At 33.8% G+C, this 72,089-nt stretch overlaps 1 protein-coding gene across 2 annotated transcripts; it reads right to left on the bottom strand.

The window, feature by feature from the left end:
• Nucleotides 1-31,504: 31,504 nt before the first annotated feature.
• On the bottom strand, nt 31,505-62,010 carry LOC122816540 (vasoactive intestinal peptide). Of its 2 annotated transcripts, XM_044089431.1 has the most exons (7): nt 61,655-61,990; nt 57,629-57,745; nt 55,208-55,348; nt 51,630-51,734; nt 37,900-38,031; nt 37,143-37,257; nt 31,505-33,068 (listed from the first exon to the last, which is right to left on the bottom strand). In XM_044089431.1, the coding sequence occupies exons 2-7, from the start codon at nt 57,733-57,735 to the stop codon at nt 33,060-33,062; spliced, it is 609 nt and encodes a 202-aa protein (XP_043945366.1). In that variant the 5' UTR covers nt 57,736-57,745; nt 61,655-61,990; the 3' UTR covers nt 31,505-33,059. The 2 variants fall into 2 exon arrangements, with proteins under 2 accessions (XP_043945366.1, XP_043945454.1); XM_044089519.1 differs by lacking the exon at nt 55,208-55,348 and having other exon boundaries at nt 61,655-62,010.
• Between the last annotated feature and the right edge of the window lie 10,079 nt (nt 62,011-72,089).

The following is a 72,089-nucleotide window of genomic DNA, read 5'->3' as shown; positions in this document are numbered from 1 at the left end:
CTTTGGATGATGTTTGGTATTTCCGTTTATGTTCAGGACAAAAAGAGAGAAATGTTGTTTAATGAAATAAAGAATCATGTTAAGCCAAATATGGACATTATTTATTGTAAGTGATTTTAATTGTAAATGAAAGAAAATTTTAGGGAAAATTGTCAAGGGTATCAAGGCCTGTGTGCAAACGATTACAGATGGGCAGTTACAGTTAGGTGATAAGAGAGAGTTTGCATGTAAAAGATCAGGTATTGGGACAGATTGCTTTATTTTTCAGAAGAATTGATCGCGTAAAAACTAAATGAAAACTCCAGCCAAGCTAGCACTTCCACTGAGTAACCTCTCAAACCTCTTGTATCAGAGGCACACGAGATATATGCAAATGACCCCTATAAACATCAGGCGTTTCAACTAAATGGCGATTATGAATGCCCATGACATTTCTTTTTAAGTTGTTTCAATGGACAATTTCAGGCCAGTTTTCATTTAGTTTTTACTGATTGTTTTTTCTGTGCGACCTTCTCATTCTTTGCTTTAGTTTGTTAGTTGGGATATTTTGCCTTCACCCTAATGATAATGGACATCAGCTGGGTTTAACAACCCTGTGTTTCTTATGCTTAGTCAAAGGCTCTGCTTGTTCTGTGCTAATGAGGTTATAACAAGGCCAAAATGTGCATATCCACAGCTAGTGAGTTTGGCTTTATTGGCCTGAAATTGTCTTTTGAAAAGACTTAAAAAGAAATAAGTCATGGGAATTCGGAATTGCCATTTAGCTAAAACACCTGATGTTCATAGGGGTCATTTGCATATATCCCATGTGCCTCTGATACAAGAGGTTTGAGAGGTCACTCAGTGGAAGTTTCAGTTTGGTTGGAGTTTTTATTTAGTTTTTTGCTGATTTTTTTTGTTTGACATTCTCACTCTAAGGATTGATAGAGTATGATAAAAACAGAAGAGGGTTGGTACTCAGATAATTGTGCTACTAAAATATAATTTACAAATGTGACGGGGTATATTAAGGAAGGTAAAGGTATTAAAACATTAAATGGGGAGTTTATTGGAGAAGATTATCTTAAAGAATCTGTCGATAAATTTTAGAAGTAGCATTAAATTATGACATTTTATGAAAATGTTAAACATTAGCTGATAATTCTTAAACTAAAATATAAAAATAGAAAATTAATTTTGGAAGGGTAAAAATAATAAAAAAAAATAATGAGGCTTTGAATGATTGTGAAAAAGACCAGAGAAAAAGAAAACACAATTAAAGAAAAAACTTTGGCTAAAATAAGTCCCTCATTACATAAAGAAAAGCATTTACTACAAGGTAGAAGTGAGGCAGTATCTGGATTTTTGGAGAAAAAGATTAGAAAGTATGAAAGAAGAATGCGTTGTATTTTATTAAAGAATGGTACCGAAGTATGTGATATTAAAAGTATTATGCTTATGGTAGAGAGTTAGATGAAATAATTATAATGTGGATCACAAATTTGAAATGGCGAAAATTGAAATGTTAAGAAGATTGAGATGAGAGTTGAAAAAGAGATGGCAGAGGAAATGATAAAAAATGAGATTCAAGAATTAAACCAAGGTATTGCAAGAGAGAGATAAACAAGTATACCAGCACCAGATGGTTTGAGATATGAATTTTACAAAGCTAAGGATATGAAAAAATGGAAATTATTGCAGAAATTATGAATTTTTAGTTAGACCAAAATATAAGTAATAAAAATCTGCATGATGTAATTATGAACTTTATAGCTGAAAAAGAGAATAGAAAGGGCACAAAACACTGGAAACCACTTATGTTAAATAATATGGTTATAAATGATTTTTGAAAATTTTGTAAAAAAGAATAGGTAAGATATTAAAAGATGTTTTATATGGATGAATTTTTGGTTTAGAAGGAAAAGATATAAAGGATATTGTTATATTTAATAGGGAAGTTGTTAATAGTGTTATAATAAAACAAAACAGAAAAATAAGATTGTGGAATGTGATGTAGAAAAGGTTTTTATTTATTTATTTTATTTTATTTATTTAAGTTTGATGACTGGGGAAGTCCATCAGGCCAAGAAGAGCCCATTTTCAGTGGAGGCCCGGGCAGAAAAGCTCCACAATAATTGCAAGTTACATTTCCCTTGTTACAAAAGGACATAGTTCATACAGTTAATTAAACATTTACAGATACACTCCATGATATTTGCAATTGGCTTGTCATAATGTTACAAAAATGAAAAGACATAATTCAATACAGAAATTTCAACATTTACATAAAGTGAATATTTTTGTTATAAACTCAATTGTAGGATGAACATTTCAAAATATATAGCTACAAGCCATTAATAGGTTAGGAAAATATTATGCATGGAGAGGGTGATAGAATATTTGAGACTGGAGAGTATAGTAGAATATATATTAGAGATAAAATTAGGTTTTAGTAGGAGAGAGATTGTTTTGGGTGTGATGGAGTAATAGTAGAGGTAGTTGGATGAGTCAATGCAAGGTAGAATGAAGTTTTGATAATATTAATCATGAAAAAATGGTAGGGATTTTAGTACAGTATAGATTTAATGAAAATTCCATTGATGTAGTTAAATCTATTTATGATAGAACAAATAATAGGATTGTGATACATGGTTGGTTTGGTAATAATCATTAAAACAATTAAAGAGTTAAGCAGGGGTGAATATTGACTTGGATATTATTTGCCTTAGTGATACAAGTGGTATCAGCAAAGATAGGAGAATATAGTGAGAGTGGTTTCATTGTTTATAAAAATAATGTCAAGGGTCCTTTATATGCAGATGATTTGGTTATAATTACTAGGAACAGAGAATGGGCTAGAAAAGTTATTCCTAAAATCAATGGGCATTTGATTAAAGTGACATTGATAAGAAATAAGAATAAGTGTAAAGCATGTGGTTATGTAGTTAAAATAGTAGAAATTTATTTTTGTAAGTCAGAATTAAATGATTTAGGTATTAGGTTTGGACAATTAGGTTTTGTATTTAAAATTGAAAGATATAGTAGATGAAATTAAACATATTGCAAATATGTAGAATGTCTGATTTGTCTTTTAGAAAAAAGTATGTTAGATTTGTTCTTGGTTATGAAATTTATTTAGCTGGAATTGTATTGCTTTCTTCTATATTTAAAGAAAGAGTTAATGGAAATTGTTTTCTACTTTACTTGTGTTTCAAGATTAAATAAAATTAAAAAGGAGTGCATTGTATGGTAAACAAGATGAGGGAGGAATGTTTTGGATAGATCCAGTATATTTTTACATCTTTACATTTGTTTTGAATTTTGAAAAAAAAATTGTGTTAAGAGGAATTGTTTAGCTACAATAATATGGTCAAAATATAAAAGTGTATGGCAATGGGGATATAAGAAGAACCATGTTTTTATGAGGAAGAAAATGAATATCTTGAATTATTAAAAAAATAGAAATTAACTGTCTGGAATGTAAAGGGAATAGAAAACTTGATACAAAGATTTAATGAATGTGTTTATTATATTAAGGAATTGGAAAATAAAGAGGAGGCAATTAAAACAATCAATCCATCAAAAGGAGGAAATAAATGTTTTAAAACTGTGCTGAAATACAGGATTTCTTATATAGGTTAATACTAGCAAATTTTTCAGTGAAAAGTGAAATGAACTATAAAGAAACATGAAACAGATTATGTAGTGCTTGTGGTCTAAAGAATTGGTGGATCATTTTCTTTCAACATGTAATAGAACAAAAATAATACAGTGTTTATGTAAAAAGGAATTCCAAATTATGTTTTTGATAATTTAAATATGAATATGTTGATGTATTGATGGTATGATGCTAGAGAGGGCAAAGACTGTAACAGCATTGATAAACTGGTTTTAGAGGTTATTTGGATTATGAAAGAAACAAGATGCAAAGATGTATTGTATAATCAAATTTGGGGTGTTCAAAATGCTATAATGACAATTAAAAATTGTTAAGGAATAAAGAAAGAGTTGGGAATGTGGAATATGATGTATTTAAATTTATTTATTTGTTTTTGAATGAAAAAGTGAACATTCCTTTTCTTCTTTAAATCTTTCAGTGAGTTATACAATTTATGATGTATAAAAATAAATAAATAAATCCCATACTCTTTTTGATAAGTGTCATGGGATCTTTTACATCCACCTGAGGTACCACCATCTCAAATATATTGAATCTTGATTCAACATGTCATTCAAAACATTTCAGAAGTGCAGCCCCACCCCATACTGCACTAAAATGTAAGCAATCCAATCACCTTGAGTGTGAATAGAAAGCACACATTTCTGGTCTTCCAAAACTAAAGTAGAGTCTGTTACCTTTGGTGCTATTGACAGTGGTTAATATGGTGTATAGTTGCAGCAGAGAAAGATTTGGCTGCTAGACTTGGGTTAGTCACCGAGATGATCTCTAAATGAAGGGAATAAACTAATAAGTGGTTGCCAAAAGGTAATTTGTAAAAGGGTTGTGGTTAATAAAGATGAAGCTGGTATAAAAAGATATGTATTACTTGGTCTTTTTATACGTACTAGGTGAGATAGGTGGGGTGGTGCTACATTAATAAGTATACTTGAAATTAAGAGATATGGGAATTCGTAAGTAAAACAAGAGTAAAATTATTTGATTTCTGATTAATTTTTGATATTGAGCAATTATGCACTGTGGTTACTTTTGCATTTAAAACAATACAAATTATTTATTAAAAAATATAAACATCATAAAAGAGTGAACCCATAATACTTGCCTACATAAGCTGATGCTAGGCTGCTGTATTTCTATGCTAAACACATAAAGTAGGTGTTTCTTGGTTCTATAAAAAGCAAGTTTCCAACAATGTTTTGCAGGTGGAATGCCTTACCTTGAACATATAATGATGTAGTAGTGAAACCATGATGCAAGTGAGAGACTGCTCTTCTAAAGAAGTAATTTGTTTATAAACATTCAGAATACATTTTTTGTCAGTCATGGCCTAATACTTACAGCATTTTTGGGTGTGATTAAACAGAGAAAACAGAGCAAAACATAAAAAATGATAAACTATCTTATTTTTTGTAAAACCATTTTAAGTTTAATATCAGGGGTATAACTGAAATTAAATCATTTGCAAGCAATGATACTTCAGAACATGAAATATACTCAAAACATTTATTTCACTACTGCCTTTAGTAGATGCTAGAGTCACATTCAGTTCATCTCAAGCAATACTTAGCAAATTACTGTATTAAATGTTTTATAATAACCCAATCTGAAATGTTGCCATCACAAGTGGTTTTGCTTTTCTTCACATTAGAGAGTACTATGTAACCTGATTTGCATTAGTAATACTTAAGACTAAGGCTGATATATGTTACTTAGTCATCTTGATTTTTTTCTTCAACTTCTTAAATTAAAATGTAAAGTTTTAACATGTGGTTAACTTTAGTGCACAGCGGAGCAGCATTTGTGATCTAAGTGATGCTGAACATTACTGTAAATAATTTAGATGACAGGAGTTCTTCAACTGGGTGGAACACAATCCTGGTTCTGTTATACTGGGACTTTTTTCAGTTACTCCTACTACAGGAGATAATAGGATCAGCTCATGTTGGACTTGGTTATCTATTGTGGGTTAATGTTATCAATGTTGTTATGAATTTTACTTTCCATGTCACTTCAGGTTCCATTGCTCTGTTTTTGAAATGGAACAGTTATCAAAATTCTAACAGGCAATTTAATGATAAACACCTTCTATCCAATAGGAGAGTATGGCAATCATCATTTATTATGTTTCTGTGAAATAAAAGATTTATAATAAGTACAATATCTATACAAGATGCCTAAACTAACTATGTAATCTTAGCGTTTGTATAACATGCAGGTCATTCTTAGCGAAATCTATTCTGACATTTATAATATGAAAACATATATAAGCATCATACAAGAAGTGCACATGCAACTCCAAATTTTAAAGTTTCGATAATGCAGGAAAAATGGTCACCGTAAAGTTTTGTTTCAAGTAAATCAAACTACAACCAGATGTAGTGTGGATATTCTAATTAATAGAGATATTATTTTTAAGGTAGTGCAAGCAATAGAAAACATAGAGAGGAGAGACATTATCACAGACTGCTCTAAACCATTTTTGTTTCATTCAGTTGTGATTATTTCAGTTTTTGTGTCATTGATTAGACAATTCAAAGTTCTTTATGCATTAATTTTATAGTCTGTATAACCATTACTTAATTTTCCATCAGACTATAATTTAACCTAAAACTCACTCTTTAATAAACAGAAGGCACCAGCTCCATGCACTAAGAGAGACATTCAGCTATTACAGTTTCAATGGGGTATGTTTTTATGGGAAATTGTTAAAGTGTTAAATAGGACTGATTTTAATTGTCATGTGACATCTAAAAGTTTTTTTAACTGGGTCCTATTGATTCTAAATTGTTCTGAGGAAGTTAGGCATTGGCCTGACAAAAGCGCTTAACTTTTATCGAATAAAGTAGTTGCCCGAGTGTTCTCCATTTGTGTTTTTGTTTTTATGGTAGTTTTGTGTGTGTTTCTTGGTTTACATGATTTTTATGGATGCTCATGATCTGTTTGATCCATATCATGCTATATATTCAACAGGAAAGTATTTCACATTTTTCTCCTTATCACATATATCATGGTCAGGGATAGAGTTCTTTATTTTATCTACACCTATTCAAAAATTCAGTATTTTTAACAACCCAGAACCGAGATCATTTTCAGACCATTCTCTAACTCACCTTAAAATATATTTCTAAGTGAAGATAATGTCTGTTCTGAACTGAAAATCAAACCCACAGCTTCAAGACAATGGTATAAAAATAGGTTATATCTTTAAACAGATCACAATTCACAGATCCCAAAAAAGAATAACATTCTGTTTGACATTAGACAAAGTACATTTAACTAAATAATCAGGTGTTATTAGTAGTAAAACAATTTACCTGAAAATGCAAGTGGGTGAAGATGGTGACTCTTGAGCACTACATAACACAACTCAGTAGTGAACTCTGATACTGCCATGACTCATAAAGGTATTTTTAGCAGTTGTTCAACATGAAATCAAATCATCACATATCTAAAACTTTCTGGTTTTGAATTTAAAACTGGTATTAGTTATGCTGAATGGGCATTCATCCCTTTCAATCTTCTGGCTAGTTTACTTAAATTAAGTCATGGTTCATATCATATATCTTCAAGTACAGTTTCAAGATTGCCTGTATTTTATTCATATTATTTATGAAGAAATGTATGCCTTTAAGAAATTATGTATTAATCTAGCTGATACAGTAAATTGTTTAAATGGTTTCAATCTGAATGGATTTTTAAATTACTTTGTTAATAAATTAGATACCAGTACATATCTTGAAGTAATTCAAGATGCATTTTCATATCTAAATTGTGCAAAGCATTCTCCTAAAATGTTATATTGAAATGATGGTTTTAGTTAACGATATTTAAATCAGACAAAACTATTTGTATGCTGAAAACCTAATTTAAATCCCCTTCTCATAAATAAATTACCTCCCTGTTTCATTAATAAATCTAGATATTAAGAAATGCTCTTCCATCTTAGTGAAGATAATTCATTTATTAGCTGCCCAGGTTATATTAAAGTTCTAGTCAGGTTTTATAAAATCATGCTAAACCCAGGGCAATGATATAATGTTAGGGCTGGTTTTATAATATAGCAGAAACACTTGCAAATAAAATGCAGTGTCTGGTCTTGATGCAAGTAAAATGTTTGACCTAGTACATTTCCCTTCTCTTTGTATGTTAAAATAATCACCTTTCTTGATAACTATATTTGAACTATCAACATCCTGTGCACTTCAGCTTCTACCTCTCTTTGTAAAGTAGCAGACTACCAGCTCATATTATGTTTTTAACAGGCACTAAGCAATGTACCTCTTTATTGTCTTCTTAGAACCATTCTGTTCAGAAGTCCTTCAGAACTCCCTTCAGTACCCCAAATAAACAGGCAAAAAATGTATAATATATACATACACACACACATACACACACATGCACACACGCACACACACACACACAAACACACACACACACACACACACACACACACACACACACACACACACACACACACACACACACACACATAAATAAATTTGTTGTCACAGATGATATTCTTTTATGGTTTTATAATAAAATTCTTTCTTTGTTTACTTAAGATCATTGATGACTACAGCACAGCATTCAGTTATAAATTAAGTCTCGACACAAAGACTATGAACCTATGAAGTCTTGACAAATTCATTCACTACAAAGGACACTAGCAATATAATCTACTCTCCCTTCTCATCAAGTGTCAACATTTCATTTAGTGAATTTACATACTTTGGAGTCAGATGTAAACTGGATACTAAATTTCATTTATATAAATTTCAATCCATCACTGGAAAGAATTAAAGTTGATGTAAAAAATTGGCGTAAACATTACTATTGTTTGCTTGCTAGATCATCCATTGTTAAAGTGAATATATTCACTGAACTCTTTTACTTGTGTAGGAATTCAGTATTGTGTATCTTATCTCATTACTTCAAATTAGCAAATACTTTTTAATCAAGATTTCTCTGGAATAACAGTAATTCTTGTATTACATTAAATAAATCTTTCAGAATTAAAACACAAATGGGAAATCATATGTAATAATTTATTATTTTTCTTCACAAGTTCAAGAGAATTTAAACTGCTAAACATTTGTGGACATTTCACTGAGAGCTATAGCAATATAGCTTCACTTTTCTACTCGCCCTACCACCATTCCCACCTATCCTATTTTGTTAAATTCATATTTAGATAACAACTCTTACAATCTACATAATCAGCAATCAACCAATGCAAACTTCACAAACATTATCTTTCCAATTTCATCTTAACAGTGAGGTCTTCATGTTTCCCATTGCTTGTAGCTCTTTCTGCTGGTCTTCTAACAATAAGATCCATCCTCTTATCTTCACAAAGCATATCCATCAGACCTATCCTATATTTAAGAATTAACCACCCTCTACCAACTTAAACAAATCCTCACAGAAATCTTTACATCTTAAGTGAAGCTAACTTATGTTCCTCTCTGTCATACTTTATCTCTGTTACTATCATAACTTTTTAGCACTAATAACCATACAGTATTTAGCAGCAGTATTATATTCTAGAATCTCTTTACAATATGCTATACTACGTTACATAGCTGATACTCTGTTATAAGCACCTATCCTTACCTTACCTAACCTTCTGATGAAATCATCATCAACCCATCAATGCCAACACTTCCTCTTAACTTAGTGGGATCAGAGATCTCCTGTTCTCTAAGCACAATCCTTTTCATCACTAACTTCAAGGCAAACACTGTCTTTAAATGCCTTACAATTATACTGTAAATATTTATGTCCCACTCTACTACTACAATTCTCTTTTACTAGCTGTACTTCACATCTTTTTTCCTTTGCACATTTTCTGGCAGGAAGAGTATGCTGCTTCTGTAGTAACCAGCTCAACATAGTAGTTGTCACAGATAAGCCCCCCCCCCCAATTTTTACCACCACTTCCTACACTACAATCCTCTTCTTGACAGCCTACTTAACAGAGAGACTGTATCTCCTTTCACCCCATTCATTATACCTCCTTTTGAGTCAGTGTTTATATTTTGACTCTTTCCATCAGTTATAGTATTACTGCAACAGACAAGGTGGTAGAAGGGTTGTGTGAATTAACCTATCTATAAAACCTAGGTGGCATATAAGCTAGCTATATCTTCTACTTTTTTCCAGGTCCTCCTATCTCATACTGCTGATGTCACATAGGCTGTTCTTCCATTGCTCATCTTAAAATTATCTAAGTAACAGTCTAGGCAGCAAGTAGACTGTATCACCCATCTCTGGACATAGCCTAGTTGGCAGATAGGCTAATCTCTTTCTTCTCTTTATAGGTTCATAGGTTTGTAGATAAGTACTAGGCTAGCTGCCCTTGTGGGCAATTGTAAGCCTAGTGAATTTCCTCCAAGGTGATAATCAAACCCTGTGCCTTTTGTCTGTGAAGTAAACACTATAATCATCATGCCAAACACCCACCCCTAGAGGATGACATCAGTGTGGTTTTGCAGAGAAAATGATTTTGGGAGACGGATCTGACATTGATTTGGACTCATCCTACAATGTGAAAGTAATTCCAGTCTAGTATTTCATTAAAGACATTAGTAGTTAAGGTCATATTTACCCAATGACATACACACACAAGCTCACAAGTTAACAGATATGAGATTAGAACCCCCTACCTATCTTTTGACACAATCTAGAGAACACAGGTTATTTTACTTTATTACTTATAGGTCTAGTCCATCAGTTCATGGATCAGTTAGATTCTACAATTTAACCTGTGCACACAGCCTAGGTATCAGACAGGCTGATCTCATTCATTACTTAAAAAAACATTTACTGTATTGCCTAGGTGCAAATAGGCTGCACTTTAATTTCATTCAGCCTGTATACTGCTACTCCAACAGTCCAGGAAACAAGGCTGTGCAATGCTACCTATGCATACAGTCAGGTGGAAGACAGGTTGTAGTCCTTCTACTCTTATCTGATCATTTTATCTCATAGTCTAAGAGGCAGATAAGCTGCACTTTCAGTTCATTTCCTAATACAACCTTGACAGCTGATCAGTTATGCTAGCCTCCTTCTATGCTAGAGCTTGTGGCTTTTAATTGAGTGAGATATACTGTATTTACAGACTAGATGGTAGTTTGGATGTGCTGTTTCTTTTGTCCATTTTTCACCTCCTATAAATAGGTTGACAAAGTCACCACAAACCATCCTGCTCTTTCTCTCCATTGTATCAGCACTATATCCCTACAAGCACCCTGCTATATTCTCTGCAATATCTCTGGCACATAACCTATCTCCATCCTTTCTCCAATTCAGTCGTTAAAATTCCAGTACCAACAAACCTGCAGACTCTTTTATAATGGCAATATTTAAACTACCAACACTGGCATTACCATGCTAGCTCACTATTCGCTCACTTTAGCCTTCAGTCTATTTATTACAGATACCCTTTCTCTTTCTCATTCATGAGAGGAACTATCCAACCCTACACAGACCTGCTACAGACAAAAAGAATACACAATCTGCCTACTGAAGCCAGCAATAAGCTTATCTATGCTACTAGGAAACAATTTTCCCTCCAAATCATACTGTTTCAGAGGTCACCAATCTCTATCACAAAATTAAGGATCTTCTTTCAAAACTCCATCTCTTTTCTAACATTTTCAATCAGGAAACATTCAGTGCATCCCAGGACCATCTCAATTCTGTTATCAGTTACACAACTCAATCACTTATTATATCAGAAATAAAGATATTAGAATTGCTTGCCTTAATGCATGCATGCAGTCTTAATGTGAAATGGGCCAAACATGAAGGAAAGCTGCTAGTAGAAAATCCTCATATTCTTAGTGTGTCAGAAACCTGACTGAATGATGGCTGCCCTTCTCCTTTTATATAATACAACAACTATATACTATGTCAATAGATCTGATTGTGGTGCTTCAATTCTAATCAAGAGGAATGTCTCACTTACCTCTTTGAATTACATTAATTCTCTTTCTACAAATGACAATATTCTGAGCTAGATCCTCTCACATTTTACATTAGGTGGACAGACACAAATGTAGATAGCAGAAGCTTATACCCCCACTTCTCTGTTTTACATAACCACAAAATATGTTCTCTAAAGGTGTACATAACAATGTAGATATACCATGTGATTTCAATATAAATTCTATTGAGAAATATTTTCTTCGGAAAAAAATTTCACCATTTAGTCCAGCCCAAATAATATAGCCCCCTACTTGAGACTATATAAAAACTGTTTCTAGTGCCACACTTGACCTAATACTAACCAACATACAAAATAGGTGTCTTCACGATGAAATACTCCCCAGTTCTCTGAGTGACCACTCACCCACTAAATCTATTTTTCATTCAGAAAATATGCAAAGAACTCAAATAAAGGATGATCTTCCCTTAATTATAAATTACCAAATCACAATACTCTAGTCAGTGCTATAGATTGATATTTTCTTGTATGCCATGACAGACCACACCACAGAAGGGGGGGTTGCATCTTGCACATCAGTCCACTTGGTTGGTATGCCAGTAGAAGGTAGCATTTTTTTTACTTTTGCCTTTCTTGGGGGAAGGGTGGATCTAACTGTAAACAAAATGAAAAAAAAACCTTCACTGTATTAAGCTGGCTTAACACAGCGATGTACTTTTTCTTTCTTTCTTTCTTTCTTTCTTTTCTTTTTTGTTCTTCATTTGAAGAGCTGAGGGAGCATGGCGCAAATGGAAGCAACTACACCTCTGCCTAGATGTACAATCATAATTTGCTAAAAATTTCTACATGGATTTCACTGTCTCATATTGCCACTTTCTTGTAGTTTACAGCATTCTAAAGCGTGGTCACTCCTACCACCCATCAAAGAGTGAAACTGCCTTTACAAGACAACTACTATGAACACAAAAATGCACAGGACAACAATTTCTCTCTGGTATGTTATCAATTTAAAACTGCTATAGTTAAGATGGCGTTTTCTAGATTGGGACCTATTACCTGGAATCACCTGTCTTTTACATCAGAAACATAGAACCTATTAAAAGCTTCAAAGATACACTTAAACAGCTTAAACACCATTTCTTTACATAATCTATCTGAAACTGCTGCCATGACAATACTTCTCCATATCAAAGAAAATAGAATACCTTTCAGAAACTTTTGCCAGGCGTGTAGTGTGGCATTTCATATGTGTATATTTCAGTTTATGTATGTATCTATGAGTATATGTTTATGTATTTCTATGTGTAATTGCACTACATTTTACAGTATTCATATCTTGGCTTGTATTTTTTTTCTGTATACTGTTCTCAATGTACTTTGAATGGATTTTCTTAATGCACTGAATGCATTATTATGCATTGAATATAACATTTACTCATTCTGTATATATATTTCTGACAGAGTACTCTGTAAGAAATTTTTAAAGTCTGCCAACTCATTCCACACATGTTCTCAGCTGCCTCCCTCTTCCCAATCACACCTTCAACATTTGCCATCTACCTGAGGAAAAATTCTTGGAATCTACTTTGCGTATAAAAATACTTATGTGAACACTTGCAAAAATCCTAAATCTTCTAGATTTCGTTGCATATTTGGGAGCCATCCATATGTCCTCCCATTGTTTCTTGTGAATTGCTTATCCAAGCTCTCTTCCTAATCTTTTTTAACCTCCTGTGATTGATACCTATAGTTATTGTGCAATATTTTATATACCCTGCTAATTATCCCTTTTTTAATAGCAGCTTCTGTTCTAGACTGAACTAAAACCTCCCTGTCTTTTTCTCTTTGCCTATACTCTGACAGGAAAGGCAGTCTCTAGCCTGCAGGCCACATTCTTGGCCTCTTCCCATTTTTTTACCATTGACTGCAGCATCTCTCTCTCTCTCTCTCTCTCTCTCTGTCTTTCCCTTTTTCATGTGACTTATCTGCATTTTATAAGCTTCTTAGTAGAGTGCTGAGCTGGACATACATAATTTTATACAGCCCCTTACTCATGGGTGGCTCATGGTACTGGACTGCTGGGCTGTAGCCCCTCTCCAATTTCCTCATTTAAAAAAAAAGTTTAATTAGTATTTTTTACACACTAGTAGAAGTTTGAACTGCAAACTCGTGTGTAAATCCAAAAGAAGTGATGTGCTGCGGAACTCAGACCCACTTGCATGTGTGCTCAAGTTCTGATTTAGAAAGGGTAAAAAAAATATCGTTTTGTTGCTGGATTGGATTGACAAGACTACAGGTATCAACAAAGATGCCCATAAATCATTATGGTTTAAACTGCAGGAAATTAGAAGCCAGCAGGACTATAATCTGAGTACGTGAGGCAGCAGCTGATTATTCCTGTTACTCTTGCGTTCCTTCATGTGCCTTAACTAGATATAGTTAAGTTGCGAGTGATAGAGTGATAGATGGAGGAAATCCATTGACTGGATCAATCAAACTTTAAGGTGGTAAGAGAAGCCAAGGAAGGCTATTTGTAAATTAACCCCCCCCCCCAAAAAAAAATAATTAAGTACTCAGTTTTTTTTTTCTGCCAGGGCCAGCCAGATACTTTCTGCATTTTTTCCTTCAGGGGGCAACCAGTTACTAGTGGTCTGTCTGTTTTTAGGGCTGTTAATTACTTTCTTTTTTTAATTTAATATTCTAGCAGGATTAACCAGATATTAGGGAGGCAGTTGTTTTATCAACTGTTGAGTCTTTTCTTTTTTTAATATAATACACTGGCAGGGTCAACCAGATACTAAGGAGGTGATGTGTTTTGGGGGCTGTTGATGGATTTTTTTTTTTAATAATATCCTGGCAGGATGAACCAGATACTAAGAATAAGGTGTGTTTTGGAGATTGTGGTTATCTTTTTTATATAATATCAAAATTAACAAGATACTAAGGGGGCAGTGTGCTTTGGAGGCTGTTTGACTGTGGATGTCTTCTTTCTAACAAAATATGCTGGCAGAGGTCAAACAGATACTTTTCATCGGTAATGAAGAGGGGGGTGTTTGTGAATGAAAGGGATTTATGGGCCATGCTGTTTACTGTGGTAATTCTGGCTTTGCAAGATTAATGTGTATTTTGGCAAAGTCAACTGTTGTACAGGCCTGTGTCACTGTGTCTCAGAACCACTGGCACATTAGCTGTTGGAGTGACCTTGAAATGTGAATAATAAATTAAGATAGTACAGTGGGATTTCCAAATCTCCTCACTTTTCAATTGGCATTTCATGCAGTCAAGAGCAACCACTTTTTTACTGATTAGAGATGTTTAGGTTTTATGCTGCTATAGCATAGCCTAAACACCTCATTAGCTCTGAAATGTGATTTAGTCTAGCATTTGGTAAACTATTCAGCATATGCGGTAGCGCTTTGAGTAGTTATTTTATGTAAAATGGTAATCATGATCAGTGTTGTTCCCACTGTAACATAGCTATGTCGTGTGAAGTTAACCCCACCCCTTTCTAGTTGGCACCACCCCATTTAGGTGTATCCTGCAGCCATTCTTTAATTTGAAGTCACCAGCCCCCACTACCCTTACTATTTGAAACTCTTCGCTTTGAATTCCCCATCATGCCAACAGCAATCATATGATATATAACATCTTCATATCTCAAACGCTTCCTTGACTATGGAATAAATCCCCCTCATGGCACCCATAATCCTAAAATGACATCTAGGGCAATGGGTTCCTGGATGCCAGATTGGCCCTGGGGGGTGGAGCCTAGATGGCCAACTGAGAGCATTGAATTTTTAGAGCGCCATAAACTAGTATAATAATATAGGCAAAATTTATTATTTTCAAGTTTAAAACATCAGAAATCTATAAATAAACTACTAAACTACATAAATATCACTTTGGTGGAGATATACAAAAATTTTCCTGTCAAGAAACTTGGAGATATATTGAGTCACTGAATATGAACAACTTAAGGAATTCTCATCCAGATGCTGCTTTGAAAACAGAACTGCAATTGATAACATCTAGCTAACAGGAACTATCTTTGAAGATGGATGGCTTTAAAAAATGACTTAGAAAACCTCAAATTAATTTCTCAAAAACAGACTGATACTCTTAAGGAACTATTACAGCAACACCATACAAAAATAACAAATATAGAGACTTCTCTAAATGACATTGAAGGGAGACTCATAGAGGAAGAATTCCAAAAAGAATGTCTGCTTAAACAGAATACATGGCTGCTTAACAAAATAGATGACTTAGAAAACAGGGAAAGGAGAAACAACATACAGATCTTTAGTCTACCTGAAAAAACTGAAGGAGAAGACATTTTTTCATTCTTAACCTGGATTCCTGAATTTTTAGACTTGAAAGAGGGACTTTCATTTGGAATTGAAATGGCGCATATAGCACTGCAAAAACTTGCTTCTAACTCAACAAATACTCCACCTAGATCCATAGTTATAACATTTCTTTCATTTCTATACAATGAATTAATATTAAAATCTGTTTGGAGAAAATCACTCTTAAAATACAATCAAAGCCTGTCAAGGTTTGACAATGATTATTATTCCAGAATCTAGAACAAAGGAAAAAAGTCTGGCCAATAATAAAACTGTTGAAACAAAACAATGTTAAAGCACAGCTGGCTTTTCCAGCCAAAATAAAAATACTTTTTGCCAATGAGATGAGAACCTTTAATGACTTAGAAGACCTACTGTATTCATCAAAAACAACATATTGTCTATCCCAGAAGAAATGGAATGGATGGCCTTTACTCTTAAAAGAACAAAAGAAACAAAATCTTGGACTGATGATAGAAAGATGAAAGAAAAAACTAATTCCAAGATAGCTGTCCCAAAAAAAATAACTCTTACAACTACATATCTCCAAATATCAACTGATATGGTACATCACTTGTCATCTGTTTTTATTTTAAAAAAGGAGAGTTTCTTAAACAACTGAGAAACATTAATGATTTATTCAGAATGTTCAGAGTCCAATAATTTTTCACAAACAAAGGTAGGTCAAGATGGGTTATTATTTACATTATATATAAGCCAAAGCAACATATAATACAAACATAGAAGTTTCTATTCCCCTACTTGAACTGAATGAATACTTATCTTGTTTATTTTTCATTGATTTTACTGATAATAATTTAAATAATTAATTAACTAATTAAACAAGGTACCATTCATCAGAGTTCAGACTCAAAAGTAACAAAACAACATCATATATAATAGCAGTTATAATAGAGTGTTTTGAAAAAAAATGCTGTCATGGAGACTAATGCCTTCTTCAGTTAAAGTATGATTTAGAAATGTCATGTACATCCTGGTTAAATAATAATAGCAAGCTCTTAGTACAAATGTTATCATTATTCTGTCTAAATATAGTTAATATCAATTATGGCAGATATCACAGCTATGAGTGCTGCATCTATACTGATATGGTATGCGTGGATGCAGCTGTGTCTGGCAGCTAGTACAAATGTTATTATTATTCTGTCTAAACATAGTTAATATCAGTTATGGCAGGTATCATAGCTTTGAGTGCTGTTTGATTAAGCCTGACATGGTGTATGTGGATGCAGCTATGTCTGGCAGCTGTTGTATGTTGCCATTTTCGTCTCCAGGAAATTGTGGGGTGCAGCTTGTGATCAAGGTTTATTGATGCTTGTGAATTAGGAAGACACATTTGGTGTTTCTGCCTGGATCCAGGGGAAGGGGGTGGATAAAACTGTGATTTGGGATATTTTGGCAGAGAATAGTTTGTTTACACATCTGCTGAGTGAGAGGTGGGAAGGCAGGAAGAATGTGTTATCTCTTGTTGTGGCACCTTGCTGGGAGTTTTTTTTTTTTTATCTGTTTGCTCTCCGTTCTTTTCCTGGCTGCTGCCTTGCTGAAAGGGAGGGAATTTAGGCTTGAAGTTGCAGTGAAGTGAAGCTTTGCTTCAGGTGCATTGCGAGCCTCTGGTATGCAGTGCACAGACACACTAACAGAAACAGATGCTCCCAGGTTGCTATGGTAATGGTGACAGAGTGATGATAATGCTAAATGGCTCTGAGGAGCCTCTGAGATGATTCTCGGCAATAAAGTTTTGGTTTAAAAAATATATATATATATATATATATATATATATATATATATATATATATATATAAAAGGGCTGTTTTAAACCACATGTACACATATTGATGGTCTCCCAAAACTTTGCTTAGCTCATTAAGTTGATTCTTGATAAAAAAAAAAAATAAACACAATTTTATATTTAAAATGTATTTTGGTTCAAATACATTAAGGACTTACATAAGATTGGAAGTCTGAGTTATTGTGAAAGACTAAGAGCACTTGGTGTTGTGCAGTGCTCTTTGCAGTTGTCCGGGAGGTGAGCTTGCTCGGACCTGTTGGGCATATGGGGATAGTTGATTCTAGGGGTGTTTGGGGTTGCCAAGAAGTGCCAGAGAGTCATCAGATTTCCTTCATGGAAATATCTGTGGGAATATAAGGTGTGTTGAGTGGTTCACTGGCACAGTGGCCACTGCATGGAACAGGCTGGTAAAATGGAACAGAACAAATATGCGCTAGTGAATGCTATTCTGGCAAAACAGGATGGGCATTGTTGCTCGTGCTTGAAGTATAGATATGTGTGTAAGTAAGGATGGAAATATACTTATAACAACAAGAAACTAGAAGGGTTTCATAATTTAAAGTCTGTGGACTGTATAAACATTCTTGGAAGGAGATAATAATAAGAATAAGCATTACAGCTTGTGGTCTCTCAAATAACTAAGCAACAGCCAAAGGAAAAAAAAAAACACAATAGTTATGTAATGTATGATTTTAGTAAATCTAGACATAAAATATTTAATTGTCATGTAAGATGAAGCAGTCTGTTGAATTTAGATATTAAAGACAGGATTTAATAACATGGGCTTGTGTATAATAACACTACTGTCTTAACTTGTCATAAATGCCGTACACTGCATTGAACATCAAGGGGAAGCATGATGATTTTCTTATATAAGTAAATGTGCATAACAAAGTCATATAATTGCTTTAACTCGAATTGTAGTTTTTGTAACCTATCTTGACCATATATAGCACTTAAGCGGTTACCAAGGTAACTAATGTTTTATACATGACATCAAACTGACAAAGTTGTTCAAGAGAAACAATAGAAGCCTGAGCTAGGAATGTCACAGAATGTACCAATCACATTCTGAGCAAATAGTATTAAATTGACAATAATCACTCAGTTTAACCTTTGCTGATTATACAAAATAGAATGTTGCCATTTAAATCTAAAAACGTTTAGTATATGCCATGAAATGGCAATTTATGAATATGGAAAGGGAACTTGTAATCATTAATCACAATAAGTGCATTTGTTGTTTTCAACCTATAATTTCACTCGTTTCATAATAAGTAATGACAGATATGAAAATCCTTATGTGTAGGAAATGGGGGGAAGAGGGATGCACTGATAATTAAAATGCACTAACTTTCATCAATGTTGACATAAAACAAACTTGATGCTTTAAATAAGTTAGCAACAAACAAAAGTGATTATTTAAATGCTGGCAAACAATGAAACATAACTTCTGATATATCCAGTAAAATACATTGTATTATAGCATTAGATATAAATATTATTACCATCTATTTATATTAAGTAATACGTTTTGAAAGACTTCATCAATAAGGGTGAATATGTAAAATAACTGTGTGCTATAATCTTTTACTGAGGTTTTATATATGATACATCCTACTTTACTATGATTGAATTGCTTGTCATCTATCTTTCATGTAAATATTAATTGCTTATACAATAAGTAGACATTTAAATTGTATTATAATTCAGTGTAATCTACAATACTACTATATATGTTCAAAATAATATAAACATTACTTATTCCTATTACAAATATTCTCCATATGATAATTCAATTTATGGAGCTCAGATGTTCTGGATTGTCAAGATATGAGTGATAATCTGATGGTCTTGGGTTTATCCATCAGATTATGAATGATTTTCATTCCATGGCTAGTGAATATCTTAATTTTGTTAATTTAAATTTGTTATTTCACAAAAACATTTTTAGTATGCCTGACCAAAACATTACTTTATTAGTAAACACTCAAAGTATAAAACTGATAATTTTCTTTAAAAGCTCAAACATATACGTTATAGTTATCAGAGGAAAATGTTTAATAGTCACAATAAAACAAAAAAATACATAGTCTAAATAACCTAAGATGGATTTAACATTATTATCTTTAAATACCAATGGCTTAAACAATCCTAGCAAGAGATCAAATCTACTGAAATATGTAAAACTGAACAAAGCACAAATTGTCTACCTTCAAGAAACTCATTTCAAAACAAATGACAATTACAAATGAAATCCTAAGGAATATATGATATCGCCACAGTCCACTTATAAGACAAAGACAAAAGGGGTAACAATTTTATGGAAAACAAATGTGATTAACCCAGAAATCATTTAGAAGTATGAAGATAAACAAGGCCTTATGGCATTAGAAATAGTTAAATATAGTAACAGAATATGGACCTTAGTCAATCTATACTGGTTCCCAGGCATTAGAACAGGAACTGTTAGAAAACACTTGGATGTCATTTCCAATAATTATAAAGGCAACTTCATATTAGAAGAAGATTTTAACTTTATATTTGATATTTCTGAAACTACAAATAAAAGACCGCTGCTTACATCTTCTGTATGAAACGCTTTAAACAAGTAGGTAGAATCATTTCATCTTGTAGATACTTTCAAATTTTAAGAAGATAAATCTTTATTATTTTCCCATCAAGATCACAGATTTGGTACCCAAACTAGAATAGATAAAATATTTGCTGCCCGTGACTTACACTCTAAAATCATTAATTTCCCAATCACTCCCTGCCCCTTTTCACACCACAATTCATTGATACTAAAACTTCAAAATGGGTAGAAACCATTAATTTTTAACTCCAGAATTCCAGCATATATAACTAAAATTAAAGAGTTCAAACCCTGGTTATTATCTGAATTACAGTTCTTCTTAGATATTAATTACACCACATAGATAAATAAAATAATGATATGGGACTTATTAAAAGCTTACATATATGGTAAAACCCTAACATGGTATAAAAAAAAATCAGTGAATGGGATTCTGAATTATTAGATCTACAATCCAAACTTTTGTCAGTAAAAGCTGAAAAAATCAAAATCATTTGGAAATGAAAAAGAAAGTAGAAGTATTAAACAATAAATACAACAAAATTCTAACACATAAAACTAGTTTAGTTTTAGAAAAACTAAAAATTAATAACTTGGCCCAAATATCTATATAAATTATCCCCAAGAATCAAAATACAATCAAAAGCTAATAACATTAAAAGTATCTCCCATGAAAAGAAAGGGAAAAATGTCTCAGATATAGTTGACATTCTTGATGCCTATAGAAAGCACTATGTGGAACATTTCCAAAAAGAAAATATACATATCAATCAATTAAATCTAGATGAAAAATGTTCTAATATAAAAAAATACCAGAACAATTAAAACTAGATATGCAAGCACCCATATCCTACAAAGAAATTACAGATACAATAAAAGAGGGTAAAATAATAAAGCTCCAGGTATAGATGGCATAATTATGGAAATATATAAACTTTTTCCGTCAAAGATACTATCCCTCTTCCATAAAACTCTATTATAAATTCAGTCACAAGCTTTAATACCACCCTCTTGGAGATATTCCTTAATCACACCAATCCCAAAGGAAAGAAATCCCCAAACCTCTGTAGTTCATATAGACTTATATCATTATTAAATAATGACTATAAGATATTTATGACAATATTAACTAACAAAATGAAAATATCACTATTCAAAACAATAAATAATGATAAAACTGGATTTATATATCATAGACATACACATGACAATATTAAAAGGATAATTTATCTTATAGAGTATGTTAATAAAGAAAAATAAAGAAACACTCATAATTGGCTTAGATATAGGAAAAGCCTTTGATGCCCTAAATTGGGACTATTTATTCAAAATCCTAATGCTATTTGAATTTCCTGCATCCTTTGTTCACCTCCTAAAGAATAATTAAGCATATGTCAAGTTAGGTCCTTTTACCTCTGAATCTATGCATATAACAAAAGGCACTAAACAAGGATGTCCCATGTCACTGTTTCTATTTGCTCTTGTTATTGAAATATTAGCAGATTCAATTTGTAACAATACAAAAATCAAAGGAATGGATGTTTATGAACAATACAATTCTAAAGTAATGTTATTTGCTGATGGCATATTACTTACATCATCTAATACAAAAGAGACATTAGAAGAATTAAATATATTAATTGACAAATTTCACATGACTCCAGGACTGCATTTCAATAAATCAAAATCAACATTTTTTATTTTTAAATAAAAAAGAACTTCAGACTAAGGGTGATCACATCATAGGGAAACACCAATCTACCTTAAAATATCCAGGAATTGGGTTATGCAAGGATAATAATGAATTAGTCTAAAAAACTACAATAATATAATTAATACAATTCATATCTCTGTGGAAAAATGAAACAAAATAATATTAACATTTGAAGATAGACTACAGTTAATAAAAATGGTTTTACTTGCCAGGATCCTATATATAGTCTTCTCAATACAACTGTTACCAGAAAGGAATATACTTGAAGAAATAAATTCATGCCTCATACAATTTTATGGTTTCCCAAAAGAAACAGAATAGCTTTAATACAGCATATCAGACCATGAAAACAGAGAGGATTAAACTTTCCTGATATAAAAACATATATAAAAGCATGGGTATCTAAAACAATCTCAGATTGGATAAGCCCAAATTACTCTGCAAACTGGTAAGAATTACTAACTGTAATATCAATAAATGAATTTGATTTACAAAAAAATTTCAAATAGATAAAAACAATTTGCCATGGCACATATGTATTAGTATGCAATATAACATAACTAAACCCACTAAAATTTGTATGATTAATTATTACATTGACTCAATTAAGAAAATTATTAATGCAAATATAAATTTAAAAATCTGGTTTGATCATTTAACACCATTTATAGTCACAAAGAACTTTCCACATAAAATCTATATAAAAATTATTAATTCCTGGGAACAAAAAGGATTTGTTTTTTAGCACCAATGTATCAAAACTAAATGTTTTAGATATGCAAGAAACAGCATACAAAATTCCACAACAAGACTGGCTAACTTCACAGAGTATTCTGTCATATTTGCAAGATTTAAGTAGAATAATTAACAATTCTTCATTTAAAGAAATACCTAAATTTACGAAATACATATATGAAATCATATATAATGACTTTGACATGGGAAACAGTATTTCAAAATTTTACAAAATATTGATAAACTATAAAACAACATCCAAAACCTCATATTGGAAATATATAACAAAAGGACACTCAATACAGTTAACTGAAGATATTAAAACAAATATCTTATTATCGATAAAATATACATCCTTTATACAATACTGGAAAGTTTTTAATTGGAAATGCTTGCACAGAGCATTCTTAACCCCAGATAGAATCAGTAAAATTAGTTTTTCCATAAATGGAATATTCTGGAGATGTGAGCAAGTACACAATGCAGATTGGAACCGCATTTTCTTTGATTGTGTTAAAATGAAGCCATTTTGGAATGGTATTAATAACTTTCTACAATCTTTATTTAATGAATCAGTTTATTTAACTAAAGCTCTTGCATTATTAAATGTGAACAAAGGTTCTCATTTGATTAGGTCAAACACGTATCTAGTATGGACTATACTGGCAATTTCAAGGAAGTGTATAAAAAGAAGATGTAATACAAACACAATATCAACTTTAGAAGACTTCTACAGCCTACTGAAGACCACAGCATTATTGGAAATTAAAATTAAAGAACTAAGAATTTTTCCAAAGCCATTTATCAACAACCCTTGGGGAAAAGTCTTATCGTTGATTGACACTATGCAGTAATTGACCAGACACCCTGATAATAGATTGGACATACTTATAAAGTAACTGTATATGCTAAGATCTGTTATAGTGTCAGGTTAATGGAAATAGTGTACATAGTTATTTTAGATGTTATGTATAAATACTATGGAATTCATTCAAATGTATTTGAAAAATAAAAAAAAAATTTTGAGAAAGATTGTCCCTGAACTTTTTCATTATGTCTTTGAACCTACTCATCATGTAAGTTAGGTAGTTAGTGAGCTGAACTTGCAAAAGAACAGAAAAGTCAGCAGCTCAAGAGTCAATAGGTTTGAGGAAAAAGGCCTGCAAAACAAAGGGACATAAATAGCTTGAAACCTGTAGGTAAATGAGTTGAGCTTGGAACCAAATTGGCAGTGGTGACCTGTGAGATCTTTGCTTGGCAGGCTGCGACCAGTCAAAAGATTATTATACAGAACAATACCCAAGTATATATATAAAAAAACATACCATGAAAGTTATTTTGGAGCCAAACCAGGATATGTAAATGAAGCACATATGTAAAGAATATGTACCATATCAGACAGAAAAAAAGGTTGCTGTAAAAATCTCCATTATATCTGTAGGAAATCCCAAGACTGTGTTTGGAAAGGCTGCATGTTGATTTTCCAACTCCATTCATGAAGACTGGTTACATGACTGAGGTGGCAACCTGTTCAAAGGAATTAGAGATATTTTATGTATCAAAAATAGCATAGCAAGGTACATTCAGTCAAGTGATTAGATTACTTGCTTTATAAGGGCTGCTAAATTATATCATTTTTGACAGCAGCATTCAATTTTGTTAAGAAGAATATAATTGTTTCTTAAAACAAAATTTTTTTTATTCTACCTGTGCATCTTGGCCCCCTGTTATGAATATATTTGTAGATGAAGTAAAAATGTTGCCAGTTACTGTACTGGGTGTGGAAGATAAAGATTTATATATATATATATATATATATATATATATATATATATATATATATATATATATATATATATATATATGCGTGTGTGTGTGTGTATGTGTGTATATATATATATATATATATATATATGTATATGTAAATGTATGTATATACATACATACATATATATATATATATATATATATATATATATATATATATATATATATATATGTAGATGTATATATACTGAACCACATGAACTTGTTTTATAAGTCAATCAACTGTGGAATTATTTTGAAATAGGTTTGTTTATACCAGTCTTGAATTAATCAGTTCTAAGTTCAATGATGCTGAAAGTATTTGGATTAAACCTAATGTGAGTATTGCTGAATAAATGCAAATCTGAAGAAATTTCAACATTAGAAACACAATGTGGACCAGTCTTTCAAAGATCATGATTTAGTGCACCGTCAGGATGTGACAGAAGAAGAGCCATATCAATTTCTGCCATAGTAGCTGAACAAATATGCCTAGATTATTTTCTTTTGAAGAAGCGGAAATCCATGTCATGTACAGAAGAGAGACTGACCAGCTAAGGGCTATAGTGCTTGTGTAGTGTAGTGTAGTGTGTAGTGTCCAGCTCTGTAGTACAAAATGAAGAATCACTGATTGTGATGCTGGAAACCTGAAGATTGAGAAGTCAGCTGGGGCACAGGACAAATCAGAATTTCACTACCTCACCTATCCCTGAGGCAGTGGAGGAAAAGGATTATTTGTTCAAATTATTGCCTCCAGTGGAGACTATGGACTCTAATCTTGAGAAAAAACAAAAGAATTAAAAGATGGCATGGTGGGAGAGGAGAGAGAAAGAGGCAACACAGAACATGTAAGCAGATCATTCATCATTCTCATATGAAGTCTGTCTGTGGGGAAGGACTGTGTTAATTTGTAAACAGCACCATGGTGCCATTCTGGTCAGAGCTACTCTCTTTTCCATCCAGTCCATGAATCTTCTTCAAGAATACCTTGGCTTGCAGGGCCCCAGTTTGTGCATGGCAAGGTTTTCAAGTGTCCAGGTGCAAGCTCTGGAACAGTGAAGAGGGCAGAACAAAACAAAATGAAGTTAAACCATCCTCAAACATAATGGATTGTGACTGTGATAGCTTGCAATGCTTCAGAAATAATTAATTTGCCTACATTTTAGTCTGCCATTTTAGACATACCCAATCTTATGTCAGGGTTAAGGCATTCAAACCAGAAGTGAAAGATTCTCCAGCATCTGAATAAAGTGAGAACAGAAGGTATCCCAGTATCTGAGTTTGCAATGGATGATATGGCAATACAAGGACTCTTTATCTGCATTTATGCACATTAGTCTAGCTTGTCAGATGGACTCCAAGAAACTGAGAGCATACATATATGTCCAAAACTGATAGCATAATGTGATACTTTGAGTCTGGCTATTGTTCTGTCTGACAGATCCAGTTATACATATAAGCAAGCCAGTCTACATTATAAAATTTGACTGCTGATTACTATGGTGTTCAGACAATAAAGTGAATGAAAAGACTCTACGTAGTATCCTAGTGTGCTCTTTCTCAATATAAAACAAGTACAGCAATGCCATCTCTCTAGTGCTCTGACACCTTAATACTTATAATAAACACATCAGGAACACTAAACATATGACATCATGCAATACACTCTCTGGACAGTAAAACATTGCCTGCATAGCACTGTAACAGAAATTAAACAACAATAATAATCTTACACGCATTTCAACATTTATGATTTGAAGTACCCAACATATTTTCTTAAGGCTTTATTATGCTTTTTCTCCCTTTTTCTTCACAATTATGTGATTCTCCATTAAACATCTTAATTAGTAAGACAGCTATGAAAAATAGATCTAGAATTCTAAGAAAATGAAAGAATACATCTCTATAAAGGAAAACAAAATTTTAGCTAAAGGCCCTTATTGTTTATTTCTGTATAACAATGGTAAAAAGTCATTAATGATTGCATTAACATCATTTATTTCATTATGGGGAACTTCCACATATTCAAAATCATGGATGTTCTACCCCTTTTCACGTGCCTTTTCATATCCATATTTTAGGTGTAATTCAAGGTTATTCAAAGCACCATACAAGGAATTTAATAGAACTCTGTGCAGTTGTTGCTATCATGGTGTTATACATCACTGAGTTGGGAGGGTGGCCTAATGGTTAAGGTGTTTGTCTTGCAAACACAAGGTGCAGGGTTTCAGTCTCACAAGGGATAATTGGCTAGGCTCAAAATGTCTTGCAAGCGTAGTTAGCTTAGTACTAATCTATGAACCTATAAATAACTGGCCATTTCCAAACTTTTTGCAGTTTTTCTGAATTTGTTTCAGTGCATGTCCATGAATGCGATATGTGCAACCACATATTTGGTTTTATAAGTATATAGTACATTGTACAAGTGTAAGAAGGAAAAGAAAACCACAAAGGGGGTGCCACTATGAACCCCAGAAACTACCACCCCATTAGCCTGACAAACCTGGTCTGCAAGGCCATGGAACGTATCATCATGGAACTTATAAACAAAGACATAGATAACCTCCAAACCCTGGACCCTACTCAGTTTGGGTTTGTAAAAGGCAGATAATGTCTACTAAACCTGATTAACTTCTTTGAAGCAGTAACTAGAGCTGCAGATGAGGGCAAAGTAGTGCACACAGCCTATCTTGACCTCGCCAAGGCTTTTGACACCATCCCCCCACTCTGGAATTATAGATAAACTCACTTAAACTGGGCGTAATCCCTATGTCATAAGATGGGTGGCAAACTAGCTCACTGACAGAAACCACACAGTAAAAGTAGCCATCTCCAAGTCTGACTTCAGACCAGTGACAGAGAAGGTCTTTGGCTAACAAAGTTCGCAGATGACTGCAAATTGGGAGCCATAATAGAATCACATAAAGATGTAGAAATTCTACAAAACGGCCTCACAGAGACAGATGCTTGGTGTCAAAATTATGGCCTCAAGCTCAATGCCAAGAAGTGCATTGTCATTCCCTTTGGGAAAAACTCAGTACCCATGAACTACCACATAAGTGGTAGCTCACTAAACACTGAAAGTGTGATAAGAAACCTCGGGACACAGGTGGACAGTAGTCTAGTCTCTCCTTTGATAACCACAATGCCAGAGCAGTCATGAAATCCTTCTATGTGGCACACTGCTTCACAAAAGGGTTCACCTCTAGAACAAAGGAGGTCATTGTTCCTCTCTACTCATCCCTCATCAGACCCATTTTAGAGTACAATGCCCCATTTGGCATGTATCTCATAAGACACCTACAACAATTGGAAAGGCCACAGAAATACCTCACTAAGAGATGCCATGCACAGACCATCTCAAAAAACTCCAGCTCTACTCCGTCGCATATCGCCTACTCAGAGGCGATCTCTGCCTAACATACAAAGCTATTCAAACCTAGAGCTGTTGGACATGCCACACTTAAAGGAATCCCAATCTCTCTGAACCACACACTACAGATACCTAAACCTTATCACTACAATAAACAGAGCATGCTGGAGGGATAGATTCCTGCTAAGAGACTTCCCATACTCTGGAACAAACTACCCATTCATGTCAAGCAAAGCTCCTCATTGGCCCTCTTTAAGAAAAATCTTGACAACTGGATGAGAAATAGAAAAATCACCCCAGAGATCACTTCTGCAGTACTGTTTGATAGGGGCACAGGAAAATAATTTTCTTGCGTGGCAAAAGCCAGGGAACCTTTTTGGCTAGGCTTATATAGGCCCCAGGGCCGATAGCTTAGTACCTACCTATGAACCTATAAACCTATGAATTTCATATTTATATGAATGGTAAACAGATTTGGGATCCCTGTTTATTTGCATGGAAACATAATTACTTGACTTCAGCTGTGAAATATTGTTGTCATTCTGTTGAAGGGTATCAAATCCTAGTGCATAGAAAATATTGATAGAAACACAAGAGAGTGATAAAGATGCTGACCATATGGATTTGTAACACTAAATAAAATAATAAATGGACCAGTACAAACTTCACTTACATAAATACACCAGTGTTACAATACAGCACTATGCTCCAAAACAACAATAACTATCTCTGGTATTTATTTATTTACTTGTTTGTTTGTCTGTCTGTTTGTTTATTTATTTGTTTAGCTGTTTGTTTGTTTGTTTATTTGTCTGTTTATTTATTAATGTAAAATGGAATCATCTTGTATTTAAAATGTATACATTGAGGAAACACAAGTAGCACATTACAAAACAGGGAAAGCTTTGGCCCTTGTCACTCTAAAAAATCAATGCAATCCCAAAATGCAAAGTTGTAACTAAACATTATATGAGTAGCTACAATTCTCTTAGACTATGAAAGCAAGAGAAGACATCTGGCACAGTTTTCTCTTGGTTAAGCCATTTTTATTCACCTGTCTTATGTACAATGTTACAAAAGTATACAATTTCTAAAATGATGAAGTGTGTTTAGCTAACTAAAGTCTCTGTAGCCATTTTGAAGTAGTCTAACATGCTATACAGAAAGTACTCCCATAACACTGTCAGAAAGTAATGTGATTATAAATTATGCATGCGTGTGTGTGTGTGTGTGTGCGCACGCGCGCGCGTGTGTGTGTGTGTGTGTGTGTGTGTGTGTGTGTGGTCTATATCGGATGCTCAAACTTTCAAAAGTTTGAGTGTCATGTGGTCGACACCATATGATCGAACTTTTGAAAGTTCGAAAGTTTTAATGGAGATCTCTGTACAGTGCAGAATGGAAAAAATTCCCTTTTCTGCACTGTAGTGCAATCTTGGAGTTGGTATATTTAAAGAGATGGGGATGTGGGGACACAGTCTCCCACATAGGATGTGCAAGGAGGCTTGCCCCCTTGCTTAAAATGTTCAGGTAGGTTATTTATGTTGTTTATTTTTTTTTTTTTGGATGTTCAAACTTTTAAAAGTTCGATCATATGGTGTCAACCATATGACACTCAAACTTTGAAATGTTCAAGCATCCAAAATAGACCCATGTGTGGGTGTGTGTGTGTGTGTGTGTTTGTGTGCATATATGTGTGTCTGTGTGTGTGTGTATGTGTGTGTGTGTGTGTGTGTGTGTGTGTTTGTGTTATATAGAGATATTATATACATACATATATAGGTTTACTATCACAATCTTGAAGTCTCTAATCCTGAAATGCACAATCCTGGGACCATAATACTTAAGACCACAGTGTCAAATTTCTGGACTTGCCACCTCTGCAGGACCCACATTACAATTTTTTCTTATGTTTACACTGGTAGGGAGATTTAGTATTCAAGATTTTTAGACAATGTGGTCTTTAGCATTTTGATCTTCAGTAGTATGGTCTTGGGATTGTAATTGTCATGACTGTGGGCTTCATTATTCCATCATATACTACACCACTCACAGCTACTAGTGCAGAAAGGAAGCCATATTTGCTCTTTCTTCACAAAGCATGTTTTGTTATAATTAGTAAGAGGTTATTAGACCTTAATCAAAATGAAAGCTAGGTAATCTCATTAAAAAAACAGTGAAAGAAAAACAGTTTTCTCAATAGAAAACAGCTTTTAGGAAACATTCAAAAATATGTTTTGTGATGCTAGGGCAGAATCCTACCCTTTACACGTCAGGGGCCAGTGCTTAAATGTCTGCTTCTTGGAGAAAATAGCAGATCTACCACTGCAATGATCTTTCAGTATAGACTGACATAGCCTGAGCATGCTACATTAAATAATATATAGCAGATTAATTAAAACAGCAACACAGCAACCTAATGTTACCTTACAGAAATGTTCTCCCCGGAAAACATTGCTTTCCAAGCAGAAGCAAAGGATGTATTTAGTTATGAACGATGCTTTCACTGAAGAGTATCTGCTGAAATTAGATTCTGTGAATATTACTGGGAGAAAGCAAATAATGATCTTTCTTATGTAATGTCCCACTAAGCTAAATTACTTTTTTAAAAAGTAAAGCTTTTCTGTATACCTTGATCTACCACAAGTAATATACGCATTTTATTGACTAGACTACTCAGTTATTTGGCATTTCATCCAACAAGGGGAACAAAGAGAAAAATGTTCCCCACTCTTGGTATATTCTGTAACATTAGTTGAATCATATCTGAAAAGTTATTGCTGCCTGTATATCTTTCTTAACACAATGGATATGATTACTTCACAAGTTTGTTAAATGATACAGCAACACATTGAATTGTTTGGGATAGAATTGCAGAAAAATACATAGACACTATATCTCAAACTCTTAGATGCTGACTTATATAGTCATATTTTTTCATTGTAAATTATTTAAACTTTAAAAACATGTCACCGCATACTTGGTTATACTTATGAAGTTCAAATGTTAAAGTGTCATAACTTAATCCCATAAAAAGGTATAGTGAAGGGATAACTTGGACTTTTGACAGATTATTCCAGATAGTCAGTCCCTTTAAAAAAAAAAAAAATATATATATATATATATATATATATATATATATATATATATACATATATATATATATATATATATATATATATATATATATATATATATATATATATATATATATATATATATATATATATATATATATATATATATATATATATATATGTATATATATATTTGTTTTTGCATTGTACATACTTTAATCTCTTTGTTAAATAGCTTGCAAATCATATCTTCAGAATTCTCGTCTTTCAATATGAAGACATTTAAAATGGATCATGATTTTGATTTCTCTGTTTTCATATCAGATGTAGCTCAACATCACTTAAGGATACCTTCATCTCCACTTACAGGCATTCAAAAGAATGTCCTTTTCTTATTATGGTGTTGAAACAAATCTGTGACAATGACTCAAACATTCAGAATTGCAATGATAATAAAATGTCTTTATTTGCTGCATATATCACAAGTTACATTCATTTTTTTTTAAAAAATTATTTCCAATGTCATCAGTTCTACTTTACATAAAGACAGGTGCTTTGGCAAAAAAAAATAAAAATCATATTTATATGTTTTAACCCTGAATGAATTAATTACATACAAATAAATGGAAGGGCATAGTAGTTCTTTTATCCCTAATAGTACATCCGCGTTTTGGCAATTCTAGGTAGAAAAGTTGTCCATTTACTGGCATCAAAAATAAAGGATACATTTCAGGCATTTTTATTGTTGAGTGTTTAGTTATAGGAAACATACTTTAAAAGTAAATTGTGTTCAGTGTTTGCAGTATTGTAATGCCTGAGTGCATGCAAGCCTTTGGGATAAATGCAATACTAATATAATGGCTTCAGCTTAGATGGAGTATCCCCATCTATGGAAACTTGCTAGGAAAACCCTGAATTCCTTTCGAATCATGAAGCTGAGAATCATAGCAAACTCATCCTTAACTTACGCACACCATATCAAGACAGGATTCGACTTTCCTCTCTGATTAATATTTTGTTCTTGTCAGACTCACTATACTAATGAAAGACTATGGAGTTACTTCTTGTACCTATGTCACATTCAAGGCAAAGTATATCTTGTACTACTGTTTTTGTAAATTTGCTTTTAGATTTGCCCAAGTATTTACTATTTACTAACCTTATGCATGCCTGTGTTGTTGTGGAGTCCTCAGCCAATGCTCTAATCTTTGAATAAGTTGTTGCCTGTTTTGAGCATTTGCTAACATATTTTGATCTCTGAATGCTTCCTACACTAAAGTTCCACAGAAACATTGAGAGCTAACTCCTTTTATTCACCTGTTGACTTGCTGTATATATTTGCTTTCTTATCATTGCAAATTCCTTCAGAATGACTAGATGTCTTCTGTATCATCATTTACTTTCTTCCCAAATGTCTGTGCTGTAACTCCATGTTCCCTTACTAAAATTCCTCACATAATGCGTTATAATCACACTCTCCATTCGCATTACTAGATAAATATAGCATTCTGTATACTTTTTTCAAACTGCATTGCTAGACAAGTGATGATTTACATATTCACAATGTGACAGGCAGTATTGTAAATTATCTGTATTGATATATGTTTCTTTTGGGAAATTGATCCAGTCACATCAGTAAAGCAAATCATCAAATTATTGTAGTTAAATGAAGTGGTAGGTTACAGTTTAATATTGTCTTGTAAATTCTTCTTTGCAATGCATTTATTGAAATAAAATGATTTACAGCATATGAAATCACAAAATGTACACAAATCAAAGGCTTGCATCCATATGTACAGCATTAAGCTCAAGTTTCTTAAGTAATATTTACAGTGTAAACATCAACTGTTATATATTTATATATGTATATAAGAAACAAATATATCACAATTTGCACTTCACAACATATTTGTTTTGGTTTTAATACTGGAGAAATTGCCTTGTGTCACTGCTCAGAAAAATAGGGAAATGTGTTCCAGGTATCAACATATGTTCTTCACAGAGTCTGTAATAAAAAAAGAATACCATGATAAACTACTAATTGTGTTATGCATTTCTCAGAATGTACTGATTTGAATGGAAAATAAAAAAGCATCATTCATTTGTATTACATGCCAGTTTCTTACAATTCTTAGGTAAAGGCTTTCTCATTTTCTCACACAGTGCAGACTGTTGATAGTATTTCAATTTAAATTTTATATATAGATGTATATATATATATATATATATATATATATATATATATATATATATATATAAAATGCACTTTCAAAAGAGTAGGTAAAGGAGGAAATAAGTTGTTATGAGCAATTACATCATCTAATAAATATAATAAAAGAAAATGTCATCTGCCTTGATGAATTTAATGAAGCATCAACTAATGATGATATTAACTTGATATGTCAGAATGCAGCCAAACTGGAAACATCTTAAGATATAATTAAAAAGAAGCAGGGACTGCATGAGACTCATGCAATAAATATAATATATAAAGAGCATCTCATCCAAAAGAAACATTAATCAGAGTTTCACAACAACTGATATGCAAAACAATACAGTGTTTAATATATCATTATTTGTGAAGAATATGGCACATTGCTGGATTAGATTATGTGATAGATGTACATAAAGGAAAGGCTATATTCATACACTGAATGCACACATATATAAAAAGATCTGCAGGGATATGTAGAAAGCTCATATATCAGTAGTTTAGACTTTTTTCCTTTCAAAAAATGTCAGCAATTGTTGCTGAGGATGAATGTTATGTTGCATATTCTTCAGGAATGTATACATATGTTTGAACTCTCATCCCTCTTCCATTCCTCTGAAAGATAGCTGTGGTTACTGTCTTGCCTTGCTTGTCTGCAATGATTCTGCTAAGTATAACTCTGAAAGAATCATGATGACATGATTTAATATAACTGTGTTCTGTTTAACTTCAGTTCTAGACCAGAACCACAACATTCCTATTAGTCATATACTAAGTAATGAGAAAAAATAATTATGAAAACATAATACACAATTATTATGAGCTGCTCTGTCCAGAACATCTCTTTGTAATATGCAAACATGTCATCTCAGATAGCTATAAACACTGGTTAGCACACAAATGTATACTGCTGTCTGAGAAATAATCATTGTATAGTGCCTTTCTCAAACACTAATACTGTAATGAATAACAGTTTTAAAATGCAAATCAGAAAAAAAATATATATATAACACTAAAGAAACAGAACTCTGTACCACTAAGCTATAGTTAATAAAGAACAAGGAAACTGACTGCATATTTCTGATGACCTTTGACCTTTGTCACATTGCTTAAAACACAATAGATCTTTTTGCTTTTTTTTTCTTTACAATCTGTTAGTTTTCAATGGCTAAGACTACAGATAACATTGTTCCACTGCAGTACACCCCCTTGTGCCCACTCCAACCCATGTTTATACATAAAACAGTTTACTCGCTCCAGCTGAAGTTACCTGCCTGACCCCAGAAAGTAAGTTATTAAGGTTGTGCTTGAGGTGGGTGGCCAGACATCTGCAATAGCAATAAGCAGTGATACTGTGCATGTGACACATTATGACTCTGCTTCCCCTTGCATGCTGGAGTTATATTTATTTGCTACTTGATACAATGAGGTGTTGTCAAGGCATGGGTCCAAGGACAGAAAATGCTTCCTGAATCCAACTGCAAGCCTTGACCAGATGCTATTCTGAGTTCTGCTCTCCAGTAGATCCATCAAGTACAACACTAGCATCTCCAGCACACTATCCTCAATTCCTGCCTCTAATGAGGGAAACGCAAACTTACATCTCATCCATACCCCTGTCAGTCTGCAAGAGGTGCTCGAGCTGGCAATCAAACTTAGGTCACCAATGGTAATAGTCAGAGCTTTATCCATCTATGTCAATGCAGCTAGCTACAATTGGATCTTTCAAGTATAACATCAGCTAGAGAGTGGCAAATGATGCATGATGTGTTCAAATGTGAGCATTTTTTTCTGCTACTTATGACTGAGGTCTAAAAACTAGGAATAATGGTTTCCTGCCCTATGATAAACATGGATCACTGTTGTTTGTTATTTACATTAAAAAATAGGATTTTTTTCTAAAAATACAAAAGTGTCATTGCAAAATGTGTACATACATTTATTCTGGGTGACAGTAGCACCAGTGTGGTCAGGGAGCACTTTGTGAGCAAATTATATTATTTTTAAAATGGGCCGATTCATACATATTTACTGTCTGGGTTCCAGGACTCTCATTAAGTCAAAGACCAAAAGTTGTATACACTTCACACCAAAAACAATCATATATGCCTACTGCATAGTACATAGTTACAGGAAATGCATATGAAGCAGTACAGTCAAATTACTTGTATTCTTATATACCTTTAAAATCCATCTAAAAACTATAACTTACACAACTATTCAAAAAATGCTAACTTGTCCGGGGATTCATGTCAACTTGTCAAAGGCAGATTTGACAAATATAAAAACATTGAAAAATGATTGCCAAACTTGCCTTCAGTGAACATCCTAAGGAAAGTTTTTTTTTTCTTTTTGTCAGGGGGCAGGCCCACTACACCACCACCCCATGTTGGGGGGACTCCTCCACTCCCCCAGACTTATATATACCAACTGCTGGGACACACAACAGTGGAGAAAAAGGTAGACTCCCCTGTTGCTGAATGTGGATTTGACAAACTTACTTTGATCATTTTTACATTCATCAAAACTACCTTCAGTGATATGATGTGCACCCATTGTCCTGCTATAAACAGTTCAATGTCCATTCAGGGAAAAGTAAATGCAAGTCATTACCCTCTAATTACAAAACATTACTTTAAAACTATGCTTACATTTATCTCTTGTAGTGTTTAAAAGGGGAAAGCCCTTTGATAGCTTGATTACTTTTCTATTTTACAGTTCATAGTTTTCCACTCATTTTTTCATTAGGGGTATTTTCTAAATTTAGTCTGCATGTCTATGTGGATTTTTACATGGTAGTCCAGTTTGCTCCCACTTCAAAGCCATGCAGGTAGGGAAACTTGTCATTGTCCAAAGTATACATGTGTGAGTACGTGCGTGTGTGTGTGTGTGTGTGTGTGTGTGTGTGTGTGTGTGTGTGTGTGTGTGTGTGTGCATGTGTGTGTGTGTGCATGCTTGCATGTGTGTGTGTGTGTGTGTGTGTGTGTGTGTGTGTGTGTGTGTGTGTGTGTGTATCCAGGATTAATGCTCTTATTAGGATATGTTCTAGCTTACCTGCCATCCTAAATAGGATAAAGTGCACATCGGAATATGGATGAATGAATGAATGCATAAAAGGGTGTTTCCTATTTGAAAAAAAATGTGTTAAAGTCTGATGCTTGGTTCACATTTTACATGATACTAATGTCTTATGACATAGATTTTAGCTAATTTTAATAGACTTTTTTCCTTTGTTGACTGGGTTAGTCCATTAGACTATTAGTCACTTTTCAGGGAAGACCCAAGGTATGATTTATGTTACACAGAGAACTTTGGCCAGGGCATCAGACAACTGCCCCTACTCTTCTTGATAGGTAAGGAGGGATCTTTTATATCCACCTGAGGTAACACAAACTCAAGCAGATGGGTCCCCAGTTTAACATCTCATCTGAAGGGCAGCACACTCAGGAATGCCACACCTCCCTTGTGCTGCATTGTAGTATCAGTAATCAATCTACTTGATGTGGGATTAGAACCCACAGCCTTCTGCAACAAAGGTGAGTGTGTTACCTGTTGCACCACTGAAGTGCCTACCAAATTAAATGAAAGCATGGAGTGGCATGTACTCCTAAACAAATAGGCCTAAAACTTAAATAGAATTCAAGCCACATGTTAAAGGCAGCTGTATAGACAATAAAGTCACATACATTCTGTGTTCTAGCTGTGCCTCAGAAAACATTGAATTTGTGAAAAAAGTTTCTTCAAGATTTATTAGTTCAAGAGCCAGTAATGCAGGGAACACTCTTATTTACCATAAAAAGTTTTTACATGCTTTATTGAATCATTAACAAAATTCAACAAGAGATACTTTATATATACTCTACATACCAGGGGTAGGTGATTCAGTAGCTCATCGACGGTCGCATCATCGTAGTTTTCTGAAAATGAAGGCTCGCTCACATCCACATCTTCTCGAAGACTTGCGGGGCTTATTTCTTCCAGGCTGTTGCAGATCAGAAAAATGGGTGTTGATGCACTCAGACAAAACACAACTTTCCTTGTTTACTCTTTATTAATATATAAACTGACCAATGTATTCAATTATGTCACCAGAACAGTAAAGATTTAAGCATAAAAAGTTTATAAACTGCAATCAAAAGCATGCTAGTGTGCAAACCTAAGTTGCAGAGAGCACATAATGTATACTTGCATAGCTTGTAAGTTAAGCCCTAATACTACAGAGAAGGTAGTTTATATTCAGTCAATGCATACAATAAAAGTGCATTAAAACTGTTAACAACAAATAATCACTCCTGTGATATTTTGCTGCACTAACTATGTGAATATATCTATAAAACTTGAATAAACAACCCAGAACAGATTTGGGACATATATCATGTCACTTCTATCCTTACCAAAACAGCTGAAGTGCTATAATATTATTGGCTTTTATACTCTTCCCCACATGCATTATGTATTCGGTTGCATAATTAAGAGTTTAGAGCAAAATTATATGTTAAGTATTTTGAACTGTAATTACATCTTTCCATCATCTATGAAACTTCATTTGTTTTGCACAGCAGTTTACAGTCTTGAAATTGTTTTCATTAATTCATTTCTTCTACCTTTTCTTTGTTTCAAGTACCTTCTCTTTCCAGTTAAGACAGAGTTGAGGTATTTTTTCACTGCCATTTGCTTTCGGAAGCGACTGTAGTTATCTGTAAATATAGCATCAGAATGGCGCTTGGCTGGCATCTGGTCTTCAACCATATTATTACTGAAAAATAGAAGAAAACAAATGTAAGTGATTTATTTTCAATTACAGCAACACTTAAATGTCTCTTGTAAGCAAAGTGTAACATATGTTAAATCCTGTGCTTCATATTCTCATGCATACAAGCTTGATGTTTTGACCACTAATAATATTTAATTAAAATCCCTTAGTTTAGTCAATGTGTGTTTTTGTATTCAATGAGAACATTAATTAGATTCAGTGATACCCATCCATAGCACTGATGCCATTGTGACTAGATTGTAGTCACATGATACAAAAGCAGTTTCATATGCCCATTACAGAGCAGGTTTTCCTCCCAGCACTCATTCCCAATGACGTGCACAGCACTGGAGCTACACAGTATGGTGCTCAGGGGTGCATGATTTGTTAGATTGTTGATGTCATGCACCGATAACCACCATGACAGGTGTCATGCACACCTGACCACCATGACACCTACCATACTGCACAGTCTGACCTACAAATAAACTACAGAGGCAAGATAATCTGGTGGCATGAGCAGCAAGGTACACTGCACTGTATCCTCTGCACCCTGACTATAACTCATTGTCATGAGCAGCATGGTACACTGCACTGTATCCTCTGCACCCTGAGTATAACTCAGTGTCATGAGCAGCATGGTACACTGCACTGTATCCTCTGCACCCTGAGTATAACTTATGGGCATGAGCAGCATGGTACACTGCACTGTATCCTCTGCACCCTGAGTATAACTCATGGGCATGAGCAGCATGGTACACTGAACTGTATCCTCTGCACCCTGAGTATAATGCATGCATTAGGCACTTTGTGAAATTACAGTGAAATGGAAGAGCACACAACACAGCCACATCCTAACCCCCACTTCAATGATTGCTCATTTAGAAAAACAATATTTTTTTAGTACATGTGAATTTACCTTATAAAGAAGCACTCGATTACTGCTTGCACTGTTAAACAGTGCTTCACTGCTACTATCTCTGCTATAAGCAGCAAAACCTAAAACAGAACTGCTATAGTTAGAAGCAGCATTCACTAAGAAAAATGTTCCAAGACTGCTGCATAGAAACTAATACTATAACACTCTAAATTCACCAACACATACACACACACACACACACACACACACACACACACACACACACACACACACATAGAGCGAATTCTTTACATCTGAGGGGGGGGTTGCCTTAGTTACCTTCTGCTTTCCTTCTTCCTTATGGTCAGTCTGTGCTGTAAATGTTAGGGGGGGCTGTATAAGGTATTCCAGTATGCAACATATAAAAATATTAGATGATCTTATTTTTTAGATGTTGACATAGGGAAGGCAGAGTTTATTAAAATCAGTCATATCTTCTTTATTTGGCATTTTATTGGGGATAATAAACATGTCTAGAAGAAATGTTTCCAGGTACAACATTATGCATATATGCTAGCAGAAAGAGTGACAGAAGGCAAATCAATGATTAGTCAATATTGCTGATAGATAATTTCATTGATGAATAAAGTTTAAAAAAAAGCTTAGAGACAGAGAGTAATATATATATATATATATATATATATATAGAGAGAGAGAGAGAGAGAGAGAGATGTACATATACAGACAGTCATAATTCTAAGGATGTGATTGTGACAGGCTAATTTAACACAATAAATTATCTTACTTTTTTAAGTGTAAATATCAGGATTATTAACTTATACATGACCTCCATGGTCCCCAAATAATGAGGCACTTTTACACATTCAGTTGTACTGGCTTAAGACAGAACACTGTACAGTAGTCTGCAGTTACTCCTGACTTTTCCAGAACTATAGAACAAATGACAAAGACATAGGACCTCAGGTATGTAAGGCACAACACTTATTTGACCAATTTTTTTCTTTGCTGTTAGAGTGAAGAACCTTGACAAATATACCCATCCCACTGGAATTTCTTGGCAGCACACATTTGAAATGGGAGAATTAGCCTCTGTTTAGAAGCTTGAGTGGCTGTGAGTGTTGTAAAAACACAGGTTAAGCCTTAGCATTAGTGTCACCTAGCAACCATCACACCCAACTAACTACTGCAGTCCTATAAACATTATGCAACCCTTGTTGTAAATGTTATCTTTTACACATAACTACAAATATTTTATGTCTTCCATAAATTATCTCCTCCATCATTTTTTTAGCATTTGCCTTTATGACCTTCTACTGCTCCTCTTCTTGTTAAAATAATTTCTGTTTTGCTTTAATCACTTGTAATGGGGGACTTTTAAGACATTACTGCTAATAGCTATGCATTTTCAATATATAATTGGATATACTGCATGGTATTACTGTTAAATGCCATGTTTATGTTTGTACAATCTTACAAACTACAATAATTTCATAACTGGCTTAGGCCCAGGTCTTGGCTGAAAATGGCTGCCTGATAATGCCAACCCACCTACTAGTTAACAAATGAAATACATATAATTAAACAAAATGTTTGTGTGTGTGTGTGTGTGTGTGTGTGTGTGTGTGTGTGTGTGTGTGTGTGTGTGTGTGTGTGTGTGTCCAGTATGTCTCCTTGACACAGCTGAGCTGACATCATACAAATATACAAAGTATCATAAACTGAAGCTTAGATGCACATATTCTTCTAATATAAGAACTCAATGCTGTTATTTATTGAACAATTGAAACAAACACTGAAACTGTTTTTGCACAGAGAAATTCCCCTCTACAACCTCTTGTTGGTGACTTCAGCCTCATATTCTCCTAACGTTATTACATTCATGCTGATATCACTGTATCTCAGAGACAGAATGATTAGTGGCAGTCAGTGTAATAAGTGACTTGCTCTTTCTCTGAGTGGTGCCAACCTCAGACCATACAAAGCCCTAAACATTAATATAAAAGTCAAGCTGCCTTGCTCCATTGTGCAACAAGCAATATAAAATGAGCAGCTCCCACCCTGAGAACCTCTGATTCTCATTCATATGTTCTGGGCAAATGACAGTAAGCTGTTCTCTGTGTTCCTGTGTGCCTGTGTGTATAGGAGGAAGGAGGCTATGGCTTAGTCTTCAATTCCATTTTAGTCTCATTTTAGTCAGGCAGTGGCATTCTTTATGGTTGCAAACAAAAGGCAAAAAAATATTTCTGGGTGGCAAGCCACAGCATATAAAAGCATAAAAATGTTTAGTGATTTAATGTTTGTGGCAATCAGACTCAAACCTCAGCTGAGATTATCTCTGAGTGTGTATCCAACATGGTTAGCATTTAAAGTACCATTGCAAAACAGAAAATACATAGGCTGTTGGAAATTCTGTCTTGGCAAATAATTTATTTCCTAACATAATCACCCTAAAATATTATATTTTCTTTTACTCTGTAACAGAATTGCAACTAATGAGGTACCTCAAAGACCAGTACTGTGACAGCTCCTACTTGGCATTTATTTTGCAGATATCCAAGCCAATATGCCACATGTGTGGTTGATCAAGTTTGCTCAGGTCAGTCATTATTATCAGCCTATCAATTAATACCAAACTAATCCAGCAATGGTTGGAATATATACATATTGGTTTGTTGAAAATAGTCTCAAGCTAAATGCTAAAAATGAATATAGCGGTGTTCCACAGAAAAACAGCTGCCCCCACCTCATATGTTACAATAGGTACTCTTCTTCAAAGATGTACGGTCAGAAGAGACCTGGTTACTTACATAGACACCACTCTCTAATTCTGTCATTATGTTTCTACCATAAAAAAGAAATCCTTTTCTCTGGCCCAGTTCATTTTCAAGGGAATATCTTCAATATCCAAAGAGGTCATTCTATATCTGTACTCCTGTCTTATCAGGCCCATCATCAAATACACTGCCCCTTTAGTGTCTACAAATCCAAACATATCACTCAACTGAACAGGCTCAATGTATTTTAACCTGAAAAATGAAAGGTCCTGACACAATAGCACAATTCCTCATACTCAGTAGGCTACTCATTCTGAAGTGACTTGTGTCTCATTTTTTGAGCCAAGAAAAACACAGTTCTGTTTTACACACTTCTTTGAAAAACAAGAGGCTCTGCAAACATCCTTGCTACTGACCATAATCTATGCAAACTAAAAAAAAGACAGTATGGAGGAATACATTTCAACTCAAAATATTCCCTGTTTGTGGAATAAGCTGGCACATGAAGTCAAGCAAAGCATAATAATTTATACTGTTAAGACTAGCCTTGATGACTGGATGGGTAGCTACACATTTATACCAGAATTATTATGTACATCCCTGCTCAGTTTGGGAGATGGGCACTATTCAATGCTTGAAAACAGTGGCAGGAATATTTAAGTGTGTTTGGCTAAATAAGTATATGGTTAGGAATTTTACTTTTTCTGGGATCACTTGCCTAGTGTTGTTCCTCGCTTCCTAGTTGAGAATCTGGAGTAATACTTTAACAAAGTAAAATGGCAAAGGCAGATGTTCAGGAAATGTAAATAACAGATACCGTTTTCTATTCAAAATGATGATAGTTGTTTGAAGACCTTGCTGTTCTGATATGACTAAATAATATATTGGAGATTAATGAGTGAGAAGATAGGAAGGGATGTTGTAATTGTGTTCTGCTTCTTATTGTGATCCCCCCTTCATGTTCTTCATTCCTACCTCAGACAGCAGTGAGTGATAAATTTGTTACATTCATAATGCTTTCAGAAGAGACCACTGGTACAGTGATATAGTAGGAAGATATAACTATGTGGGCCTAACATCATGTTTTCAACAACCTCACTGATGCTAGTGTCACATACTTAGAAATTTCAACACAACAAGCAGGTGACTGCATGAGTCATACTGCTCTGAAAATTGATGACTGCATATAGCAGAACTGATAATGCACATTTCCTCTGCCATGTTCAGTATCACTTACATTTCCACATCCCCCATTCTTTAGTCAGTTAACAGGATCCCAAAGTACAGGAATTTTCAGTCTGAACAATGCAGAATGTACCTGAGGAGTGTAGAAAATGAAGCATGACAATTTGTGCCTAACCATTCCTTAGGCAAATGTCTACCTTCTTCCATTGCTCTGGTAGTAGGAAAATGGTTCCCACTAGAAACACAGCAACTTCACATCATGTTGCACAAAATAATATTCCTTTAAAATGGCACTGGGAATGTCCAGTCATCTATGACCACATTTCCTAATAATGTCATAAAAAGCAACTTAGTTTAAAATTGAAGTATTGTTTTAAATAAAGAAATGTATTTAACCAGAAATTATCTAAGATTTGGGATGCATGGCTAGGCTTATAAAAACACTATTCATTGTTAGCTTAGTACACACCTATGAATCTATGAACAGATGAAATATCTCTGAATCTATCCAATCATGCTGAACTGCTGAAGGAACTTTGTTAGCTCCAATGCTGCTGAAAATGACATTAAGTGACTTTACTCTGCCTTATTTATACTTGCTGAAAAGTGCTTGTGCAGACGACATAATCCTGGTTTTCACCATCACCCCACACAACAACCTTTCTGCTTATACTAACAGTATAATTTGTATGATTCTGTACTCTCAGACAGTCTAGTCCTGAACTTAGCAGATGTCCATAGCAAAACCTGTCATGGTATTATAACTCCAATGGAAGCTTTAATAAAATTCATCTTTTTTTCTCACAGGTATAAACCTAGTTTTAATCATGTTACAGTGTACCAATTCCAGTCCTCAAATATTAATTTGTTGGTAATCTCACATAGGTACCCACATCATCAGCCCTTGGATTGAAGAAATGTAGTCCAAAATAAGTTTCATGCTTTCAGCACTAAGATTCTTCACCTGCCCAATTTACTGCATCACTCCATCCAAGTTCAGACTGCTTCAAAATGACATAATATTTGCGCAGTCTCCACACGTTACCAAACATGAAAATGCTGTCAGTATGTGTCTGTCTACCACTGTCATACCATTGTGTCATAATAATAATAATATTATTAATAATAATGATAATAAAATAGAATATTATACCACACAAGCTTGCAACCAATATAATTCATAATGTAAGTCTCTGACATCAGCACTCTGAAGTATTGATCAAGAAAAATTTATACATGCCACAGTTATGAATCTGCAGTTCTATACAGAAAATATATGTCTAGAATACAGGCAATTATTCAATATCATGATACAAATTCCGTGCTGATCTCATTGTTACTTTATAAAAATAGGGCATAATTTTGGAATTAAATAGTCATAAATATATATTTTAGTCACCATTTCATAATGTCAAAAGTATAACAACAAATCTGTGTTAGGTTAATCCCTTTATATTCATGCCCATTTCCTAAATGACTTCTTTTATAATACGTGTCATGGATTAGCCTTTCAGCGATGATGCCACACAGGCAATGACAAAGCATTTCATGTGCCAGCTTTTGCATCAGCAGGTGGGAGGAAGGCCAGGTGATCATATGGCAAGTCTTATGAGAGCCATAAGAGTCTATGAAGAACCATCAAAGCTACCAATTATCCCACCACAATTCATTCACATTGGTGAAGAATTTTTTTACATGGGTGCAAGCCCCACTGCATTCCCATGTGGATCTATTACCACCTGTAACATGATGTTCTATAACAATTTAATAACAGCTTTGAATGAAAAATTTCAGAATTTGACAGGGTCATACACAAAATAGTGCTGGGTATTGATGTACTCTTGATAAGATGGATAGCTGCATGGCTTTCAAATAGGACATAAGTTCATAGGATGTCACAAGGCTATTGACCCAAGGGTTTTTATAGGCTTAGCCTTTAAATCCCAATATTATACTAGATGAGAGATATTGTCTATACCCGAGGTTTTTCTAGCAAGGACTACCCATGTCCAGGAGAGAAGCTGAGGTAATCCCCTGCAGAAATGTATGGCTTCCCATCCAGTCATCCAGGTTGCACTTAAACAGGGTCATGGAGGTGCTCTGCTTGATATGGATTGGAAGCCTATTCCAGAGGAGTGCAACCTCTGAGAGATGTATCTGTCTTTCCATCAGGTCCTGTTTATGTTACAGGCTAGATTGAGGTCCCAGGAATGGGTGACTTTATTCCCATTTGAGTAACCTCTAGGGCCTAGGACAGAACCCCGTGGGACAAACAAGTATCATACAGCAAATGAACAGGTGAAATTCATGGTTACAGTCAGGGTGTCTTACTGGGTTCTGCCCTAGGCCCCGACTTGTTTAGATTTAGACCTATCTTTTCCATCTGAGGTGTTCTATAGTCTGTATGCAGATTACTTGAAATTGGGTAAACTAATTACATGTGTTACAGATTGGGTATGTCTGCAAAAGAACTTTACTAAACTGACTATTTGGGCACAGGAGAATAATATGCTGATAAATACATTGAAAACTAAGCATATGAGATTTGGGAGACATAACTAAAAGGTAAATATTTAATACAGCACACAGTGATTGAGACTGTAGATTCATTTAAGAAACTGGGTATATGGGTAGCTCTAGCTTTGATGTTTTCTAATCATAACAACCAATTGGTAATGATAGTTATAGAACAATAGGTTGTATAAAAATATTTATAAAGTCTAGAAAATCAGAAATGATGAAATCATTGTTTGCTAACTGCATTAGGCCCAAGCTTAACTATGGAATAATAATATGGCAACCTTATAAGAAAATAAGTATGAGTAAACCGGAATGAGTACAGTGGAAATACACCAGGGGCATCACTGGATGCGAAAATTTAAGTTATTATGAAAGACAAAAATATCTGAACTTCTACAGTGTCTTATATAGATATTTAAAAGGAAATCTTATTACGGTATATAGACATTTAAAGACAACTATCTCTAGGAATGTTTAGGATTATCAAAAAGTAGTATAGAATCATCAGACAACCTATACAGAAGACTCTATAGGAATGGGAAATGTATTGAATTGTTCTCTGAGAGAGCAGCTGATGCATGCAACAGACTAACAAATTACGTTAAAGCAAGCACTAATTTAGATATTTTTAACAACAACCTGGACACTTATAGGAACAACTATTTTGTTATATTGGCTGGCTAGAAGGGCATTAATGCCCATGCTTAAAATATTTTTATGCATGTATGTATGTATGTGGGGGGTGTCCCTCCACACTCCCGATATAAATATAAATATACATATACACACACACATATATATATATATATATATATATATATAGCTGTGTGCGTGTGTGTGTGTGTGTGTGTATATATATATATATATATATATATATATATATGTATGTATAGAGAGAGAGAGAGAAATATGTATATATAATTATCTTGAAGATCACAGAACAGTGGTGAAAAAAAAAACCTTTCTTAACCCTACTGTTCACTGGACTTGCACTAAACCCCCTTGCCAGCACTTGCCCACCAACACATCTGTACTCAAAGAACACAAAGGTATTTACACAAAATTTCCAGCACATATGCACTAAACACAATACACTACAGACAGGCATATACCATTAAAATAATCATAAAACACACACACACACACACACACACACACACACACACACACACACACACACACACACACACACATGCAAAGTTAAAACAGAGGTCATATTTTTAATTTACTTCAGTATAAGAAGTGACCTCATACACTGTGCACAGAAAATGCACAGACACAATGCCCCAAACAACATTGTCCACTTAAATCAAATTGTATTGATGAAATTCATTATTAAAAAAAAAATTCAAATTAAAGACTAAATATTGTCTGGCAATTAGCACAGAATACTGCTTGGCAGTTTATGCAAGGGATTAAGACTCTGAGCCGTTAACAAACTGCTTCCTACAGTGAATGCTACAGTGCTTGCTTCCTTCCAACTGCATTTGCCTGCTGTGTGAGTCTGACTGAGTTGTTTAACTATACTGTGCTCTTGAGTCAACTTGCGAAATGTATACTTGCATCAAGTAGACTTAACAGTTAACAAATATAGAAAATAAAATAAAATTTACTTTGAATACCCAATCATGAAATCTATGGCAAATTGAACTTAACTATAACTTTCTAAACTAATTAAGATGAGACTTGTTAAGATTATAAACTATTTTTTAAAAATTAACAAATCCAAACAACCATCATTAAAGACATAAAATATATGCAAAATAACTGACATTGAAATGTTATTATAAAGCACCTCAGAACTACAGAACTAGAGATGAAAAATATGCAGCATACATTCTACTCAATACAATTTACTGACACTACCTAACACTTTATTCAGTAACTAACTTGTACAATCATGATGGCTTACTAGCACCAATATAAACAATAATTCAAACCTAAGAAAAAGGGAAAAAGGCTTGGAAATGCCAAGGGATGATCTGCAAGCCTGTTATATTAAATATACTTTTGAATTTTAAGCATTCTTCAGTAGCATCTGTAGTTTTTATATAATGGCTTTAGAGTTGTTTCTCACCCCATCAATTCTTACAAATATGAAACACCCTTTGTGTTGATAATAATCGTTAGCTTGGGGGCACGACTGCACAAAATGGAAAGACATGAATGAAAGTACCTGCGTGGTGATGAAGGCTAACTTTTGTTTTATTATTAAAATTAGGACATTAAAAAGTAATTTAGTAATCCATTTTTCTTCATGGTAATATAGTAATTAATTTTGCTCTAGAATGCAGTCTTAGAACACAACACTATGAGACTAACTTTCAATGCTCATTACAAATTGGATTAAATGTTGAGAAATGACAAAACAAAAAAACATGCACCAAGAATTTTAGGTCTTAGACATTTCTTGAAAAAAAAATAAACTATTTGTAACTCATCTCTGTTCAGGTATTTAATTCCCTTGACTGTTTTCCCTTCTCAACAACCATAGTGAGACATATAGAAATGCAAGCCAAACAAAAACTGCATGGTACCTTATCAAAATCAACTTTCTGACTTGGATAAAGACGCCACAATGCTGAAAAAATATTTTTTAAGAAACATTTCAGAAAACAATATTTTTCTCAGGATATCTGTATCCTCAGTACACACCCTTACAAAAGGGCTTTGTATAGCACCTGTTACCTAATGAAATCATCTTTTGGGTCCTTACACCTTGAGGGTGCAAGAAAGTTCCTCTTTCAGAGTGTCTTCCCTTTCATTCTGAACTTTGCACTAAAACTTTCAGTAACAGTGTTATCCGGAGCACGTCTGCGTCTAAAACCAAACTTCCCATGGGTTACACTGCTGCCTTGGATGCATCTAAAATTAATTCTTTTGCAAGGCAATCCATGATCATTTTCTATCCTAGATACTTCAAGTAAGATGCTCTGTGAAATAGTCTGAAATGTCAGGTACGAGCAACACATATGAGATTTTATCTAAGAATCCCTTCCTGTATATTCTATGGATCAGATCACAGCACCGAAATATGCACAACCCTATCATGGATGCCATTCAAAGCCAGCACCTGCGGCATCTGAACTGAATGAAACATTGAATCCATGGCCAACATTTGTCACTCCAAAGAAACCAGCATCTGTGGGTAGGCAGAATAATCATGAATTTTCTTACTGTACATCCTAACAGCACAAAATGAGTACACAATAATTTACATTGCTTGCTGAAAGATTACTTTTCAGAAAGGATTCACCAGACAGCTAACTTTTATTTTACTTCTACTATACTAAATACATTTAGAAGTTTAATTTATAGAAATCTAACATATAAGGTATCAAGTTTTTTTTTCTTTTCCCTATAGCACAGACTCAAAATAATACTTTCACTTCAAAGTTAGACACACTGATTACATTTAAAGAAAAAAATCTGATATATTGGTTGCAATTAATGAATAATGAAAAACTGCATTCTGTTGATTATATCATAAGTAAATATGATTTAAGCAAAGATATGCGGTTGGTTATACAATCTTGCAGACACTATGTAGAAGGTAAAATTAAATGAATGCAACCAAGGGTGAGAGATCTTATCCCAAAATTAACTGAATTTTTAATATTATTAATATAACAAAACACACTGGGAGAGGGTCTCTTATCCAAATTATAGAGAGTGGTGAAAAAAGAAACAAAAAGTTGCAATGACAATTATTGGAACTATTTTACTCACATTAATAGCAGACATCAAGGCGAACAGGATAAAAAAATCTTTTTTAATATATTCCAGACAACCTCTTCTCTAAGATGGAAACTTTTTACTTGGAAATTCTTGCACAGATCTTTCTTCACACCTCATAAAATTTAATTAATGTTTAAAAAGAAGCAAGTTTGTTAGATGTGTAAACAGGTGTTTAAAGCACATTGGCAACACATGTTCTTTGATTGTGTTGTACTTACACCTTATTGGAATAACAATTGTTTTTTCTTTTTTTAATACCCCTATTCCTGTTTATGTTAAAAGAATAAAACACCTTCTTTTATGGTCCATTGTATCAATTGCGAGGAATGTTATAACCAGCAATTGGAAGAATGAAGCTACACCCTCTTTGAAATAATTCACAAATATTACAACCAAAGTATGTCATCTGGAAATTATCACCATTAAATCAAGATCTACTATAATCACCTCCTACTATAATACATGGACAAATTTCAAGGCACTGCTTGATAAACAAAAATAGCTATACTCATATTAATTGTAATGTATAGGAATTTTTTGAGAATCTTCTTTGTTAGTAACCACTCTTGTAAATAGTTATTTTGTTTGTTCTTGTTCATATTGTTATTTTTTATGCTCACAAAATTCTAAGCACAATTATTGTTATGATCAATTTGTTTAATTAAAATCTAATAAAAACTTTTTCAAAAAAAGAATGTATTCAACCATATCCTGTTCTAATAAAAGGATTCACAGTGTAAATGCTGAACTCAAAAACAAATGTAATTTAAAAGTTAAGAATATGTCTAAAAAAGCTATCCTGTAGTGAGCATTATAGTTATCAAGTTTATGAGTGAGATTCATAATGCTTTAGTGTAAAGCTAACCAGTGAATAGCTCAACCTGAACTCAAATGAGTTTTATTTTGATATTTAGAAAACATTCAAGTACAGAATCTGTCGTGTTTACAGGTACTATATTCAGTTGTATAACGTATGGTATTCTGGTATATACAAGAACTTTGTATCACAAGTGACAGCATTTTTTAGGGTACATAAATTCTGTGAAATGTTGGTATCATTTTCTTCTCACAGTCCATACGTAGCAGAGTACAATTTAAACTACTGAGCCTTATTTCATAATAAGCACCTAAGTGATGCAACATTTTGGAGAAGGTACAGTATATGTATAAACTTATAATTTTTCTAAATGTGAGCACATCTGAGTACAGTATTCTACAAACTATTCTTAACTATGAGGAAACAAGAAGATGCAGAATAAGCTATTATCTTAATGACTGGTATATAACAAGTGGTGTCACTGTTTTTTCAATCCCTTCACAAATGTGCTGTACCAGACTTATTTCTCTATTATATAAATTATTAACTTTAAAGAAAAATGGCATACAATATCATTCATTTCTGACTAAGCTTGAAATTCCATTCAGACATAATATGATCTTCTCTCTCCTTGTAGTTTGTAGTTTGATTAAGTATGTACTAGGATTTAGTTTCATACTAGCCATGAAATGACTAGCTGAAAAATATATACATTTTCATTTCAACTTGAAAATATAATGTCTCTTTTAGTTATACATGTTACAATATGTATATGCCAAACACTAAGATTAAATATTTACATTACACAGTACCATTGTTTGATAAAACACATTAAATGGCTGCATGTATACTATACAATATAACTAACTATATATATATATCTATATACAGCCTTGCTAATTTTATATGCCTGCATTAAGCATTTAGATTCTGTGCCACTAAATAAATCTGTAAATAACCGTAAAACAGAAAGTGATATCAATGAAATTGAAATAAAGTGCATTTGCTGAAAAGGGACTTAACTCTTTCCCTGAGATACTATGTCCCAGATAGGATTATAATTAAGAGAGGAGTGTAGAGTGCCTCAGTCTAGAGAAGAATGTGACCTTTCCCATGAAATATGTTAGTCTCTCTCTCTCTCTCTCTCTCTCTCTCTATGTTGTTTTTTTTGTAATTTTGCTCAGTTTCATTCAAATAAATGTCAATCCACATAACATTCTTCAGGAAAGCATGCCACACCTGCCATCCATTCAAGCTTATGCATACATCAGTGTCCATATGTCATAATCTTGCATGTCCTCAAATGACTCTGTAACCTCTTATGTAGTGTGACTTTGCTGCAATGTGACTGCTGTCAAATGACATGTGTAATATACAGCAAAACATGTATATATTTAGAATGACTATATAGATATGAGTGAGATATTTAGTGCAAGATGGACTTAAATGACCAAACATACATCAATCAACAGTGAGCTGTACTTCATACTCTACATAAATGGTTACTAGCAAAAGTGATAGAAATAAAAGCTCTGTATAACTGAATACTGCCCGCACAGCACTGGCTAATTTTATATACAGCTTATTAATTTGCACTACTGAAAACGACTATTAGTTAATACAGTTTAAAATCCATTTTAACGTCATTCAGTGACCATTCTGACTTTAGACTGCTAGTTTTATTTACCTCACTCGTTTTCCAATGAGAGATTCTAAGTATCGTCTTGCAGACAGCTGGCCCAGGAGTTTACTATATCCACTTGTAAAAAGTCCATCTGCATGTCTTGTAGCCCTGATTAAAATTAAAATGAATACAGTACAAACAGTGATAAATTATCAATGCTTCATGTTAAACCTGCATAATCAAAGTAGTTTTAATAAGCGACTACAATACAATAGAGTGGAATATTAAAATCTTCATTAGTATGGAAGTCAAATAATACTGCCGTCGTGGATATAGCTAAAAAACATCTGCCTGTGTCATAAATTGGTGTGCCAGTGCACAGTTGTATGTAACATTACAAAGTATAGCAGTACTGTGCTGTGTTTTTTTAGAAGTTAGGAAAGAAAACAGTTTAGGGGTTTGCTTTGTTCATTAACTAGATTAATTTATAGAAACTTATTCTTCTCAAAATAGAGAGCTTTTAGAAAAAACTGTAAAATATATGAGGAACAAAGCAGTGGAATAAATGTGAACTATTTGTGATAGAATTATTAAATTTGATTGTGTGGTCAATAGTTTCATAATTTATAATATCACAAAGTGAGACACAAAGTACTAAAACAATATTTAACATCATCAAGACCTGCTAGGAAGATAATTCTGTACTAGACTAGTAAAACATGCATAGACAATAAACATACATGCAAACACTATTATGTGACTTGAATAAGATAAAAATTATATTCTAGTAGTAAATTTTAGCCATTCCTCCTGTTTGAACTATAACTGTCACTAACAAATAAAAGTCTGATCTCTTGATCTAATAAACAGAGGAAGGCTATAACCACAACAACTCTGTACATCTAATGTAAATAGCAGAGAAAAATGTCAAAATAGTCAGGATAATGTAAATCCACTCCAAACTATTTTAACAACATTGCAGAGTTAATGCAACTTTGCATTGTAAAATATGCTTCATAGGCTGCATAGCTTGGGGATTTTAGAATGCCTTTTGGGGAATGCACTACATTATAAATACAATCAGGCAGTGATATAAATGATTCATATTCATTAAACATCACTACAATTTCAGTATATGAGTTTCTCACAAATAAGGCAGCTGGTATGAGAAGAAAATTTTGGATTGGAGCATGTGGCAGCATACTATTTTATAAAAATGCAGCTGTGTGAGGATACACAATATTTTGCTGCTAAACAAAGTGTTTCAGTGGATTTGTGATGCTATTATACTCACACACCTCCACATTCATATTTAGACATTAAAGGATAACTAGATCAACAGATGGCTGGACAGATGGAGAGGCAAATATAATTTTCATAATGGCACTGTTAGACTTATGAATTAATTACATATATACAGTGTTTATTCACTGGAAGATAGCTTAACGACACTGTTCATTTATGAGAGCCTATGTTTGCATGTGCATGTGTTGATGCAAAAATCATGGGGGTACAACATGACAGGTACTTTTCACGCACCGCAGCATTTATATCTTTGTATCTATATAAAGCTGATGATTATGATTGTACTGGCTATTATTCTGCTAAAATACATTTAAATTAGCAAATAGCGCTTTACAGCCAAGGCAAAATATTCATAAAACTACAAAGAAGCCATTTTTACAAAGTGGAAGGAAAGTATTTCATTTCCATGTTGTGATGAATGTGTAACCAGTTACTGGTGCATGAGCCAGCTCTATGGCACAAAGGGCTAAAGCTCCGAGAGGGACTGAAATGACACAAGAGTGACTAGTGGACAGCACTGAAGATACAGTCTTGTGAGAATTGGAATGGGTGGCTAATGCTGACCTGCTCATCCTGTAAGGAGGGAAAGCCACCCATCTCATAGCAATAGCAGTTCCTAGCAGTATGCAGAGTGATACTTTGAGACAAGATGTGTCACAGAACACTAGACATTGTAGTCATAAATGACATTTAGGTGGAAGAATACATGATGACCAGGTCCAGCATTCTGATCCTAACTTACAATAGAGTAAAGAACAGGGTAGACAAAAGTACAGTGTTAGGACTACCTGGATCACACCCTTCATAAAAGATCTTGCCCCTTGAATATGTTGGGAAGAATAAAGTGGTAAAGCTGGTCTTACCTCCTCAGTGTGAGCAGTGTGGACTGACTGGACAGAAAGAGGATGGAATCATTGGACAGCAGAAATGGAGGCAAAGAATACATAAGAAAGAAAACTGTGCTTACTTCTGACCTTTTTTTGAAATTATAACTAAATAAAGGTGTGTTTTAGGCTTGTTGAAGGCATGCCATGTTTTGGGTATGAAAAAAGGAGTTAAGATTAAAAAATGGTTGCATGGTGATATTTTAAAATCTCTCTCTCTCTTCTTCCTCTCTGTCACCCCATCAGCCTTGTTTTGTTTAAGCCTAACTGTAGAATGATTAGTTGCAGCAAACACTACCAAACTTTAATATATTGAAGATTTGATTGTTATACTAACAATGACAGTGAAAGTAATGGAGAAGGTATCATGTAATAATGTTCTCTGTTCTTTTCTTATGACTATCTTTCACTCCTTTTTCATTAAATACAATAGAGTTTATCTGATACAGTCTACACCAGAAATGAGGGGCAATTTTGGCCTGATCATGCATTATGTGGCTACTGGGAACTTAGATTAGGCCACTGGATTATTATATTTATAACTATTGATATGAACTAACAAGTTTGTATGACCTCCTCTGGACTTATAGCATATATACACAATGGCTGTTACTGAAAAGTGTTTGCCAGTGATGATAATGCAGGTAAATCACTATGTAGTATTCTTCTGCACAGGAATGGTCCAAGAGGCAGCATAAAGTATATAGTGCACATGGCATATCATGGCTGCCACAGTCATTGTGAGGCAGGCATCTTTTTCAATCACCAAGTACAACAGCAAACAATACGTTGATGGCTTATATTTAGACCAAATCTTAATGTAGCTAGATGCTAAATCACTAGATATACCTAATCAGACAATATTCTTTTAATACAACTGCTGTTATGTTTGGTACAGTTTTCCAGTTTTCATTCAAGTAATACTTTAAAGTAAAGTTGTTGTGTCCCTAGTTTTAGATGTCATTTATGTAAATAAGATAAATAAAGTGATTACTCATCCTACCTGATATGATAATATGTTAATCTCCAAAGCTGCCACATAATAGGAATTGCTTTTTTTTTTGCCCAGGACATATCAAACTTGAAGTTAGTTAATATAAAATGAAAGGGGTGGGGAGGGTCTTTCGCTTTATGGATTCTAGAAGGAATTTTCCCTGACATAAACAATTGTATTTAATTTTTTAATGCAGTATATCTTTTCATAAGAATAAATTTGTTGAGCAGTACTGCAAATCTCTAACCTTGGACAAAGATATTAATCTGTATTTAGCTCTTCTTACTCTTCACTCTTTGATTTCCCGAAGGTCATATCTGTGTTCCTCCAATGCACAAGTAACCAAAAACTGTGTAAATGTTCTGCTATAGTAAATTTTGCATGGATGTTACTTTTATACATTCCTGTTATCATCATGCTATTTTTAAACTTGACTTTGTTTAAACGGGTGTCCTTACCTTCCCATTGCTCTAGATAAATCAACATAGAAGTTTTCATTTTCAGGTAAAGAAGTCTGCAACATGCCATTGCTAGCCTTTAGTGATCCCTGTGTCTGATCATTGTCTGTTTCTCCATCAAAATTCACTGCATTTCCCAGCCTGTGAAATTAGATGGCAGTGACAGTTAATTCATGCAAACATTCATGCAAAAAGTGACTACACTACATAGGTGAAGTAATACTTGTCAGCAAGAAATGACGTCTGTAGAGGGCTAAAGTAACAGGTGTATGATGACCAAAAAAAGAAGCATGCAGACTTATGGAGGGAAATGTATATGTATAAAGACAGCCAGAAAGAATAATAAAGCACTAGGTACATCCTTAAATTATAAAATAAAATGGGAAAAGAAAAAGTGGAAAGGTGTTACTCTGAATGAGGTAGTATTAGGTAAGCATTTTCCACTCTGCCTACTAATGCAGTGTCTTACTTAATAGAATCTTGTCTTACATATCTGTAGGCTACATTTGTAGTTGCATTCATAATTTTATAGACACCTGAACCTAATAATCAAGCATTGTGTAAACTCACCTGAGGTAATCTGAATGTAATTCTGTGGTATATAAAACCCATAGTTGCATTAAATCAACTAGCTTATGCTTAGTTCCCTATTTTGGCTTTACTTCCCACAATTATTCCAATACAAAGCCTATGAATTTAGTGTGGAAATACACCAAACATCTTACTATGTTATCTAAAACCACCCTTTTATATGTGAAAAACATTAGTTCCCATTCTAAAGTGTTCACTTGCAAACACAGAGTGTAATGTGTTTGGGTACATAGGTGCTCTTGAGCACAGTGAACTGTTAGAAGGGATTTCCAAGGAGTGGTCATATAATATAAATGTATAATCAGCTGTTAACTGGCAAAAATGAAATGCCTAGTAAAACTAGAAACATACTAAAGTGAAATTGTTGCATGGATCTTTCACCTACGTACAAAAATAAACAAGCTTCTTGTAACATATAAATTTAATTATGCATTGCGATGTTACTATAAACTATCTATTTATATCTGATCCTCACAAAATCTAAGACCCATCCTAATTTGATAACCTCTGTCTAGGCTAGGTATGTGAATTGCAGACAAATCCATATGTATCTCATTTCATAGATGATGAAAATGACACTGCCAGAAATAATTGCAACGTTTATGTTAAGTTGTGTATATAGTACATTATAAAATTGATTAGGCAATTTCCATGGAGTACCTCTTACCACAATAAGGAAAACATTGCATTTGTTTTACTTCAAAAATGTTTAATCTTGTTTGCCATCTGATTTCTATCTATACAGTAAAGACAGCATTTATGAGGTCATCTCAAACTGCTTCTGTCACTTCTCTTAATGTGTGAAATTATAATGCTTTTGTTTATGATAGCAGACTCTTTATCTTATAGTAACATAATATCTTTTAATATAAAGGAACTTTTTGTTCTGTCAAGAGGAATATTAATTTCCATCATTGTGTCATGATTCACAATTCACCAAAAGAGACTAGGTGGAAACAGTTTTTCCCAGAACTCAAGCATATCAGGAATAACAGTTTTTGCCCATGTTGTTGCAACCTTGGACTTGATTATAGTAATGAGGGGTTGCAGAGTACCTCCGCATATACCTCTCAACTGTTCTGATTTTTACAGAATGTCCAGATTTTTGCATCATATTTGTGGTATATTCAATGTAAAAGTTGTGGTTTTCTGGCAAGTCACTAAATAATGGCGTATATTTGAGTTTCAGACTTCATATCCTTTAGAAAATGCATGCTAACACAAAGTTGTGCTGTTCTGGTCACTTTCTAAGGTTATAAGAGCAATATTTACAATGTGCCCAATTTTGAAGGCCTTTACCCCCATTATCTAGGATTTGGCAAGATGTCTTGCAATAAGAAGTTGAGAGGTTTGTCTCCCCTACCTGAACTTGGACTGTGTGATTTGCCTGTCACATAAAAATATTTTTTCTTCTATCTCAGTCATCTTCCATTTTGGATTCTACTACATGTTTAAACTGACCATAAATCATTATGCTGCTACTGTTTGTTGTTGGCAGTCCACCTCATAAGCACTAAAGGAGTGGCTGCACACATACTGAAAAATATTTAGATATATTCCATAAATAAATGTATCTACATCTAGTACATGAATTGAGAAAAGTGAGAGTTATTCTTTAAAGAAGTGTTTAAATTCTTCTTTAAAGAAGTGTTTTGTGTGTGTTTATGTGTGTGTGTGTGTGTGTGTGTGTGTGCACGCACGCGCCTGATATTTCTGTGGAAATGCTTTACCTTTTACATTAACACATAAAGGTGAGTTCTTTAAAGAAGTCACCTAGTTTCTGTCTATAACCCTAGATGTGATTCTGTTTAACAGTGGCACAGCACTTACCTCATAGCAGAGTACGTCCCAAGAGCTGGCAGTCCAAATGCTTGTGAATATATAATACTTAATAGAGTGAAGAATATGAGGAATGGTGATCCACTTTTACACTCCATCTCTTTAACTCTGAAATGTTGAAAATAAATATTCATTAAACAAACCAATGCTTCCCCTTTAAAACACATGACGTTTCCACAATGACATGTTTATTGCATCAATTCAATGTGTCATTAAACAGCTTTGCAAATTGCTATTTTAAAAATGAGACAATGTATGATTAATAATATTTGAAAAGAAATATCGCAATAAAGGTTTTAACCAGTGTCAATAAAAGGCCTCAGTGCCACCCGCTTAGGAATGTATTTTTTATGCAAGTGTGTCTCGAGCATAAATTTCAGTATTTATGAAAACTGCATATACACTGCACTATTGCATTCAGGTTATTTCATTAAAGAACACAACAGACATGATCATCTCATCTGCGTTTTATGCACATTTATCAAAAAGGATTACATTACTTAGGCAGTGTCACTATCAGTAAAGCTTTCTATCTCCATGACTTCTGCTTCTTTCGGCTTTTCCCGGTTACATATCGCTGACGTCTATTGTAGTTTGTGATTGGCTATTTAAAAAAATTACTTTGGAAATCAAATAAGATGTCCTGAATGTTATGTGGTATACCTGGGCAAAAAATATTAGATACCCTGTGTTGCTTATATTGTGTCAAAATGGTTAGAATATACAACTGTGTACCAATCATGGACAAATCTCAATGGAATCAGGGACAAATCCAAAATAATAAGTGACAATCAGCGACACTTTTAAAATATTAATACTATTAACATGAGACACTGACAGAATAAGAGAATATGAATTAATATACAATTTCTGAAGTGAAAGAAGTCTATAACTCTAAACATTGTCATTATTTATTATTTGCTATTCACTACCTTTTCTCCAAAGGTGACTATATCTAGGAGCGATTAAGATTGACAGAGCTGAATTTTGAGTCAAAATGGGGGACATCCCTGAAAATCAGGGACAGTTGTGAGGTATGTGTAATAATAGGGAAGTTACTCATCCCGTATTGGTGGTCCTGAAGTATTAATCTTCTTGGACTAGGTATACAGTTCCTGTGAGGCAGTAGCAATATCGCTTCCTGCATTCTGTAATTACACCCCCATTAATTAGTGCTCCCGTAACTTGTCACTTAAGTCATGTGTTGAACAGAGATTGTTTTTGTTAAACTCTGTAGTCAATTGCTTTAAATTTAGCCTTTTGATGTAAATATCCATCAACAATGTATTTCAAATAATTTTTAGTTTTGCTGCACTGTTTTATTAGCTTAATTTTGGAGCTTATCTCCCCGGGCCTCTACTGAAAATGGGCATGTATCCAATTGGACTAGCCCGGTCAACAAATGTAAAATTAAATAAAATAAAAAAATAAAATATTACAAATACTGCACCAATAAAATCATATCACATACTACGACACCTGTATTTCGATGTTTTAAGTGGCACCAAGTCTCATTACTTCTGTTTTAGGCGACAATCTTTAGGCATTGTACACATGATTTCTTTTTAATCCCCAGTCAACATGTGTAAGATTTCCGGATCTCTCAAGCATGATTTCATTTACAGTTTTCTGCAAAGTGCTGAACCTACACGCTGGAAAGAGCTCGTAATTTCTTTCAAGGAAGTGACCGTCTCTGTCAGCACCCCCCCACACACACACACGCACGCGCGCACACACACACACACACACACACACACACACACACATACAACCACGCGCAAACATACAAACAGGTATGTAGAGAAAGCGTTTAAAGAAAAGCGTTGAGGTCCTGCTTTTTCACTACTGCAGTTTCACGTACAAGAAAATAATTACATGTTCATGGTACTGTTCATTGGGAGATACCGAGGGGCATATTATCACTCTTCATTTGGGTATGTACCTTTAATTAACTCAAACGGCACTTCTGTCCATTGTTAAGACTAGCAGTGGCTGGCCATTCAGCTACTCGGCTCTTCTAAACAGCGCTTGCGGCAGAAATTAAAGGAAATATTGGCGCTGTCCATTCAGAACCCTGTAGAAAAATGCCGACCTCGTCCATGCAGAGTCGTGTAACCCAAGTGTTCAATGTTGTAAGAGCTGCAGGATTAGACAGCTGTGCGCCTGTTAGATACGGATTGCACCCCTTTGCTTTCTATCAATAGTTTCCTAGCGCACACACAGGTTCTGTTGTGTGAGAAGTATATAGTGGACTTAGATGATGAATACTGGAGAAACTCGTTTCCGAAATGAAAGTTATTATTGCATCTTAACTAAAACTCAAAATCGTAACAATGACAACAAACACTTTCTCAAGTAAGTGTGTGTGCGTGTGTGTGTGGCACGCGCCCCACATGCTTGTTACATTTTAACATATTACTAAGTAAGCACCGCTGCAAGATTAAATACTTCGTATCCAAGAGCTGCACCTGCTTTTTGTCTGATATTACATTAAGACAACTAGGGGTGGTAAACAAAACAACTCCCCACCATACCTCTCAACATCTTACTGCAAGAAATCTGGGCTAAGCTTGACATAATGGGGGGGGGGGGGGGCAAACGCCCACAAATAGGGTCACATTTTAAATATTGCTCTTATAAACTTAGAAAGTTGCTAGAATAGCAGAATTTCTGTTACCATGCATTTTCTACAGGATATGAAGTCGGAAACTCAAATGTATGTTGTTATTTAGTGACGTTAATGCCCAAATGCCAATTCATCGCAATGATTTGCCAGAAAACCACACATTTTATGAGGAGCAGACCAAAAATATGAAGCAAAAATCTGGACATTCTGCGAAAATCTGGACAGTTGAGAGGAATGCTCCCCACTCACTGCACTCTCGACTTTCCAAACACACCACGGCATTTACTCGCTCAGTGTGATAAGAACTTGTTATAACAAAAGCAAACCAGTTGGATGTCCCTTCCGAACAAACTCAAAACTGGAGCATATCTACGTTTTTCCTGTAGAAATTTCTGCATCACAAACCACACCTTAAAGAGTGTTTTTCACCCCAAAATATATAATCCTATCGCAATAAAAACGGTACACAATTAAGTTTCTGTTCTACCCACTGGCATAATTCTCAAGTTATTTCATTTTCAAGAAACAGAGATAAAGCTAAACAAGTGTGCGTGTGTGTGTGTGTGTGCCTGTGTGAGACAGACAGAGAGAGATGGAGAGACCGTGGGAAGGGGGATCAAAGTATCAAAGTCAGGGACAACTTTTAAATATCATTCCATTCTCTAAAATAATACACCATACAATGAATCAGCATGCATTTTCTGAACAATAAGAATTAAGAAATTATGATGTCTTGCATTAATGACTCTTTGAAATCCTCAGTGATTTACCAGAAAATCAACAATTTTAAAATATACGCCAAGCAATAGCAGGCAGAAATCAGAATCGCTGCAAAATCAGGGACAACGAGCATAATGCATTGAACTTCTGACTTTATTTTCACACTTTAAGTTAATGTATTCAGTGACATATAAGGAATTACCAAAGAAAATGGAACACACCGCAGTAGACTAGTGAACACCCGGAATCAGCCTAATTTTCAAAGAGACCAGCAGTTAGAGCAGTATTTTATCCTAAGAGTAAAGAAACAACAGGGATACTAAGTAAGAAAGGCAAAACGTCCTTTCCTGCGCTCTGAAGTATTTACAACTTTAGACTCAGAAGTATACTACAAGCCGCACTAAAAGGGGTTCCTCATATTTTCCTGAGTTTAGATTCCGTTTGTTGTCAGTATATTCTTTTTCCCAAATGTATGCTACCAGCAACATTGAGTATGCAATCCGGAGTGACAGCTGCTAAGCTCGGACGCTCTGTGCAGAATCACTGTTTAATACAGTTCTAGGTATTCTTGCGTTTTTTTCTAGCTGCAGTCACTACTACATTCCCCAAAGACTGTTTTCTATTGCATGTATAAAAACAGTGAATTTCTTCCAAAAATAATCAATACTTACAAGCCTGTGAGCTCAGAGGATTTCCCAGATGCTGACTAGTTGCGGAGGCAATGAGGAGCTGTCCTAAGTGCTGAATGTCCACTGCTCACAAGTTTGATCTTTAGCCGATGCAGTGTTTCCCTCTTGTACCACTGGCAATGTACCTATTATACAACTTCCCCACTGCAAGCTCGGATAAAAGTCACAATTTCTCCCTCATTTTATATAATGCAGCCTTTTTACGATCAACACGAAAAAGTCACATATGAGACGTCATTCGTTTCCCAAGGGGGCTGATGCTAGTCGTCATTACTTTTTAGACATTTGGCTTTGAGAACCGTATCAGAGAATATATGATTATCACTTTTCTGGTTTCTAGTTATTGATGTATGAATCACAATGAGTAAGCCAAGACACGACGAAACTTGTTTTGTCTGTTTCCTTTAAGTTACACAAAGCAGATCTCAACTATTGTAATATACCCTTCAGCAGGTTGTCTTGTAATACCCTGCATTCTAAATATGTAAGTTCAAACGGAGCGCTTTATGAAGAAGTAGGGAGCAACACTTAGTAAATATCTCTTTTTCTTGTTGACAGCTAGGAAATTTACTTGCCCCCTACTTTTTATTGTTTGTATGTTATTGTCTTTATTTTTATTTTCATTTGCCTTCTCACGCCATAAAGGGAAATAATACTAATTAAAAAAACATTGCTATACTGTAAAATAATATAGGTTATCTATCCTCATCAATTTACGAGCTGGGGGAGTGTATTAAGTAAGTTGGGTGATCGTGTAATCTTCTGGGAAGACTGTTTTGGGATATAGTATCACATGACTTTATTCTTATGAGAAAGTCTTTGAAATGGAAACTTACAGATATCGTGATACTCCGATAAAGAAATATACTCTTTATTCTACATAAATAAATAACACGGCATTCTTTTGGTACAACACTTAGTATGACATGACGCAACAGAAAGGTTGAATATACTTTGCCTGTAGCTATTTATGATAATAAAGCTAACCATTTTAGTTGGATCAGTATGAAGACTGTCTGCAAAATCTTGCTCTAGCAAGAAATATCTCTACTTAGGCATTTGAAAAGATGGTAACCATTATGCTGTTCCTGGACCTTGATAATTGATTATGTTGGTGCTTGTGAGCATAGACATAATTTTTACTTTTAAGGCCATATTATGAGACTTAAAGCCAGGATGATGTGCAGGTGTGATGCATAAACAAATTTAGGGAACAGACAATCGCAGTGGATGCATCATAGTTACTGTTACACCAGAGGTGTAACCAGGAATTTACAAAATGTACACAGTGGTGTCCCCACACCATTCCACTCTGTATCACCCCAAAGTCTTGTGAATCAGTCTTTCAGTGTTTGGGAACTCTTCTCACTATGTTTAGACATACTTGACTGTCTTTTGTCAACCATGTAGCAGTGCAACAAAACACATAGGAACAGTTTTGTTAAAAAAAAATACAGCAGTGTGAGAGATCTCTGTACCTCATAACACATGACTGTAATTTGTTCTACAGATTAAATATTGTGATAAAAATTCTGCATTCAGTCAGGGGGTATTATACAAAGGGGTTTCTCTGCCTGTCAGCTTTGAGTGAGATGTGCTGGTGGGCTTTGCCCCTAATATCTTTAACCCTCTCCCCAGGGAGCACAATACTGATCAGGAAGATTTTCATCTCCATTGAGTTTTAGGCTACATCAAATCTAAATATAGAAAAATTTAGGCTGATACAATATCTATTTATCCATCCAACTGTCTGTCTATCTATCTATCTATCTATCTATCTATCTATCTATCTATCTATCTGTCTATCTATCTATCTATCTATCTATCTATCTATCTATCTATCTATCTATCTATCTATCTATCTATCTATCTATCTATCTATCTATCTAATCTATTTATCTATCTGTAGATTCATAGATTTATAGGTGTGTACAAGATACAATATTTATCTATTTATCCATCCATCTGTCTATCTATCTATATATCTGTCTCTCTATCTATAGGTTTATCGATTTATAGGTGTGTACAAGCTAACAACCACTGGGGCCTTTTTAAGCCTAGCCATGCATCCCAAATTTATGGTACTCTTGAAAAGTGTAATCAGTGGTTTGGAAGAAGAAACATCTACAAGCAGAGGTCTGGGAGATGAACCATTTACATGCATATGTAAATAGACATACATATATTTATATATGTCTATATATAGACAGATATAGCTATAGATATAGATATAGATATATAGATCTGTCTGCCTATTATCTGTCTATTATCTAGCTATACAATATGCATATTTATGCATATGTAAATAGACATACATATATTTATATATGCCTATATATAGACAGATATAGCTATAGATATAGATATAGATATATAGATCTGTCTGCCTATTATCTGTCTATTATCTAGCTATACAATATGCATATTTATGCATATGTAAATAGACATACATATATTTATATATGTCTATATATAGACAGATATAGCTATAGATATAGATATAGATATATAGATCTGTCTGCCTATTATCTGTCTATTATCTAGCTATACAATAGTGGCTTTGCTAACAGTCATAAAAATGGGTAACGTAGAACCTTATTTCTGCTCAGAGGATCTGCTCTTCTCTGCCATTACCAAAACAAGGTTTAAAGAACCAAAATGCATATCACAAATTCCAGTGTGTTCCCTTTCAGTTTTACAGATCTGATGAGCCGGGTCTCAGTTATTCTATATTTACTGAATAATATCTAAAAGCAAGAAACCAAGAAAATAACTCAGGACAAGACATTGGTTGTGCTTAATGTCATTACCCATTACTTATTATCACTGTGGCAAACATAACATGAAAGTCATTTACTGAGCATCCTTTGTGCTGTCTTCAGAGTAGTAGAATTTCCTGGCTAAATGTAAGGTGCAAAACCAATGAAACTACAATCCTTATGAGAATTTTAATTACTCCAACACTATGTGGATAAACTACTCAATGCAACTATGCCCATATATTGAATAGTTTTCTGTGTGAATGAAAACAATTTAGAAAAATAGTGTTAAATTCAAACAGGGATGGCAATATCTAACACATCATTGTGACAAACTTAAGGTCTTTCTTCTTCCCACCAATGGATATACTCTTTGCAAGTAATGCTGATTGTGTTGCCATCATCTTTAATGTAAAAGTAAAATCAAACTCAGCTATAAATAAACCATCTTTCCCATAGTTAATAAACTGAAATTGTGATGCAATAAATTGCATCCTTATGAAAATAGACTGTTATGCCAACGTCTGTTAATGTATACAAGCTTATTATGAATGAGTTCCACCATACTAGGGGGATCCTAGAAATATGACTAATTAAAAAAAAAGTAAAAATGGACCTTGTTACCCATTCATTTTAATTAAACATATACACACACACACACACACACACACACACACACACACACACACACACACACACACACACACACACAGAACACACAGACACAATTGTTCAAAAATAGCGCTTTCCCCTAAACTAGCCCCCCAATGAAATTTATTCTCATGAGAATGAAAATAACAGCACAATAAGACACTGAAGACAACTACTCATTTAGAAAACAGCATTGCTAGCAAAATTAACTCAGTTCTATTTATCTATTCAAAAAGCATAGCTAAACTATAAATTTAACAAGTCCTAATATAGCCCTAATTATACTATTACATTCCAAGACCCTCCAGATGATAATTCCCTCATTAAAACTGTGCAAGCTACTCAAAAAGCCTAATTCTATAGAAACATAAACAATTAATACAGCATAACTAAAAAAAAAAATATATAGGAAAAGTGGATACACTGAATATGTTGGAGTCTGATTTGCTTGTTACCTGAAATATTGTACAAGAATTACTTAATTACTTTTTATTGATTTATTTGTTAAGTGTTTTTAACTATGATAGTTACAGCAAGGAAGAAAGAGAAGAAAGATAGACAACAGGATAAGATGGTATAAGAAATTACACAGTGACTTAAGAGTAAATAAACATGAATTAAAAATATCTATATCTACAAATCTACATACCTCTCTTTATGTATACATAGCTAGATGGATAGATAGAAAACAGAAAGATAGATGGATAGCTACCTAGATAATTATTAATATAGTATAGATATAGATATAAATACAGGTATAGATATAGCTATATATATAGATACACATGGATACGATAAAAAAGGTGGAATATTCTTTTGGTATAACAATGAAAAAAAAAACAGAAAGGAACTGGAATGCAGCTTTAATGTGGCAAATGGCAAGCAGAATAAAAAACTTTAGCAGCAGAACTGGAATGTAAACATCTGTAGAAGCACAGAACCACAAATCCTGCCATAAGAAATTACAGTATTGCCACGGTTGCAATCCAAGGTACAACCTGAGGCAGCAGACTAGATAGAATTTTACCAGGAATATTGCTTATGGAAAACTGCAGTAATAAATAATAAAATGAGGCCCATATCCTGCAGTAGTTCACAATTGAACCACAATTGTAAATTCAACTGTGAGATTATGTCCCAAACCAAGTTCAAACTGCAAACAGATGGCTTTTACAAGTAATTTTACTTATGAAATAAAAGTGTTGTATAATGTATAAACAATCTTCATCTCATATAGTAACTGACAATTCTCCCACAATTGCAAATGAGGCTATGAGTGTAACTTCTCAGAACAAGTTAAAAATGCAAACATATACTTTGTTTTGGCTAAAACACAGAAATATGCAGTAAAGTACAAAAAACACTATAACCACACTGGTCGCTAAAAAATCAACTGAAAATATTTGAACATAATTGAATTAAAAGCTTTTTTTCTTCCATGTTTACTTAAAGCACATTTCTCACAATTGACAAATTCCCACACTTGTCAGAGTATTTTAAACACCTTTATTGAACTATCACTTGTGACATAGGCACATTTACTTTTATATAAAAGCAATCAAATTGTATTAACAAGTTAAAATTAACAAACATTATGCTTCACATATATTGTTAAACAGTATATCATATAACCTAAGCAACATTACATAAATTATTCAATTCTTACCCCATTTTTTAAAAATAAATATCTTTATTAAACCATCACTTATGGCATAAGCAACCATGCATTTATATAAATGAAAACAAACCTCACTGACACAATCCTAGTTACAAGCATTTTACATCACAAACAATGCTGACACACTGCATTACATCATGTGTAATCTACCCAATTGCTTTCAGTCAAACATTTCATAGCTCATTTAAGTCTTGCCTTCTTTTAAACCTCATTCCTCCCCTTATGGAAGAGATTTTGGCTGGGTGTAGCTTACAGCAGTCTAGCTAGAGAGGGATCCAATCAAATAAAGCTAATAGTGGAACTCTATGACTTAACAACCTGAAGCAAGTCACAGTTCTGTTAGTTTTATGACTCTGAACTACAGGTCAACAACTTCAGGGAGGTTGGAATTTCAGAAAATGTAGTTTTTACAGTGGGAGTAGGGAAAAACTGTAACCAGTGTACAAGCAGCATGGAGCAGCAGTGAGAGCAGTACGTAATGTATTAGTGTGGGCCGGAGCAGACACATTAACAGCGGAAATCAGCACCAACCTAACAAGAAAGGCACTGGAACGTAACTTTAAGCAGGAAAATGATAAACAGAATGTAAGGATCTAGCAGCAAAATTGAAATATAAACAGCTGTAGAAACCCAGGAGCACAACCCCTGCAGCAAAAATTACACTACTACCACTAGTAGTATTAAAACATGCTAAAGTACTGAATATGACTGAATACTCAATTAAAGTCAACTCCATCACTTGGTTTAAATGAATGTTATATTCTGAAACCTGTTCTGAGTAAAAGGAAATTGAGACATTTATGTGATTGGTTATATTTTAGTGATGTCACTACACTATCTTTTAAAATTTCAGTTTGTATCAGTTTGCATTTTATATGCTTGATAAATGGGTCTATATTACCATATCGAATGGTAACAATGTTGAATGCTCATATGAGCAAAAACGCAGGAAAATGAGCTTACTATTGAGGGGGGCTGCACCCCCCACACCACCCGCTAAATATATATTCTAACTATGAGGTCGCACTACAGTGAGGAAAGGGAAAATATTCCAATCCTCACTGTACCATGACACAAAAAAAAAAACAAGTTCGTTTTCCTGCTTTTTCGCTCATATGAGTGTTCAACATTGTTACCATTCGATATGGTAATATAGACCCTTGAGAAAGCACCTTTGTATGAAAGCACGTGCTGTTTTGAAGTTGTTTTGCATTAATAAAGTTAATTGCATAAGATCCAGCCTCAGTGTGGTTCAAGATTCAGTTTTTGAATATAATAAATTCATTGTGCAATAATATTAGGATTTACCCTGGAATCTAACAAAAAAAAATCCAATTTTTATTTTCTAGAAAGGTGTGTAATGAACATAATTTCCATTTGTCTAAAATGAAATGCTTTATAGTCATAGCTGCCTACACAACACATTTCTAATGCTTAGGTAGAAATGTTTATGAATATTAAATGATAACATCTTCAGGATTAATGTGGTCATGCTTAGGGTTTGGAGACTTGCTGAACTTTTTTGCCATGATTACTGAACATGAGAGCATAGTCATGAATAGTGAACTAGATGTGGTAAGTGAATTTGACAGTACCGGTAATGAAGACTCCCCTTATTCACCGTTTGCTTTAATTTGTTCTGGAATTAATGGAACCATATATGATGTTCATCTAGAAAATTTCACTGAGTGATAGGGATGGATAATCTAAACTAGTGCAATAATTTATTCTTTCCTCTATCAAAAGTTCAAATGTTTTGATGGACATACTCTTTATACATGATTCTAAGCCCTTGCTCTTCCCATATGCTAAATGAATAGTCAACTGTTTTTTCCCCCATAAAGATGTAAAATCTCTCTCTCTCTTTCTCTCCCTCTCTCTCTCTCTCTCTATATATATATATATATATATATATATATATAAGTGTTCTCTACATTAAAAACAAAAGTTTATAAGTAGAACATACCTGACTAACATATTTCAGAAGTTTAATTTGCTGATTGCATAGATGTATGGTCAATCAGAATATGGTTTAATATTTCATCTATACAAAAGTTTACTTAATAATGCACAATATTTTGTTTTGGTGCCAGGCATTCAATATACTCGGACTGTGTAAAACATGGTTTAATTTTCTAAAGACAGAGTGAATGATATTTTAAATATTAATATTTTATTCTGATATTTTTTTCTGCGGTACACAAGAATACTTTAAAAAAGATGTAATTTCAGGAAATTCTAACTGATGAATTGTTATTTGCATCCATAATAAATGTTTAAACACAACACAGTGGCACAATGTTTAGCATTAGTCTCTCACATTACTTGGCTCTTTAATTCAGTTCTTGAATAGGGTACGATCAATACAGTGTTTGCACATCCTTCTTGATCCTGCATGGATTTTTTTCAGGTACTCCAATTTCTTCCCAGGTCACACAGTGTACCATAGATGAGTTGGCTTTCATCCACAATGCTGACAGGTATGAATGTATGATGCCTAAAATTAAGCCTGTATGCCCTGGTGATCACTTCATTATTAGTTCCCCTACCTTGCATCTTTTTTTAACACTTTTATTGAATTATCACTTGTGACATAGGCAATTTTGTATTTATACAAAAGTAATCAAACTGTATTAACAAATTAACATTCACAAATATTACGCTTCACATATATTGCTATATATCATATAACCTAAGTAACATTACATAAATTATTCAATCACTGCCCCTTTTTTAAACATGAAACATCTTTATTAAACCATCACGTATGACATAAGCAGTCATACATTTATATAAATGAAAACAAACCACACCAACACAATCCTAGTTGCAAGCATTTTACATCACAAACCATACTGACACACTCCCAGTCGCAAACATTATATATCACTTATAATCTACCCAATCACTTTCAGTCAAACATTACATAGTTCATTTAAGTCCTGCTTTCTTTTAAACCTCACTCCTCCCCTGTATGTTTTGTTTCCACAGTTCCAATTTTTCCTATGTAGTTTGCTCCTACCCTTTTTCTAAAGATCTCAATTCCAGTTGTTTTATCACTGTTACTATATTCACTATTTCTAATATAGTTGGTTTATATTTTTATTTCCATTTTCTAGTAATTACTTTTATTTTTTTGGCAACTACCATAATTAGACACTGCAAGGCCTTACCATGTCTAGGCAATTCTGATTCTGTATCATAGCTCTGAATAATCATCTCCCTTGTCACAGCAATCCACCCACCCAGCAGCTTGCAAGTTCCTGGATTGGTTCTTGTTAACCACAGCCCTAAAATAGATTAAAATGAATTATCAGAGTAGAAATAAATGAATACATGCTCAGATATTTGTAGTTTTGCAATATAAAATGGTCAGAATATCTAATCAATTAAAATTATTTAGAAGAGTAGCTACCTTCTAATGAGTTCAGAAGGATACCCCTCTGCATAAAAAAATTATTAGTAGTCTATGAAAATATTTCAAACCATGAGATAGACAAGACAAATGCATGTCCTGCAAGGAGATAAGACTTAATAAGAAATAAGAATTTAAATAATACTGTCAGCTTCAAAAATTGATTAAACTATTTCACTATTTTATGTAGACTAAATAGAAGCCTGTCTTGATTATGTTAAAAATACAGAAAATAACTTTATTTTACATGGAGAACAGACTTAATTATAGAAATGCAAACTTCTAATTACAAAATTATAATCTGAAATACAACATAAATGTACAAGGAAAGCAATGGAAGTTGATATGTTGTATTAAATATCAAACTTAGTATTGACTCATCTAAATTTGAAACAATTTTTTTTTTACTCTGCAAAACAATTTGAAGACACAGTAAGTGCATCACCAGCTTAACTAACTCATATTTTCTTTCCTTATCTTGACTTTTTCTAAGTTTGTTTCTAGCAATAATAATAGTAGTAATAATAATAATAATACATTTATTGCAAGAACAAATAAGGTATTTTTCATGGGATATCCTTGAAATACTGTTGAAGGGATATAAATATGGGAACAATAATTATTATCACCATTACTAATGATTTCAGGTTGCATCTTAAAAGCTGCAATCAATAATGATACACTGGGAGAACGTTTTATAGTAAATTACAAATCAATAAATATACTCTATTCAAATGAATCTGCTTTATTAGTATTATAAATAAAAGCAGAATTACTTCAGTGTATAAAGACTGACATGAAGTCAGAAAACACACAAGAAAGGGAATAATTATGTTCACGGAAGGAATGGATAAATGTATCTCCTTTTTGGCTGAAATTAATTCTGCACTTGTACTAGAATTAGGGGTCATTACCAGTGGGCAATAAATACATTAAATATTAATAAGTGTTGTACTTGTGCATCCACACATTTAGAAAACATTACTGCAATGCTAGTAAAACAAAGCATTTGCATCTTGATTTTTGTGTGTTATGATTGCAGAGGCTTTAAATGTTCAAATTAATAGTATCTTTGAATCTGGATATACTGTTCAAGAAACATTTACTTATAGTTTTCTCATCTTTCTAATGATCTATAGATATTCTTAATATAAAGCCTGTTTTGCAGACACTGCAGCCATCTCCAGTATTACAGAATTATGGCAATGAAATGATCACAAAACTGCATGCAACAATTTGACTGAAAATCACTCTGTACTGGCTGAATAACTCATTCTCACTTAAGTGAATAATAATGAAGTGAGAACCATCATTTTGAAAAGTCAGCAGGAAGATTTGTTAAAAATGAGCTTACCTTTATTCATATATTTTTGAAATTAGGCTGACAGGAAAACAAAATGTCTCCTCATCCATCCCACAGCTTTTTTTGGATGGAAATTATAAAGGAAGAGTTTTGTGTTAATTCAATGGATAGATTGATTAAGATGGTATTTATACCTCTTGTGAAGATGTTGGTTTTGACAATGTGATAAGAAAATGTATTAGAATTTTGAGCATAGCTTTATATGAATTTCTGTGGACAGAAAATTCCTTCATGTAATAACTTATTCTTCACTACCTATTCCTGCTTCTGTTCCTTTCTCCCTCCCTGCTAGCAGATTTTCAAAACCCTGGTCTTGGTCCAACAGTTTAGCTCTTCAAAAAGATGGTATACAATACAACATTAGTTGGCATTTCCCCTAACTTGTATTATGTTGAATTTGCTAATACAAACAAGCCAGTAAAACACTGTTTTGACATTTTTCAACTCAAGACAGTCGTGATTTTATGTGACATCTTGAGAAACACAATGCATTTTTGTTGTTTGTCTGTCAGAGCAGTGAAGCTGTTAATGCTTATGATGATACATCAGAA

Source organism: Protopterus annectens, chromosome 1.part0, assembly GCF_019279795.1.
Source record: "Protopterus annectens isolate FY-2018-M chromosome 1.part0, PAN1.0, whole genome shotgun sequence".
Taxonomy (NCBI): domain Eukaryota; kingdom Metazoa; phylum Chordata; order Ceratodontiformes; family Protopteridae; genus Protopterus; species Protopterus annectens.
Note: the sequence above shows the minus strand (reverse complement) of the source record. Positions and strands in the feature narration are given on the sequence as shown.

Excerpts from the sequence above, each read along its gene's own strand:
- LOC122816540 (XM_044089431.1), bottom strand. The coding sequence starts at position 57,735 with ATGGAGTGTAAAAGTGGATCACCATTCCTCATATTCTTCACTCTATTA. Across the intron at positions 55,349-57,628 it reads GGGACGTACTCTGCTATGAG|GCTGGGAAATGCAGTGAATT; the intron begins GTAAGTGCTGTG and ends CTAATTTCACAG. Across the intron at positions 38,032-51,629 it reads CTCATTGGAAAACGAGTGAG|TAATAATATGGTTGAAGACC; the intron begins GTAAATAAAACT and ends TCTATTTTTCAG.